Source organism: Vitis vinifera, chromosome 6 (genome assembly GCF_030704535.1).
Source record: "Vitis vinifera cultivar Pinot Noir 40024 chromosome 6, ASM3070453v1".
Classification (NCBI taxonomy): Eukaryota; Viridiplantae; Streptophyta; class Magnoliopsida; order Vitales; family Vitaceae; genus Vitis; species Vitis vinifera.
In genome coordinates, this window is record NC_081810.1 from 23,352,869 (window position 1) to 23,424,957 (window position 72,089).

Below are 72,089 nucleotides of genomic sequence, written 5' to 3' on the forward strand. Positions count from 1 at the left end.
ATTAAAAGTGTAAGATCTGATAAAGGTGGTGAATATTATGGTAGGTTCACCGAATCAGGTCAACATCTTAGTGCTTTTGCCTTATTTTTAAGAGAGCATGGTATCATTGCAAACTACACAATGCCTGGAACACCAGAGCAAAATGGTGTAGTAGAGCGACGAAATCGTACTCTAATTGACATGGTGAGAAGTATGATGAGTAACTCAACCTTGCCTGAATTTTTGTGGGGTGAAACATTGAAAACTGCTGTTCACATTCTCAATCGTGTTCCTAGTAAGGATGTACCCAAAACTCCTTATGAGTTATGGGTGGGTAGGAAACTGACTTTGAATTATTTACATGTATGGGGATGTCCAGTTGAAGCTAAAATTTTTAACCCACAAATAAAGAAATTGGATTCTAAAACCATAAGTTGTAATTTCATTGGCTATCCTGAAATATCAAAAGGTTTTAGATTTTATTGTCATGGTTAGGGCCCTAAAATTGTTGAAACTAAACATGCTGTGTTTTTGGAAAATGAATATTTTAGTGGGAGAACTGAGCTTAAAAAGTTACCCTCTAATGAAGTATCAACACCAATGATAGAATATGGTGTGACTCAAGAGGTTTCTTATAATGAAAATGAGAATGTCCCAATTACAGAAGTATCTTTACGTAGATCACAAAGAGAGAAAGACCTGCTATATCAAATGACTATGAAGTTTATCTTAATGAGTGTGATTATGATGTTGGCTTGGAAAGTGATCCTACTTCTTATGATCAAGCCATCAATAGTGAAAATTCAACTCTATGGCTTTATGCTATGAAAGAAGAGTTGAAATCAATGAAAGATAATGAAGTTTGGGATCTTGTAGAATTGCCTAAAGGAATTAAAACTATTGGTTGCAAATGGATTTTAAAAACCAAACATGTTTCTAAGGGCAATGTCGAAAGATACAAGGCCAGGTTAGTTGCAAAAGGATACACTCAAAAAGAAGGAATCGACTATAAGGAATCATTTTCTCATGTTTCCAAGAAAAATTCCTTAAGAATAGTCATGGCTTTAGTAGCTCATTTTGACTTAGAGTTACATCAAATGGATGTTAAAACTGTCTTTTTGAATGGTGACTTGCATAGAAAGGTTTATATGAATCAACCCGAGGGTTTTCAGGATAAAGGCAAGGCACATCTTGTATGTAAACTTAAAAAGTCCATATATGGTCTAAAGCAGGCTTCTAGACAATGGTATCTTAAGTTCCATGGAATTCTCATCACTTTTGGTTTCAAAGAGAATCTAGTGGATCAATGTATATACCTTAAGATCAGTGGGAGCAAAATTTGTATTATTGTATTGTATGTTGATGATATGTTGCTTGCTAGCAACAATATGGGAATGATTTTGGAGACCAAACAATTTTTATCCAAGAATTTGATATGAAAGATCTTAGTGAAGCATCCTATGTGATAGGAATTGAAATTCATCAAGATAGGTCACGTGGATTATTAGGATTATCCCAAAAGAACTATATTGAAAAAGTTCTTAAAAGATTCAACATGCAAAATTGTTCTAGCAGTGTTGCTCCTGTTGTGAAAGGGGACATATTTTGTGAACTTCAATGTCCCAAAAATGATCTTGAAAAGAAACAAATGAACAAAATTCCTTATGCTTCTGCAGTAGGGAGTATTATGTATGCTCAAGTTTGCACTCGACCAGACATAGCTTATGTGGTAGGCATGCTTGGTCGATACCAAAGTAATCCAGGTATTGATCATTGGAAAGCAGTTAAGAAAGTATTGCGTTATTTGCAAGGGACTAAGGACTACATGCTTACATACAGAAGAATAGATAATCTAGATATTACTGGTTATTCTGATTCCAATTATGCTGGCTGTAAGGATACCAGAAAGTCTACATCTGGGTATATTTTTATGTTATCAAATGGACCTATTTCATGGAAGAGTCATAAGCAATCGTTGATAGCTTCTTTTACAATGGAGGCAGAATATGTAGCATGTTATAAAGCCACATGTCATGCAATATGGTTGAGAAACTTTGTCTCAGGGCTTCATGTTATTGATTTGATAATGAGACCATTGAGAATATATTGTGATAATAGTGTTGTTGTGCGATTCTCTAAAAATAATAAGACTACAGGAGGATCAATGCACATTGATATTAAGTACTTGGTTGTAAGGGAGAAAGTTCAAAATGGAGTTGTCTCTATTGAACATATTAAAAATACACTCATGTTGGTAGATCCATTGACAAAAGGTATTCCACCTAAGCTTTTTATAGATTATGTTGCGCGCATAAGCTTGGTGGCAAGTTTGTCAATTTTAGATTGATTGAGAGTGTAATGTATGTGATCACATTATAATGAGAATAAAGTTCTTGATTATGATATATTGATGATTATTATGTTACTTTTATACATCATTTTTGTGCACAATCTAGATGTTTAAAAGTTGATGGGACCATTATGTGAATGAATTAGCATTATCACCTTAATGTTGCTAATGTCATAAAAGTCATTGATTCATGTTAATGGAGGTGCTAGTACTATAATCCTTGAAGAATATTGGATCGTTGTGTGATCCAATCATTTCAATGATTTGGTGTTAGTGGTTTCATGAAACATAATCTTAAAGTAAAGGATGCCTATTTTGAGAAATTGTTATGGTCATATTATGTTTTAATCTATTACAAATATAATTATGTAGGCCAAGTGGGAGATTGTTAGCTTTTTTCCTATAATGTGTAGCCATATATAATTATATTTATATAAATATTATTTAAGGGTATCAATTGATAGGTAGGTGAATCAATTGATTGGGCATCCAAGAGTCTTATGTATGGAAAACTCAAATTACAAATGGGAAGTTAGAAAATTTAACTCATATGAATGTGGTGTTACAACTTTTGTAACCCCATCATTATGAAATTTATTTGTATATTATGTTTATGAGTAATGGAGGAAAATGGAAAGGTATAACCTATGCAATTATATAAATGCATTCAAGTTCATAACCCATCATTACCCATTAATTTGTACATAATGGGTGTAAATAATGAGTATAACTCTCATATAGCCTTTGATGGGAAGACTAAGAGATGTACAACTTATTATAAATTGAGGTCCCAAGCCACACTCTCATTCTTATGTCTTTTTCTTTCTTGTTGTTTATTTTTAACAACATACACCACACAAGTGACCCATCCACTATATGAGAGTAGTGAGTTGAAAACCTTGACAATACAATTCACAAGGTGACTCAATCTCACTTAATGGATCAAGGTAAGAATATGATCATTATTTTAGCACTAATAAATTATTTTGTTTTATGTATCCAAAATTGTGTTCAAAAATAATTATTTCCGCATAAAGTTTATGAAAGTTTGGTTAATAGTTACTTCTATACACTTTGATATTGGTGAGACTCTTGAAAATCTTGAGGTTGTAGATATCTACGACTTCACAATCATTTGGCCACAGTTCTACAAGATGATATCAAGATCATCAAAACTGAGAAGGCTACGACTCTGGGATGTGTTCTTTGATGACAAGAATGAGATTGTGGATTTGGAAACATTTTTTGTTTGCTTCCCACAGCTAAGCCATATTTCTTTGTGGTATGTGTATTTGAGAGATGGAGTTCATTATGCTTTACCGGGCTTTTCTCATTTGGAGAATGTGATTGAAATGGAGCTTGGATGGACTACAATAAATGAGCTCTTCCTAGATTAGGTTGAGGGATTGGTTAAACGATGCCCAAATCTTAGGAAGTTGGTCATTCATGGGCAAGATATGAATTCCGAAGAAACAGAGGAATGCATGAGACTTACATCATTGATTAAACACCTCATCAATGATAAATATGAGCACGTAGAGGTTCAATTGGCCTATAAGTAGAAATTGTACGAAATGTTTTGTTGAAAATTCAAGTTTTGGTTCAATATAAATTGTACAAGCACCTAGGTGGGTAAAATTTACTGTATGTAGTGCTTGAGAATCCCTTTTTGTCCTATAAATGATATGTGATGCCGTTTTTCAACTAATTTTCTCCCATCTTAAACAAATTGATGAATTTGAAAGAAAAATAGCAATATTTGTATTGAATGCTTTCATTAATGCTATGTTTGGTTCCCAAAAAATTTGAGAGAAAATGCAAGGGAAAGAAAATATAAAAAAAAAAAAAAAGTAGAAGGAAAGAAAAAATGAAAGAAAATAAAAACTAAATTTAAAGTCGATAAATTATTTTTTTGTTACTTCAAACTCATTTTATTTATTTTAATTCATCATTATAAAGATTAAATAATTTAAAAATAAAGTTTTTAATTAATTTTAAATATATTTGATTTTCTTTTATATTTTTCATAGGACAACCAAACATAAAAAAATCATTTTTCTTTAAATTTTTTTATTTTTTTAATATTTTTTGGGAACCAAACATAACCTAAAGGGTTCAAACAAATAGAGTTAATAATTGGAAGCAAGCCTTTTGAATACTCCAATGATAGAGGAGTTTATCTAACTCAACATCACATTTTTCTGAAACCCCATTCCCATAAACAAATCCTATTCAGAATAGAGGCCCCTTGGCCTATAAGTTAACTCTCAAAAAGCAAATTCATCATCCGGGATTAAATACCATAGCTAGACAATGGAATTCCAAGGTTTATGATTCATCTAACTATAATCCCATTATCGAAAACGACATTCAAAAACCTGTTTTTGCAACGGGTCTCTCATAAGTCTTTTTTTTCATATTTATCCCAATTCCCTTTTCTCATAAACTTTTAGTTGGAGTACGCAAAAATATTTGTCCATTGATGGCGAGGGAAGAAATTTGCCCTTACGCTGATTGGACCAGCCAACAGATGTGGCTGGACCAGAGAGTTGATTCTATTAGTGCCACATCGCTGATAGGGTTGGGTGGTATTTTTTCTACTTGGTGTAGCATTTGTTCGTATATATGGGAGCTTCGTCAGTCAGTGTTTTCACATTGAAAACTGCCTCACCACAAAGTAACGAACCCTGTACACACCCAAGGAGTTCCTAGAGCTAGCGAAGTGAATGCCAGGAGCACGGAAGACACGGGTCATTGGAGGGATGGTCAACGCAGGTCAAACATGCTACAATGCTCCTCCGCTCCTCTTTTTGCCGTCAAGGGGACTCGAACCCAAACAAAAGGTTGGGAAATATGATACATTAAAAATATATATTCAAAATCATAAATATTAAAAAAATATTTCAGAGAATAAATTAATTATAATTATTTTATTATTAAATACAAAAATTTCTTTTAAATGATTACTGAAAATATAAAAATTATTATAATAATTTTTTTAATATCATTAATAATTAAATATTAATAAATTGTACATATATCATAATTTATTTTATATCATTTAATATAATTGAATTAAATGATCATAATTTTAATATTAATATATATTTTAAAATTAGACATATTATAATCAAATATCATAATACTATTATTAATTAATATTTGATATTATTTAATAATAAATGTACGCTTATAAAATTCATATTTTTATCGATATATACGATATTATTATCAAATATGATAAATTATATTATACATATATCAAATTTTTTAATAAAATAACTTTAAAATATCTATTATACTTTTAATTACATTTTTATGAAGTTTTTCTTTTCTTTTTTTTTATATATTTTGATCGATTTTACGTCTATCGATATTTTTTTTTCAAAATATCCATTGATATATCTCTGATATATCCGTTATTCGTAATTTCCGATATTTTCATCATTGATTAGAGTCCATATATCCATTATTCGTAATTTCCGATATTTTCATCATTGATTAGAGTCCCTAACATTTACTGTTCACATGGGAAAATGATAAACTACTGAATTGTTAAATGTTGGAAAAACACTATGATTGCCCTAAGCCTACTGCAGCAAGCCCCAGAACAGAAGAATATTCTTGATACCCTGTAAATGTACCTTTGAGGGGGTAGCTTGCCGACGGTCAGCTTCAGTCTCAGGCCGCTGATATAGCCTTACACCAACATGTAGAATGAGATTATAATCCCTCACATTAACTTATATAATAATATTACAATCATGCATGACACAAACCTCTTACGTGCATATATTTCCTCACAAGTTGTACAATCAATGATGTAAAGTTGGCCGACAGGTATTTTTGTGGGATCTGATCTCCGAAATAACCCCATGAATGACCAGATTCCTACTATTTGGGCATCGTTTGACTTACCCCTCAACCAAATCTGAGAAGAGCTCGTTGATTACAGTCCATCCAAGCTTCATCTCAGTCACATCCTCCAAATGAGACGAGCCCGGTAAACCATAATGAAGCACCCCAAACATCTTAAGTACTCATAGCACAAAGGAAGATGCCTTGGTAAGTCGGGGTTCGCAATTCGGAGTCGAAATCAGGGAGGGAGACAAGGCTAATGCATGCAACGGGATGGAGTTCGGCCAAATTGTTTTTGGTTGTTTGGGCTTATTTTTTGGGCTTTTTTTGGGCTCATTTTTTGTGGTAATTGGGCCCTTTTGGGTTTTTTGAGTTTATGTTTCGGCAGATGTGGGAGAAAAGGGGTGAGTTCTGGGGCAGAGACAATGGTGGCGTTGACGCTGGCTCGCTCAGCTCTTTCTCTGACACCGTACATGTCTAAACCACCTGGAATGAGTGTGCTGTTGCTGTTCTTCACAACCCTAGGGTTTTCATTTGGATTTGTTACGCCTTTAGCCCAGGATCATCGCTACAATGTGGGGGATCACGTCTCCTTATTCGTCAACAAAGTTGGCCCCTTGAACAATCCTAGGTAAAATCACCTTCACTTCCCCTGTTTGCTTGCTCAGAAAATGGAGGAAAATGAAATCAACACAATTATAAAATCTTCCCAACCCAAGCTAATTAAAGTCGTTTTAGTTGCTTTTGTTTATCTTTCTTTTCATTTCATTTCCTTTTTACGCTGAACAACTTAAAATGGAGCAGTTCAGTGAGATGATCCCATTTCTGAACTGAAATTATGAAAATAAATCTCGCACTGTTTTCTTTTTTCCTTATGCTTTCTGGATTTGGGTCACCTCAAGTCTTCCAATTCTCAAGTTCCGCCGCGGAATCAATAGCCTGTTGTAGGGATCCACCATCTCACGAGTCTTATTATTGTTTCATTGTTGTAATTCTCGTTATTATACCAAATTAAGTACATTTGGTTGACTTTATGTTCTGTTCATATAGGATTCTGAGCATTATCCATCAGAGTGAATACTTTTTATGTACAGTTAAGAATTTAGGACTCTGAGCATCATCCATCAGATTGAATACTTTTTATGTACAGTTAAGAACAATTAAAGGGTTAGTAGTCATTTAGAAGTATTTAGCTAGTTAGAATTTACATGTTACCCATGCTCTATCTATCGTTTATATCCTGTAATGTGGGTTCTATATTGAGATTTTTATAGAGATAGAGGGCTTGGTCCTTAAAACTCTGATAAGCTATGAGGTTATCTACCCACCAAAATTATGTTCTAAACCAGAATAAGGGTGTAGAGAGCCTTCTTCATGCTTTAAACACCAAAAAGTTTTTGCTGTTTTATGGGGCATTGAGATGGGAAAAATGATTTCTCTTTGATTTAGTACTTTGATAACTTTGAATAGAACGGCTAACCTTGAAACTTTATGCCTTTTACCATCCAAAGTTGTGTCACATTGTTCTAGGGGAGTGGGGCTTCCAATTGACAAAGCCTATGTAGGACATCTCTAAGCCCCATACATGAATGTTTTCTTGATCACTGTGCTGATGGAAACAAACCTAGTTAGTCATGATTCTGCTAGATTTTGTCACTTACAAGTAATTTTGTGTGAGAAACAATTTATTTGATGCACTGCATCAGTATGCTGGATTTGAAAATTCTCTAAAATTTCATGGAGGACATTCATAATTGGGGAATCATTGAAGGTATAACTAACTTGTTTAAGTCAATGACATTTTTACCCTCTTCAAGCATATTTCCTGCCTCTGATGCTAAATGATTACCAAATTTTCCTTATTGAAATTGTATGAGCACTTGCATCACTAGGATTTTATCTTTTTATTTTTATTTATTTTTTGTTAATATGCAAGTTTTATTTTCAAATATAGAGAGGTTGATATTGTGGAGTAATAAAATATTTAAAACACAAATTAGTGTAAGGTTGATTGTAATAGTTGCAAAAAGGTTCACTTTCATTTTAATCTACTGATCTTTACAGATCTTTGTTCCCTTTCTAATCTTAATGTCATTCAGTGAATGGGTGAAGTCTACTAGGCTACTAGCTAACGTAGGCAAAATTGGGTATTGATATCTTTCTCAATTTTTTTGCCAAATTATGAGATTATGCAATAACTGCAATGGAAAACAATATAGAACAATTGATGTAACTAAATAAGAGAAGGAAAAGAATATGCAAGCACCAATATACATGGTTAGGCACCAAGCTTGTCTACATCCCAAGCTCCAGTCCAAGCCTTGACATTCACTAAACAAGGATCCTTCTAAACCAGAAACACTATCAACCCTACCCTTGGTTTTTATGTTTTAAATAAAAGGGTTGAAGGTGACTGTTGAGTAGAACTGCTCAACCGGTTAAGCAACCAATTGACTAGCCAATCGACAAGTAGTGCAACCATTTCTTTGTTGTTGCCACAACCACCCAACCTTACCAAGGGAGGGAGACATACTAGGGGACCCACACTGAGCGCCTTGTCAGGTCTCCTACCATTTACAAATTTCATGGCTTTGAAATGATTTTGATACGTGGACTGATCTGAGAAATACTTTAAAAAGGCATGCAATAATTGTGCTTTTGACTTCAAATAGGATTCTAACGATTTTTTTTTTTATAAAAAAAAAAAAATGATAATCCAGTTTCCCATTTGATTCTAAAATTTTGAAAAGCCTCAAATGAGTGGGTTCAATTTAGTTAAAAGGTTTTTTCTTAAAAAGGTTAAGATGAAAATTCCCAAGCAATTGTGCCTTGACTTAGCCTTACATTTTGCAAAGGTTCTAGCCTAAGAATGCATGTTACAATTGATTTTTGGATTCCTTGAGCAAATTCATTCTTCTTGAATTCCTTAATTGATGTAGCAATAACTTTGTACCTGTCCAACACTCTAAAACAAAGTTTAAATATCAATTCTTTGTTTTGTTATCATCAAAATTGGTTTTATAAAACCTTGGGCTAACACATTCGATTGTTATTCTCTTGCAGTGAAACCTACCACTACTATGACTTGCCATTCTGCCGCCCAGGTTAGCCTTTAGGCTCACAGTCACTCAATAGTTTTAATTTAATCATGTAGTAACTATCTGAAGAAGAATCGACTGACAGACTTGTATCATTCAATAATGGTAGTTGTATATTTATCAACCTCATGTCCAAAACACTTTCAATGGGCCATGTCTCAAATTCATTATTCACATATGAACTTGATTTTGGACTACCCATTAGAAATAAATAATTGGTGTTGAAGATAATCTCTTTAGGCACTCAATTAAAAAGTTTAATTTGCAATCTATACATATATATGGACTAACTGCACCATGTGTCAGCTTTTTAGATTCCTATCTTGTATTGCTCTAAAGCAAGTTGAAAATTTGAATTCCTAGGAATTTAGTTTCTACTTTGATGGTGTGCAGATCAAGTAATCAGAAGGAAGGCATCCCTAGGGGAAGTTCTGAATGGTGACTGTTTGACAAATGCTTTATATGAGTTGAAATTTCGGGAGAACAAAATTGGGGAAACCCTGTGCCAGAAGAAGCTTAAAGGAGATGAAGTTGCTAAGTTCAGGAATGCAGTCTCTAATGACTTTTACTTCCAGATGTATTATGATGATCTTCCACTCTGGGGATTCATTGGCAAGGTTGAAGATGAGAATTGGACCGTTAATGAAAATGGCCCTAAGTATTATTTATTCAAACATGTTCAGTTTGATGCTCTTTACAATGGCAACCAAATCATAGAGATACGTGCTTTTAGTGACCCAAATCATGTTGTGGATATAACAGAAGATGTTGATATCAGTGTTAAATTCACTTATTCTATCTTATGGAAGGAGACCTCCACACAGTTTGAGAACAGAATGGACAAATATTCAAGGGCTTCATTATTCCCAACGCACCAGCAAATCCGTTGGTTCTCATTCATTAATTCATTTGTCATTATTGTGCTCTTGATGGGATTGCTTACCATGATTTTTATGCGGCATCTGAAGAATGATCTTCGAAAGTAATGTGGCATGCAATTTATTATTAGTATTTTTGCTGATGTTATTGTTGTGAATATATTTGAGCAGAGCTCATAAGCAGGTTATCTCAGTTAACTTGCCTACTGTTCTTCAATTTGAATTTTAGGTTTTCTGGTGGGGATGAAGAAGAAGATAAGGAAGTTGGTTGGAAATACATTCATGGAGATGTATTCAGATATCCTCCTTGCATGTCATTGTTTTGTGCGGTTCTGGGCACCGGTACCCAGTTATTGATCCAGTAAGCTCAAGTATTGTACTTCAAGCAGTTGGTTTTGCTGTTTTTTTTTTTTTTCATGGTCACCAGTCCCACCACTATTCATTTTATTTTTTTCATAGTCACCAGTTAACTGATCCAGTTAACCGATCTTTTTTCTGAACACTGTGCAATCTAAATCAGCCTTCGATCCCCCCTTCCTTAGGTTGATACCTAAAAAACCCTTTGTACCTTTTCTTTCCTGAAGACTTCATCTCTGGTAGAGGGGTCCTCCATAGTCCAAGAATTTATAGACCTCAATTGATAGTTTGTTGTGGACTTTAAATCCAATTTAAAGTTTTTCCTTTACCATCTGGAATTTTTTTTCTTTTTCCCAGCAGTTATCAAAAGGTGAGTTTTTGTGATGATGATCACTGATTAGGGAATAAATTAGCAAAGCACAGAGGAGTCTGACAGGAGCTGTTTCCATCTGTTGATTTTATGAGTTTCATGTTTAACACTTTTGCCATTTTTCTTCAGGGCTGCCTTCTTATTTGTTTTGGCACTACTTGGTGTCCTCTATCCCTACAATCGTGGAGCACTGTGTACTTCTCTCGTTGTGACTTACACCCTTACATCAGTGGTTGCGGGATACACTGCTTCATCTTTCTACAATCAATTTGTTGAGACTGGATGGGTAATTATTGTACTGTAGAAGTTTATTCTATATCCTTTTTTCCCTTAAAATTTCCTTGCCTTATTTAGAACGTAACAATGTTAATTCTCTCAGAAAAGAAGTGTTCTTCTGTCTGGGACCCTCTACCTGGGTCCACTGTTTGTGATGGTGTCTATCCTTAATGCAGTTGCTGTATCTTATGGGGCTACAGCTGCACTTCCTTTTGGCACCATAGTAGTGATTCTTCTTATATATACGTTTTTCACCATCCCATTGCTTGGCTTGGGTGGGGTGATCGGATATCGATTAAGGTCTGAATTTCAAGCACCGTGTGCTACAAAGAGATGTCCAAGGGAGATTCCACCATTAGCTTGGTATCGGAAAACACCTGGTCAAATGATTCTTGGGGGCCTCCTACCTTTTAGTGCAATTATCCTCGAGTTACATCATTTGTATGCAAGCTTGTGGGGCTACAAAATCTGGACTCTACCTGGCATTCTGTTTATCATGTTCATCATCCTTGTCTTACTAACTGCAATGTTGAGTATTGGTTTGACATATGTTCAGCTCTCTGTGGAAGACCATGAATGGTGGTGGAGGTATGTTACCATGCAGAGTTCCTGTACTTAACAATTTGGTTTGCCATACTGTGTTTAGGCTTGTTGAGTTGTTGAATTGAAAGAAATTCAATTACTTTGTTTATACCTTGCATTGCCCTAACAATTACTTATTTTGTCTGTCGGATGCAGATCGTTGCTGCGTGGGGGCTCAACTGCCATTTTTATGTTTGGCCATTGCATCTACTTCTATGCCAGATCACGTATGAGTGGTTTCATGCAGTTTTCCTTCTACTTTGGCTACAATGCTTGCATTTGCTATGCAGTATTCCTCATGCTTGGTACAATCAGTTTTCGCGCTTCCTTGATGTTTGTTCGTCTGATATACCATGCCATTAAAAGTGAATGAGCTTGCTGGTGATTCCCATTGGTACAGGCCTAAATCGTTCTCATCTATCTCCCAAAAGAAGAAAGAAGAGCACAAAACATAATTAACAGACATTTTTTTAACATATGTAGGTTTCTGGGTTGGACAAGGAAAGCCAGAGTAAAGACCCTGAAAGCAAGGAAAGCCAGAGCAAGAGTCGAGACCCAGAAAGCATGATCAGGTATCATGTATTAGATCTTTGTATTATTGAAAGACCATCGGATCAGATTCACAGAGAATGGCGGATTAAAAGCCATGCAGCATGCCTGTATGCTGAGTGACATACATACATTTGTAGGGCTAGGTTTGTGAGAGAGTTGATGACAATACAATTCACAATTCAGTTTTGAATGTTGACCAGCAAAAAGGGTCCAACTTAACACATATCTCTTCACAAATGACCATTTTTGCATTACAGACATACTGGTAATAGTGTGAATGGAATCATGCAGTTGTGTAGGCAGTTTTTTTCTCAAATATTTCTGGGATAAAAGTGCTTTCAACAGCAGGAAAGCACATAACAGAACTCTGCTGGAGCAATGAGGTACTGAAAGTATGGTGACTGAATTTTAAGATTTTTGAAAATAATTTTAAAAAGATATAAGATAAATTAATATTTTTTGTACTAAATATTATATTTTTATATAAAAAAATTTCTAATTTTAAAAACAAAAAATAGAAAGTACATCAAATCAAACACATAATAAATCAATTTTAAACTAAGCCAAACTAATGTCAAGTGGGTTACTTTGGTCAACAAATAAATGATTCTAATAGACTTTAATTAAACTAAGATTTGTTTGATATTGATTTTAGAAAATCTTTCTAAACCTTCTAAAACTTAAAAATTTTCATCTTTTGAGTATTAGAAATATTAAAAACACTTTTTAAAATCATCATTAAACTCTAAAATTAACAAACTTAATTTACTTAAAACCAAAAATCGGGCACCCTTACATTCCATTTATCTCATTCTCAATTTATCTTATTCTTGGGATGGTCAGGTGAATTTAGCATAGCTTTTAACACAGTTGGTTGCCCTCCATGTTAAGGCAACCAACATGTAAGTTTTATTATTATCATATCTTTAAAAATAATTAATTAAAAATCTTTATATGTATAAAACTTGGTTTTCGAGATTACATCATCCAAAATATCTGAATTTGTCACATACCGTCTACATCTTTGTCTCGCCCACAGAAATGAATTCCCGTGGGCTATCACTTTTCCAACCAACATGTAACATAGCAAGCAATGATAAAAAAAATCTTGAATCCCATTGGACACACCCCAAACCTCTCATGCCGACCTCACAAGTCACAATCCTCCCAAAAGCAAAGTAAATGCAGACACAGAGGGATCTCCCCCTCTTAAAGATCCAAACGCCACACAAATTTGAATCCACTGATAGGAATGACACGTTAGGATTCCACATACCATTCAAAACACCACTCCTTACGTGTAGTATCACTCTCCACACATTCCCCCTAACACCCACCTCTGCTCTTTGCTTGTTGCTTCTTATTCACACATCAATATTGGACCAGCTCCAACCACCGCTACTCTCTCTCTCTGTCACTATATGTATATAGGAACTGACATGACTCATAACTACTGCAGCTGCCGCAGAAGCTGAGAATCAGAAGATCATCGATCGTCCACCACCCATTTCTTATTTTCAATCTTCCAGGATCATGAGGGAAGAACCCATCACCAGCATGCTTTGCAAGCCTGATTTCCAGATTCCAAAGCTTTCCTTGGGGAGGATCGATAGGCCTGGAGATGACGATGGTGATAATATTGATCAGAGGGGTGGTTCGGTACAGGTACAGGTACAGGTGCAGGTGCAGATGCAGGATTCTGTGAGGCAGAGGCTGAGGAGGCATTGGAGTGAGGTGGGTGGGAAGGTTCTGATACCTGATAAATGGGGGAAGGAGGATCTGCTAAAGGAGTGGATTGATTATTCTTCCTTTGATGCGTTGTTAGCACCCAATGGAATTGGAGTGGCTCGTGAAGCTCTTGTAGCGGCGGGACGAGGAGCCAGCACTCAAGGGTTGAGGATCTCTAGCAGGTGCTGAATCTGCTGATCATCATCATCATCATCATCATCATCACTCTTTGTGGAGTGGTGGAGTTTTTCATGACTTCCTCTTTTTGGTTCCATTGTCACCCCCTTTCTTTTAATTACTTAAGTCTAATTAGACATATGAATTCGATTCTCTTGCATGTCTGTGGTTATGTTACACGGTTACTGAAATTTTATGTTTTCCTCTCATTGCTAGCTTTTCTTTGTGTGGGTAGTGTTTGATGATTGTAGCATGGGGGTCTTTCTGGGTTGATTGATAGTATATAGATTGGGATCTTATAATCCAATGGCTCAAGAGGTAGGGTTGCAGAAGACTTGGATTGGGAGTGAGGAAAATATGTGAAAGAGCCGAGTAGAAAGCCAACCCAGTGGTTCAAATGAAGGTCTTACTCCATTATCACATGTCCGTCCCTCTGCAAAAACTAACACATATGGGCATTGGGTCATGGATCGATCAGCTCAAATCCCATCCATTTCGAAATTCTAGCAATATGATATTAAGAAGAAAAAAAAAAAGGAAAAACCCATCAAGGGATTTATGACTTGAGCCTCGTATTACTACTTACAAGAAAATCTATTTTTATATCACTGTCATCGAGTTTTCTCAATCATATGTATGATTTTTGTATGGCAACTGTCTTGGATGTTCCATCAAAGAAATCTAATACCAATACGATGATGTCAATTTTTGGTTGATTTTGAAGTTTAAGGCTTTTAACAACAATATTGCTCTTTCATAATATGAGAGATAAATAAAAATCACTTTTGATTATTGTTATTTATGGTCAAAAACTTTTCAAAATGTCAAGGAATTTAGCTGGTTGGGTCTTCTTAAAGAATTTGTGTTAAAGTTGACTTTCAAAAAGGGTAAAACTTATTTATGCAATATTTAATGTTTTTTAATAAATAAAAAATGAAATTTATTATTTTAAGGATAAAAGCTTATGCTTTGACATACATTTCATTGTTAAAAAAAGTTTTTTAATCGTAAGTTTTAATATTGAAACAATTTGAGATGTCATTTGTATATAAATTTTTTATATTTTGTTTATATATATTTAACCAGAGGTTGACGAAAGTTAACTAGAAATGATTAACTAGTTAATGAATTTTTTTTTTTAAATGAATAGCAGAAGACATCGATTGAGCTTATAACTCCATCGATTGAGGAACTCATTGATCAATACCTAAACTGGTTTAGGTTTTCTATTTTCAACAATCACTTGCTATAACTTCTAGCATCCAACGACTAGTAGTCGGCTCATTTCCAAATTGTACATAACAATTGGTTTGAGTCCTTAACTCCTATTTAAAGACTCTTAACATTTATGAATATGAAAAAGAGTTTCAAATATTTATCAAAATCTGTTTAAACCTTAAACAAGATATTTCAAGTGCATTTTTGTTTTAAAAACTTGCGTATCATCTTAGTGCACCACAATCCTAATTTATTTTATATTATTTGAGCATCAACTTGTATACTATGAGTTATATTTATCAATTCATTTTTTATGAATCTTGCATGTGAGGTGGATTCAAATGTAGGGTAGTATTTGAACATCACTTGAGAAGTTCAAGTGCTTGGTCTCTTTTAAGGTTTTGTAAAGGGGCCATTGGAATTATAATTGAATAATGTTGATTAGAACCATAATCTAATTATAAAGTTTGGAAACTTGAAAGTTTGGGTTAAAAGCCTTTGAATATTGGAACCATGATTTTGGTTAGAGTTTAAAAAGAGTAGATGTAGGCTTGGTTATACCAAACTATTATAAAAATTTTGAATTTCTATTTTCTTTCTTTCTCGAGACAATTACAAGATGTATGTGAATGTGATAATAACCTTAATGTATACTTTGCCTAATTAGACTAAAAGGGTAGAAGAAGTATCAAATTGCTCTTTAAGGATATGTATGTAGACAATTTATCATCTAAAAATACCCCAATATACCCTTAAAGTGTATTTGACAATAATTTTAGGAAACGTTTTTAACATTTAAATGATAAATTTTTTTAAATATTAAAAATATTATAAATGCTTTCTATAATCATTACCAAACGAACTCTTAATATGATTTCTAAAAATGAATATCTTATTTTTCCAACAAATGAGCTTAAAAGCATATTTGGTTTAAAAGTCTATGTGATGACATTTGAGCACTACAACGTATATTAAAATTTATCTTTACTCATGGTAATTAATATATTAAGATTTCAAGAAAAATTAAAAAATAAAATAAAATAAAATCTTTCTCAAAATCTATTTAATACTCCTATGGTTTTTATTTTGTTTTTATGTTTTTTCAAGTTGTAACTATTATCTTAATTTTTTTCATCAACTTAAAGTTTTATTATTATCATATTTTATTTTGAAATTTTGAAATTTTTTGTTTCTAAAATTTAATTAAATAACAATAGAATAAAACATGTTTATTTTAATTTATTTTTCATTAATTTAAAGTTCAATTATTATTATTTTTTATTTTGAAATTTAATTAAATAATAATTGTATAAGATATGTTCAAATTTATAAATCATGAACTTATATGCATTTTTAAAAATTCTTTTTCATACCAAATTTACTAGAAAATTTATTTACACACGTACACAAATTTTAAAGAAAATGTTTGAATAACCACACCATCTGCACGGAGGAGAACCGCCACTGTAATTATAGGATCAAATGATTCAATGATCTGTCATTAGATGTGGTTGAAAACAATAATAAAATTATTAATAGTGTAATTAATTTAAATCTCCATTATAGTCTAGTTGGTCAGGATATTTGGCTCTCACCCGAAAGACCGGGTTTCAAGTCCCGGCAAGGGAATAATAACATATGTTTATAAAATTAAATGTTTTGTTCGCAAATGCTTTTTTAAACTTGTTTAACTTATTTTTCTTCTTATATATAAAGATTAAATAATTTAAAAATTCATAACTTGCTAATTAATTGTAAGCATATTTTTTGTACTTTGATATTTTATACTGTAAATCATATAAGAGAAAAAAATTTTGTTAATATTTTTTATTTATTTCATTAGTACTTTCCCAAACAAAAAATAACCTAAAAATATAAAAATATAAGAACATTTTTATTTTTAAATAAAATTTAAAATGAGAAATTAATACTCATGACTCAAAGAAATCTTTATATTTTGATCAAATAAAAAACTTTAGTGTCTCAAACATAAATATAAAAAAACTAGTTTTTTTTTTATTCTTAGAAATAATGGACAAAAAATTTAAATTAAAAATATAGTTGAAAAAATATTTATATTTTTTTTTACTTTTTTTTTTTCTAAAATAGTGATAAGTTAACAACACCTTATAAAACGAATTAAACCAAGACCCCCGCCAGCCCAAATTAATTTTTTTGGTGTGATTGGGCCCAGCCAGAATATGATTGGGCCGGCCCAGTATCATCCTTGTGTACGTAGGGTACACTGTGTCCATTAGCTGATTATTATATAAGGGGCTCATTGAAAAAACCCTAGCAGTGGCTGCTAGGGTTTTCTTCATCTCCTCTGGTTCGGTACTCTCTTCTTCTCTTCATTTCTTCTTTACGTGTGCCAAAAATTCTACCAGTATGCGTTTCTACCTAGTTTCAGTGCTTAGAATCCGCTGTTTGGTTAATGAGAAAACTTGGTAAAATGAAAGAAAGTGAACATTTGAGTTATCGATTTCTCATTACCTGAGGCTTGCCGCTATACTTCATGTCAGATTAAAATTTATTATTATTATTTTTTCATTCTTTCAGTTTTCTCAGGGACCAAATAGGGGTTAATTGTTTGGTTTAAGTTGGAAATTTTATACGAATGTTTGGGTAACGGTTATGAATATTTGATTCTTTTTTTCTTGAATCATGGGCACAGGAAAGAAACCTGTAGTGGATCCATTGGAAGGAAGAGGCTTCAAGCATGAGGTATTTCAGATCTGTTCTGTTTATGGTGATCTCTGTTCACCTTATTTTGTTGATTGGCACAAATGGGTTTTATCTTTTCTTCGTATTTTAATTCATAGCTTGTAATTTTAAATTGGACGACTTCTCATATAGCTCTTCTGTTCCAGTTGTTTGAACATTTGGTATGTATTTGAAAGTAAAATGCTCGAGATGGAAGGAAAAAATAAATTGGAATGAATATTTAAAATATAGATTAAGGACTGTCTTGTAACCAGTATATTTTGTCTTATTGATAAATGACTATAATGAAAGGATTATGGTTATATGACTTTACATCTAGAGAGAAAAGAATAGGCTTTAATTTCTAGTGTATTAGGAATGGGATACCAAGTTCAATTTATTGCTATATGCCAATGCTGCGCCTTTGAGCTTGTGTCTTTTTTATTGGGGTGAAATAATGTCTAGGATATAAAATTTGATGTGCAGAGGTGTTACCCATTTGGTTAGCTGGTGTTGTAATTGCACTTTAGTTTTTAATTTTTGTGTGGGTTGATGGTATAATCACAGAGAAGTGTTCATCCTACCTGGATTAATGAGGATGCTGGTGCGTTCATCCTTATTTTATTGTGGCTCAGGAACTTTGTTGATGCAGAAGTTCTAAAATGATTACATTTTTTTAATTCTTATCTTTAACTAAAATTGTCCTTGATTTATGTTGCTTTGAAATTGAACTTTTTTTCTATCCCCTGACTCATTATCTTTCTTTCATCTACAGTAAGCTCCAGAGTGATGCTCTTAGAGAAGCCATCACAAACATTGTTAATGAATCCAAGGAGAAAAAGCGTAATTTTACTGAGACCATTGAGCTCCAAATCGGGCTGAAAAACTATGATCCCCAGAAGGACAAGCGTTTCAGTGGTTCTGTGAAGTTGCCCCACATCCCTCGCCCCAAGATGAAGGTCTGCATGCTTGGTGATGCTCAACACGTGGAAGAGGTAATTGTGCTCCACTTGGCTGCATTAATGGCAATAAAAGAAGTGAAAGACAAGTGTCATTGCTAATTGAAGAATATTTTTCAACTATTTTTTTGTTTAAGTTGAAATATACTTCCATTGTGATCTCTTAGCATTAACATTTCATCTTTTGCGGTCCCCACATTTTCTTATTTGTTGAGCGGAGATGTGTCAAAGTGAAAGCCCCTGGGATTATTGAATGTTATGTGTTTTACTGTATACTGGGGCTTATGGTAAATACTAGTGATAATTAAAGGCAAATTCTATTTTGGGTTAGTTATTCTGTTGTTTATATTCTTTGATTTTGAAATGAAAACACAAGTACCCTTTGTTTTGATTTGAAACTGATACAGATCCTATCTGGTTCCTCTAGAAAGCAGTTCCTTGTAGTCCTGGTTTGAACTAGGATTCTTGTTGATTTTGGTTTAACTATGGACTTCTGGTTGCTGATGTTTGTCATTTGTTCTTGGCAATGTGCTTTTTCTTTTCCTTGTATTTTAATATTCTTTTAAGAAGAAGAAATTTAAAGCCCAATTTCACTTCACTTTACAATTTTAAGTTTTCAACTTGATACTTGATCTAAATTAGGTGCATTTTGCAACTTAAATGCACTTCTTAACCTATTTTTCATATAGCATGCCCGTACCTTTATTCCAGCTTAAGATTTTAATTGAGTCTTATTTATTTATTTTTTGCATTAGTTTGTTCTTTCCTTAAGGTTGTTTGTTAAATTAAATTACAGGCAGAAAAGATAGGCTTGGAATACATGGATGTGGAAGGGCTAAAAAAGCTGAACAAGAACAAGAAACTGGTCAAGAAACTTGCCAAGAAATACCATGCCTTTTTAGCATCAGAGGCTGTTATTAAGCAGATCCCCCGTCTTTTAGGCCCTGGGCTCAACAAGGCAGGCAAGTATATCATATGATTATGGCACCTGTTGTTAGTTACTATAACTTGCAATTAATATGAGCGCTTATTTGGTCATGTTAGATATGATGTATGTGGAGGACTAATTCTAGGATCATGAAATAAACAAAATTATATATGGTTATAGGCTGGCACTGGTGATCATGAGGCTCCTCTCTCTCTCTCATACTTTTACAGACTTTTAAAAGAAAAAGACACTTGTGATTGTAAATGGGAAATAAGATGGTTATTAGCAAGAAAAATTGTGGGGTGTGTTTGTTCAAATGATAAATCTAAAATACATCGGTATCAAACAATATTATTGGTTCTCTTTTTCTTCATCCTTCTATTATTCTAATAGTGCTATAAGTGCTTTGTTCTCTGCCTGAGTTTCTTGTGGCAACTGCAATAAAACATTCTGTGAATATTTTCATTGGTTACCTTCCATTGTATTATTGGTATTGGGATAGTTGCATTGAATTGATGGCTTACTTGGTTAAATGCTGAGCTAATCTAATGGTATGTCTCCTTTATATGCCAATCAGGTAAGTTCCCAACACTTGTTACTCACCAGGAATCCCTTGAGTCTAAAGTTAATGAGACCAAGGCAATGGTAAAGTTCCAATTGAAGAAGGTCCTTTGCATGGGAGTTGCTGTGGGTAACTGCAGTATGGAGGAGAAGCAGATCTTTCAAAATGTGCAACTGAGCGTTAATTTCCTTGTCTCCTTGTTGAAGAAGAACTGGCAAAATGTGAGTTGATTCACTTAGCTCTGTTAGTTTATGGAACTAAACCAATAGGTTATGATAAAGTTTATATTAAGGCTCTCAATCAGTCTTTAGGTACCTCACTTCATAGTACTGTGTTCCAATTTGTCTGCTTTTGCTGTTTAGTTTTAATTCCTTTTCTGGTTTATTAAATTATTATTTCCCCCTCCATTTGTTTGTAGGAACTTGGTAGTGGGTCTTTAGGTTGCCTTTGCAAAATTTGTATCCTTTGATGTATAAACCCCATAAACTTGAGCTTTCACAAATCTGCATTGAAAAGTTCTCGCCCAACATCATGTGTGAAGCGATTACCATTTTAGCCATCATCCACCATGTTATAGTTATTATATTCTGAAAATGCCATGTCAGATTTACCATATTAGGTGTTTCTTAAGAGGTACTGGTATTTGACAGCTTTTCTTTGTTGCTTTGGCTGCATCATTGGTGCCATCTGATTGGAGATTCCCACATGAAAAAACTGTGGAAGCCATAAATATCTCTCCTTTTATCATTTTCCTTTCTTAAAATTAGGTTGAAAATCATCTATCTTTGAAAGCAAATGCATTTTGTTTTTCTGTATTTTTGTTTCATCCATTCATGATAAATTATCTGATGAAGCTGTTTGATGAAAATCAGGTGAGGTGCTTGTACCTGAAGAGCACCATGGGGAGATCAAACCGCGTCTTCTAAGGAGTTAAATCTTTTACCTGTTATGGTTGGTGTGTAGGGAGAGTCCTATTTTGAGCAAACAGTTTTTAAAAATGTTTTTTTTTTCCTTCATATCAAACTGAATGGTCAAATTTTCTTCATGCTTGGCTGTCTACTTTTGGGATTTCATTGCACTCAGAAGCAACCATATAACATCAGGTTTTATTTTAAATTTTAATGTTGGGAGTATTCTGGTTGTCAAGTTTGGGAATGCTGGAAATAATGTTGTGAATGGATTGTGCTTTGAAGTTGACCTTACACCAACCCTCCACACTTCCTAAAATATGAATGAGCATTTAAGAGAAATTTTTAAGAAGAATTATTATCCTAGTGGGGTTATTAATTTATATATGTATGACTCCATACGATATTGTATGGTTTATCAATTCAAAAACAATGGATATGGTTTAAAGCCTAAAAAAATAAATGGATATAGTTTCCATATGATGTAACAAGGCTCGTGGAATTAGTTGAGGTGCGTTAGCTGGACATCCATGGTTATGACATTCCTATTATAAATTTATTATGATTGCAAAATTTAATTTTTTAGGTAGATTAGATAGGTGATTTTTTTTTTCTCTAAGAAATAAAATAAATTTATAAGGTGTCAACTCATGAAATTTGCAGTGAAGTCAACCAAACCCTTATTAATTTATATTTTTTTTGGCCTTAAAAACAAAATATTATTTTATATATTTTATAAGATTATCGAGGAGATTTTATTTTTTAAATGAGGTTATTAATCAAAATTTTACTTATAATTGTTATTACGTGTTTGGTTAGTTCCAAATACTATTATTAACCATGCATTATTATTATGAGTTAATTCACATTTTTGTAAATAATTAGGGTAATAATGAGGATTTTTATTCAAATAATTCAAACATTAAGTATATACATCGACACAAATCATTTTTCAAAATATGATTATTTATAATAAAAATATATTAAATGTGAAATTTCAATATTAAAATATAAAAATTTATAGTCGCTAATATAATATGAGATTATGACATATGCATATATGGAAACTTGTAAGCAATATTATTTTTTTATTAAAAAATAATAGTAGGAGAAAAAATAGAAAATTTCCTAAGATTTTATTTGTTTATTTTTTCAAATTTGGGTTCTTCACGTTTAGTGATTCATTATTATGATTTTTCGACAATACTATAAAATACAATAAATTAATATGCTCACCACAACCAAACAACAAGTCGTTGTAGTATAGTGGTGAGTATTCCCGCCTGTCACGCGGGTGACCCGGGTTCGATCCCCGGCAACGGCGAATTTTTTCCTATTTGTTTTTCCTCCCAATTCAATATCCAGCCTTGTTTTAATTTTGAACCACCTTTTAATCTTTTATTGATCATTTTTTTTAAAATTCAATATTATTTTTAATGTTTTTTATATTCCATATTTCTATTTTATTTTTAAAATAATTTTAATATTTAACTTTTTTTTTAAAAAATAATAGAGAAACATGAACGGCAATATGTTTTTTAATTTTTTTTATTAATTCAATATTTAACCTTGTTTTTTATGTTTTAATTTTGAACCACGTTTTATTGACCCATGGGTTTTTAAACTCAACATTTTTTTGAATCTCTCTCTCTCTCTCTCTCTCTCTCTCTCTCTCTCTCTCTCTCTCTCTATATAATTTTAATAGAGAACCATGTTTTCTTAAAAAATTTAATATTGAACCTTGTTTTACAAGAAAATTTTAATATTGAACCATGTTTTTTTTTAATATAATATTTAACTTTTTGGTTTTTAATTTAATATGGAACAACGTTTTTCCTTTATTCTTTTTATTTTTCATTTTTTAGTCTTTTCAACATTGAACCAAGTCGGATTTTTTAGATTCCTTTTTTTTTATCCCTAAATTTTATAGGTATATTAAATCAAACTTATTTATTTGTTTTTGTCTCTATTAAAAGTATTTATTTTAATGATTTCTTTTCTTTTCTATTTTTAAATTTTTGTTTTTCATGTCGATATAGATGTCGTTGATTTGATGAAAAAAGAAAGAAAAAAAAATGCAAGTGAGTCATTGATCATAGTTTGAATTCCAAATCTAATTTCATTAATGTATTGAGTCTTTAAGAATTTGTTTGGGTGCACCTTCTTCTTAAATCTTATATATCCATTTCACATACCTTAATAATAGTTTGAATTTTAATCGTTGAACCAAAAATTGTAACTAGGATTTTCTATCTTTTTGTAAACTTTCTAGGAGATTAGCCAAGAATGAGTTTTATCACTTCAAAAATTTTAAAGTGTAAGGTACTACTTGAGAGTTCGATTTCAAGAGTGATATATATTTCGATGAAAGTGTAAGAAAGTTCCTTTATACAAAGAATCTAGGTGTACAAGATTAGGATGTTGTTTGTTTTTTTAATTTTTTATTAAAAACAATTTACTTCTAAATTTCAAATTGTTAGATATTGTCTATTCTAAGTCTAATAAAGTATTTACAGCTTTAAAATATATCTATAAAATTAAGAGAAGTTCATACTTATATAACATAAAAATTTTCTTCTCTATTTGATATGAGATATCACAATCACCCTCAAGACACAATATCCATATTGTGTTCTACAAAATTATGAGACCAAATAACAAACAAACACCCCTATGGAGCCAAACAAACTCCTATACTATAATAGGAAATCGACTCTAATACCATTTGTAATGACCCGCACCTAAACATGTAGATATTATCCGTTCTGACCTCAATAAGACTCTCACGATTTAATACTTAATATTATTAAGTAGTATTTAGTTTTAAGTTCTATTTAGAATTAAGTAATAAAAAAAATCAAAAAATCAAAAACAAAAACTATCTAAGACTTGGTTTGAAGTCTTGAAGATAATGAAATCTTGATCTTGTGATTGAATCGAGAGGAGTGGACATGGATTGAAATTGGGTTAAACCACTACAAAAATCATTGTTTGCAATTTGCCTTAATTTTCATTTGCATTTGTATTTGTAAAAATCATTAAATTTAACCAAAACCCAATTCACACGCTCTTTTAGGCATTTACCATTAAGTTAGATTAGCATAAAAGAACCAAGTCTCATTTTTCGTATTTATAATTTTGAACTAGGATTTTTTTTTTTTTTTTTTGTCATTTTTTCAATTTCATAATTTTTTTTCATTTTTTTTTATACTAAGGGGATCACCTCAAGGGAAAAAAAAAAAAAGACCTCCATGATCCTCATATTAATTTAACATCTATTACATTAATAATTTAATACTTGGCATTAAAATAGCAAATATTTTAAATCATTTTCAAGTTTATTTTATTTTATTTTTTTAAATTATAAATTTAATTAACAAAATAAAATTAATTAAATACCTTTATTAGATTCTCTTTACTCTTGATATAAAACTAATATTAAAAATTGTGATTTTAATTTTATTCTTTTCCCTTTTATCTTTGTAAATTTTGGTTAGTTGCATGGTTCCAAAGAGAGTTTTTTTTTTTCCCTAACTTTTAATTCACAATCAAATATCTTAATTAATTAAATAATGATAATCAATATCTTCTAATTATCTCAAGATTGATAATTTTTACAACTCTAGAATGGAACTTACTTTTGCTAATATTTTGGTTTTTATTATTATTATTATTTTTATTTTTTTAAAATTTTTTTATATGATTTCATAATTTGGGTCTATTATCATTATATTTTCATTTATATCCTTGTCAATAAATTATACCCTTGATATGCATAAATTAAAATTAGAATAATAAATCATAATGTCATACAAAAGAGAGAAATCCAAATCCTCATGCGATTAAGCTTTTGTTTTTGTTTTCATAACAATAAAATTTAGATTTATATTTTTATTTTTAGTAAATCATTTAAAGACATACTCATTCCTCCTTTAATTTTTTTGACCAAATAATTATAACCTGCAAATTTTGTACCTTATTTATTATTATTATTATTATTATTTTGTAATTCATCAATTATTAATTTGGATACTTTCAAATAACACCCTCTCATTTTATGTGAATTTATTAAGCCATTTTTGGTTTTGGGTTCGGTTGTACTTAATAATTTTCTAAAAACTAAATCTTATTTTTTAAAAAATAAAATAAATTTATAAGATGTTAATTGACGAAATTTGAAGCTAACAATGGTTAAGTGTATTTACATATATATTTACGCCAAATGTCAAATTTGTGTGAAATTAATCCTTATCAGTTTATATTTTTTCAAGCCTTTAAATATCTCTAAACTTAAAATATTATCTTACATATTTTATGAAATTATTAATTTAGTACATTGATCCAAATTAAGATTAGAAGATTCAAAATTTTACTTAGAATTATTATTGCAAATTTAGGTTATTATTATTATTATTATTGAAAAAAAAAATCAAAATCAATACTAGCATGGTTGGTTTTAAGAAGATTTTAATTCTACTCTAAAGTCAATATTGGTAAATGAGGTTTTATTTTATTTTATTTTTATATGACAACTCAATTAATTCACATTTTCACGTACAATTAGAGTGATAATTACGACTTACATTCAAGTAATTCATCTTGAGGCATTAAATATATTCATCAACATTAATCATTTTTAAAATATGATTATTTATAATAAAATATATAAAATGTGAAAATTTAATATTAAAATATAACAATTTATTTGAGATTATGACATGTGTATGTATATATATATTTTGAAACTTGTATGATTAAAACTATAAAAAAAAAAAAAGGAAAAGAAATTGGATAAAATGGTACAAATAATTTTATTTTTTATTAAAAAATAATACTAGGAGAAAAAAATATAAAAATTCGAAAATTACATTTATTTATTTTTCAAATTTAGGTTTTTCACGTCTGGTGATTTATTATTATGATTTTCCTAGAATGGTACATAAAAGTGGAATAATCACAATATTATTAATTAAATATATTATCCTCACAACCTTTGATCAACAAGTCGTTGTAGTATAGTGGTGAGTATTCCCGCCTGTCACGCGGGTGACCCGGGTTCGATCCCCGGCAACGGCGTTTTTCCCTTTTTTTTTTTTTTTTCCCCTTTTTTTTAAAAGTTAATTCAATATTATTTTCATTTTCAACCATGTTTTTTAAATTCAATATTTTTTTCTCAAATATTTTTATTTATTTATTTTTTCTTTTATTCAATATTCAAACTTGTTTCAAATTTTGAACCATGTTTTTTTAAATTCAATAATTTTTAACACTTTTAAAAAAAAATTTAATTCAATATTCAACCTTGTTTTTTATGTTTTAATTTTGAATCACGTTTTTGTTGACCCATGGATTTTAAATTTAATATTTTTTTAATGTTTTTTAAATTCCATGTTTTTTTAAATTTTAATAGAGAACCATGCTTTCTTAAAATTTATATTTTTTTGTTTTTTTTTTAAATTTTATTTTTGAACCACGATGTTTTTTTAAATTTTAATATTGAACCTTTTTTGCAATAAAATTTTCATATTGAAGCATGTTTTTTTTTAAATATAATAATATTTAACTTTTTGGTTTTTAATTTAATATCAAAAAATGATTTTCTTTTAGTCTTTTTGGTTATTAATTCATTCAATTTTTAGTCATGATTGTATTTGAATTACTTTTTTTTTTTTTTAAATGAGAGTAGGACTAAAAAAATTCTCATATAATTTAGAAGTTACTTTTACTAAGATTTTGGTTCTTGTTTTTCTATAAGATTTTGTAATTTGCCTTTATTATCATTATATTTTCATTCATATCCTTGTCAATAAATTATACCCTTGATATGCATAAATTAAAATTAGATGTGATTTTAATCTTTTGTTTTTGTTTTCATAACAGTTAAATTTTTATTTGTAGCAAATCATTTTATGAATTATTTTCTATGAAAGATTTTGAATCTATTGTAGAGAGGTTTTCTAGGTTCATGGTGATTATGAATGAACTTGAAGCATTGAGAAAGACCTACACTGAAGTAGAGAAAGTCATGAAGATCTTGAGGTCTCTATCAAAGAAATGGGAAACAAAAGTGACAGCTATTCAAGAAGTAACGGATGTCACCAAACTCCCACTTGAATAACTCATTAGGTCACTTATGACTCATGAGATAAAATTGAACGATTATCAAAGAGTTGAAGAAAATAAGAAAAGTATAACATTTAAAGCCTCAACAAATGATGAAAAGGAAGAGAGTGAATATGAAGACCTTGATTTCATCACCAAGAAATTCATGAAGTTCATCAAGCTTGAGAAGATCAAGGAAATAAGAAAATCTCATTCAAGAGAAGAATCTTCAAGTGCCAAAAAGAATAAAAAAGTCATGGTGGCAACATGGAGTGAAAGTGAAAGTGATGAAGACTCCATGGAAGAAGAATTCACAAATGAGGATGCTAACATGTGCTTCATGGCTTTGGAGGATGATGCGACTCAGGGTAGCTTAGCTTTAAAGGCGTATCAACAAAATTTATACCTTAAATACTATTACTAAAGTAGCCAAGCTACTATAGCATAGTGGTTCTAGGATCGTTCACTGGGAAGGGTTTTCGCAAACACAAGTGATATTCAAATTAGGAAAATAGGTGATTTTCTTATGGATGTTAGCTTTAAAAGAAGATGAAAATGTTTTAGAAAGATTTAAACTAATCTAAGCTAACATTAAAGACTAAAATAAAAGGGTGTAAAAACAAGTTTCTCAAAGATAGGATAGCTATGCTCTGGCTCTTATGCAAATTGGAAATCTAAGGATAGGCTCCTCGCGTTGGGGTTGCAACTATGGTGATGCTTGCTTCCCGAACCGGTATGGATTTAGCAAATCAAGTTTTAATCCTTTAAAATGGCAAAACAGATGGTAGTGAATTTCATCAATGGTTATTCACCTTAGACTTCCTTTGAATGGCTCGTAAGAGATAACTAATGGTCTAAAGCCAAAAGCTTACCAAATATTGGCAACTCAAAGTCATTCCAGGTGATAAACTCACCTTTCAATGGCCATTGAAATTGGTTCTAACGGATTAATGCAAAACTTGGAATTGAAAACCTCACTTTCCAATAGCTCGTAGGAGATAACTAATGGATAGAAATCCAAAAGCTTATCAAGTATTGGCCGTTGGAAGTTGTCCAAAGGAAATAAAAACCAAACTTTGCATTAATGAACCGTTAATGAAAAACGACTACCTTACCTTCCAGGTGCGAGAAATTTCCATGGGATTGCATCCAAGCCATCACATAACATCCATACTTTGAGAAACTAAAAGTTTTAGCCAATCATTCTCTGAGGAAAAGCCCTCAGAGGCTGTTTGGCTACTAAGAAAATAGAAATGGGGAAGAACAGGAGAAGAGAGAAAAACAAAGCTTTATATATTCTAAGTTAATGTACACAGGATCGATCCTCAATCATCCCATTTTTCGTCTGTTGGAGGTGTTGTGCACCTCTATATATAGCAAAATTACAAGATAAAGCTTTATGTCGGCTGAATACAAGGTTACAAAAGGAATTTACATGAGAAAATATCAAGCTAAAAATATTTGGGAAGTCGGTGGTGCGTGCGTGGAGAAACAGAGGATTCAAAGGAATTTCGCAATGTGAATTTCACATTGCGAAATTTTCGCAATGTGAATTACTCATGATGCGAAGTGCCATATTTTCGCATCATGAGTTAATTCACCTTGCGAAATTTTCGCAATGTGAAATTCACATTGCGAAATGGCAAAATTTCGCACCATGAAGAAAATCTCATTGCGAAAATTTCGCAATGTGAAATTCACCTTGCGAAATTGGTCATTTGGCATGATGCAGTTGCCTTCCGAAGGCCATATCTTCCTCATTTCAGCTCCAAATCATACACGGTTTGAAGCGTTGGATTCTTGACTTCCTAAGCTTTCAAATGGTATATAGTATGTAGAAAATGGACTTCGGGAAGTGCTCCAAAAGTGTGAAAGAAGACTGAAGCTGTTTTCTTCACTCTGTTTTCCTCTTCTCCATTGCTTGTGCTCGTGTTTCCACTTGAAATTCAAGCCTGTAATCATCCATAATCCTTGCTTAACTCGCCCAAATAGCTCCTCCATCAATTGGCATGCTTGAATTGGTTCATAAGCTGATAAAAACATGTAAACTTGCCACAAAAATGGTTAAAACCAATTACTAAGGACCTTAATGAATTAATTGGGTTAAATGAATATGATTACTACTCAAAGGTGCTTAAAACCATTATTATTAGGTCTACAAAATAGCACTTTTTGGTAGTAATCACACCCCCCAACCGACTCATTGCTAGTCCCTTAGCAATGGAGGAGATAAAAACTAAGTAAACTATAATAATATACATGAAAGGGATCATGCAAATCACTCTAAAAAATGATATGAGTGGCATGATGGACATCCATGGATCAATAAAGATGTGAAACTCAACCTATAATAAGAGTTGTCAAAGCATTCACTTGATCATAGAGTAGAAAGAATGAATATTATGCAAGTTTAAGCATCAAAAGAATTTCCACTCTCAAAAGATCCAAATCAAATTCTTCCACTAAAAGCTAAGTGTTAATGTGATTAGCTTCCGAGTATAGTATGGATAACTATCATCTCCCCCCAACCTAAGTCTTTCTTTAAGCTTTAGCAAAATTAACCATCTCTTGATAGGCTAGGAATGCACCTCTTATTCACAATTCTTTTCACTTACTAAACTTAACCAATTCACCCATGTAACAAGCAGAGGATCGATGACTCCCAACCAATAAAGGCTTAGGGCACCAGGCTTTAAAGGCTTTCGCCACCCCTTCGAACCATGCTTAGGTTTCAAGGCAAGCAAAGAAGTTTATTATATATATATATATATATTTTTTTTCTTTTTTTTTTTTCTATTTTTTTTCAAAGACTCATTGGTCTTTATGAGGTGTCCCAACACTATTAAAGAGAGGTTAAAGGTGTCAAATTATGATTTCTCAAGCTTAGAGGGTGAGATAGTTTCACATCTTATAATCGGAATCTAATGTATGTGTGTGCGAATAGCTTAAGGTGGAAGAGATAAGTTTGCATGCAATGGGAGTTTCAACAATTCATCAACTTTTAGAAGAGCATAATACAAACTCTAAGACTCATGTAATCAAGTTGAAACTCGACTTCTCTCATTTAATTTTGAGAGTTAATCCTTAATATCCATGGAGTTTAAAGCAAAAATGTTAAAAATTTAAAAAAGTAGCTAATTTAACTAAGTATGATAAAAATTTAAACTAATACTTACTTCCTCATCTCTCCCCCCAACCGAGATGAACATTGTCCTCAATGTTTGAATCGAAAATAAGGAGGAAGGAAGTGGTACCTCATGTGATGTGGACTTGGAGTTGAGAAGGTTGAACCACTTGTTTCAAAATTCAAAAATTGAATGAGAGAGGAATTTATACTAAATATTTACAAAAATGATGAGTGGGCCCCACTTTGAGCAGCTGAGGACAAGGCTCAAAGGGTCCATGCCATGATGGTATACTCATATAAGTTGCAATGACATCTGAATGTAGCTTGCAGGGGTGTTAAAATTGGAGATTTGAGAAAAACAGGGGAAAACAAAGGAGAAGTGAACAGTGAGTGCCAAAATTGGCACAGTCACTGTTCACCTCCTTTGAAGCCCGACTGTGTGTTTTCCAAGTTTTGGGAAAAAATTCAAAAATGGTTTTTTAAAAGGTATGGTTAGGCTCTAAACAAGATTCCTAAGGTGTTTGGGTAGTTTTTAAATGATGAAAAACAAAATTAAATGATGGAAAATGAAAATCAAAGTGGACGGCCATGCATGGAATGGTTTTGAAATTCGATTTTTAAAAAGTTTTGGATGGATGGGATTTCTAAAATTGGGTTCCTAAGGTTTAGAATGGATGAAAGGAAGGTTTCTAATGGGAGAAAACTAGAAAATTGGTGAAGGGTGGAGAATTAAGAATGGTGGTGTGCGGCTATGGAGGTTGTGGAAGAAGGTGAATAGTATTTTTGGCTTAGAATGGTGTTTGTTTTTGGAAGAAATTGGGTTTGGATTTGAAAACAAAAGGTTTGGAAATGCATTCATGAATTTTTAAACTTGGAAAAACATGGAATTCAAGAAAAAGGCCTTCCAAAATGTATAGAAATTCCTTTTCGCACCATGCACTGTCACTGTGCGAAAAATTCGCACTGAGTGTGTTCATGGTGCGAAATTCCACTGAGAGCTTTGCTTATGCATTTTGGCTCCCCTGTTTCCTCTGTTTCACCTCCATTTCGATTTTTGCAAGCATCGTACCTGCATGAACACTTCAAAACTCATCTTAAAAACATATTAAAACTAAATTAAAGCTAAAAATTCAAACTAAAACATGCATAAATTTAAAGAAAGCATAGAATTTAAATGAAGCTGATAGCATGTACCCCAAAAAGAAGATGAACTATTTAGCTCATCCTCACTCACACACCCACTTCATACTGAATTCCCCCTGGATCCCAAACAAAATTGGCATCCTTCCCATTTGGTCCAAGGGAATTCATTTATCTTCTTTTCCCTGGAGAAGTGGATGCTTTAAAGGGTTCAGGTAACCCTTTATCATTTTGAACCTTATGATTTTCAATGGAAGGTTGGTCCATAGAGTTGTCATAGCAATCCCCCACCAAAGTGTCGATCTTCAACACTTTCCTTGATTTTTTTGCATTGGTTCCTTGAAGGTTATGGTGGGGTTGAGGAGGAGGCTTCCTTTTCCCCCTTGCTATGTCGAGATTGGTGAGCTTCTCAATGGAGTCTTTAACTTTTTCTATCCTTAGTGATAGATCATTGTAAACCTCCTCCATTCTTACATTTATTGAACTCTCTAAATTATCAATCTTTTCATTAAGATGAGAGTTGATCTTTTGTTGCTCACCTACAAAGTCCTCCATGACTTTGCTTATCTTCAAAATGGCTTGCTCCAATGAAGATGTACTCATTGATGGTTGAGGTTGAGGTTGGGTTGTAAGGTTGGGATGGTTTATATACTCAAATGAAGTTGGCATGGCTTGTGGTTGTGCTTCAGTATGCACATTCCTCAATTCAAACTCTTCTATCCTTCTAGCCATAGATGCTAGTTTTGCCTTCATGCTCATGTCTTCATTCAAAACATACTTACTACCCCATTGTCTTTGTTGAACTTGCCTTTTCCCTAATTCAATCCGATCCCTCATGGATAAGTATGCAAATTTGTCCTTCTCATGATCATAATGAGAGCTTTGATCTTCATGTGGAATTTCCATTTCTAAAAAAATGATATTCAACTAAGGCTCTTTTCTTCAACTTGTACCAGGGTTCCCTCTTGGTCTCGAATCCAACAAGGAATGCACAAATTGAAGTTAAAACAAAAATAAAATAAAAGAGAATAAAAAAAAATTAACTAAATAAAAACTAAACTAAAAAAAATTATAAGAAAACTCACCAAACTTGTGATGAAGATCACAAGTTACCCTTAATGGTTGCTTCACTGTGCTTGTGGCACCTTCCCCGGCAACGGCGCCATTTGATGCGACTCAGGGTAGCTTAGCTTTAAAGGCGTATCAACAAAATTTATACCTTAAATACTATTACTAAAGTAGCCAAGCTACTATAGCATAGTGGTTCTAGGATCGTTCACTGGGAAGGGTTTTCGCAAACACAAGTGATATTCAAATTAGGAAAATAGGTGATTTTCTTATGGATGTTAGCTTTAAAAGAAGATGAAAATGTTTTAGAAAGATTTAAACTAATCTAAGCTAACATTAAAGACTAAAATAAAAGGGTGTAAAAACAAGTTTCTCAAAGATAGGATAGCTATGCTCTGGCTCTTATGCAAATTGGAAATCTAAGGATAGGCTCCTCGCGTTGGGGTTGCAACTATGGTGATGCTTGCTTCCCGAACCGGTATGGATTTAGCAAATCAAGTTTTAATCCTTTAAAATGGCAAAACAGATGGTAGTGAATTTCATCAATGGTTATTCACCTTAGACTTCCTTTGAATGGCTCGTAAGAGATAACTAATGGTCTAAAGCCAAAAGCTTACCAAATATTGGCAACTCAAAGTCATTCCAGGTGATAAACTCACCTTTCAATGGCCATTGAAATTGGTTCTAACGGATTAATGCAAAACTTGGAATTGAAAACCTCACTTTCCAATAGCTCGTAGGAGATAACTAATGGATAGAAATCCAAAAGCTTATCAAGTATTGGCCGTTGGAAGTTGTCCAAAGGAAATAAAAACCAAACTTTGCATTAATGAACCGTTAATGAAAAACGACTACCTTACCTTCCAGGTGCGAGAAATTTCCATGAGATTGCATCCAAGCCATCACGTAACATCCATACTTTGAGAAACTAAAAGTTTTAGCCAATCATCCTCTGAGGAAAAGCCCTCAGAGGCTGTTTGGCTACTAAGAAAATAGAAATGGGGAAGAACAGGAGAAGAGAGAAAAACAAAGCTTTATATATTCTAAGTTAATGTACACAGGATCGATCCTCAATCATCCCATTTTTCGTCTGTTGGAGGTGTTGTGCACCTCTATATATAGCAAAATTACAAGATAAAGCTTTATGTCGGCTGAATACAAGGTTACAAAAGGAATTTACATGAGAAAATATCAAGCTAAAAATATTTGGGAAGTCGGTGGTGCGTGCGTGGAGAAACAGAGGATTCAAAGGAATTTCGCAATGTGAATTTCACATTGCGAAATTTTCGCAATGTGAATTACTCATGATGCGAAGTGCCATATTTTCGCATCATGAGTTAATTCACCTTGCGAAATGGCAAAATTTCGCACCATGAAGAAAATCTCATTGCGAAAATTTCGCAATGTGAAATTCACCTTGCGAAATTGGTCATTTGGCATGATGCAGTTGCCTTCCGAAGGCCATATCTTCCTCATTTCAGCTCCAAATCATACACGGTTTGAAGCGTTGGATTCTTGACTTCCTAAGCTTTCAAATGGTATATAGTATGTAGAAAATGGACTTCAGGAAGTGCTCCAAAAGTGTGAAAGAAGACTGAAGCTGTTTTCTTCACTCTGTTTTCCTCTTCTCCATTGCTTGTGCTCGTGTTTCCACTTGAAATTCAAGCCTGTAATCATCCATAATCCTTGCTTAACTCGCCCAAATAGCTCCTCCATCAATTGGCATGCTTGAATTGGTTCATAAGCTGATAAAAACATGTAAACTTGCCACAAAAATGGTTAAAACCAATTACTAAGGACCTTAATGAATTAATTGGGTTAAATGAATATGATTACTACTCAAAGGTGCTTAAAACCATTATTATTAGGTCTACAAAATAGCACTTTTTGGTAGTAATCAGAGGAACATGAAGATGAGGTAAATTCCAACTCTAATTCTAATAAGTTTCAAGATGTACTTTAAGAATTATATTTCGATATTGAAAATCTTGGGTTAAAAAATGCCTCTCTTAAGAAAAAGATTTTTTGTTTTCAAAATGAACTCAATGAGCTTGAGGAAAAATTTGAAAAGACAAAAAACTCATTTGAAAAGGAAAATAGAGAGTTGAAAAAGAAAAATGAATGGTTAATATTCTTTCTACAAAAGTTCTCAAATGGTCAAAAAAACTTTTGATATGATTTTGGCAAGTCAAAAGTGCATTTTTGATAAAAAAAAATAAAATAAACAAAAAAAGCTAGGCTACAATCCTTTCAAAAATAAAAAAATATTTAAGAATTATTTTGTAAAGGAAGCCTCTAGCTTTTCACTTTCAAAAATTTGCAATCTTTGTGAAAGAGGTCACATTAGTGACAATTACCCTTTAAGAAAAACCCCTCATGTTCTTCAAAACTTTAAATTAATTTGAATTCCAAATGCCGGAATGATTAACCCTCTAGGACCCAAAAAGATATGGGTACCAAAAGTTACTTAATTTGTTTTGTAGGGATCCATGTAAGAAGAAGAAGGATATGCTTACCTTGGAAATAATGCATTGATAATATTGGTAATGGTATCTCTTCTAAAGCTTAATTTGCAATATCATGTTATCATTTTGCCAACACTTGGTATAATTTTTGCTAATAATATAACATTTGGTATCACATTGATAAGATTGATATAATTTTTAAACCAAGGTTTGGATTAAAAAGAAGTTTTTTTAATATACCTAGCTAAAATCTAATTATCATATGCTTGTATGCTCTAATAATGTTATTCAATACATGCTATATTTTTTTTAAATGCATATGTTCTCCCATATATTTTTCCAAATCATGTTTTAAATTGGGAATGCTCCAAGGTTGAGCACTCTTTTATTTGGAAAATGTTCTTAAATGAAAAATGGGGAGATTCATTTCCATGAGAAATTATATTATGCTTATTGTTTATTTTTAATTTTTGATATTATGTGATTCCTCTTATATACTTTATTGAGACTTTTTGTTGATGACAAAAAGAGGGAGAAGTAATGGTAGGTTGCTAACTTGGGAAGAAATGTTAATATTGTTTTAACAATCCTATCCATAGTGATGCAATGCGCTTAATTTGTCATATTTGCATGCATCATGTTCAATAATAATATCTTGTCAATTGTTAAATTGTTGTTTATGTTATTTATGCTTGATTATATCAATTTGAGCACCCTTAATATACTCCTTGAAGTTTATAAACTTGAATATTTTCTAAATTCAAAGGAGCATATATTGAGGGGAAGCTTTTTAGCAACCTTGGTTTTGTCATCATAAAAAAGGGGGAGATTATGAAACCAATGTTTGGTTAATCTCGATTTTTATGATAACAAAACAAGGTTTGGAACTAATGATTATATTTCAAGTTTGATTAGGTAAGAAGATTTCTAAAATGACAATCACAAAGACAAAATCAAGCAAAAAAAAAAAATCAATAATAAGAAGAAGACTTCAAAAAGAAGTGTTTTTCAAGACCCAAGCGTTATAAGATTTATTTGTAAGGTTGTTAGTACACTAGGTCTTTAATGCATTACATTATTAATTTATGCACCAAAATCATCGAAAAATAATTTTGGTTTAAATCCTTTAAAATTGAATGATTTCATGTTTTCAACTAAAACCTTGTGTTAAATGTTTTCCAAACTTGTTTAAAAGGTTTTAATTTGAAAATGATGGTTGTTGAGCCAAAAACGACTCAATCAGTTGAACTGGATGAGGAATTGATCGACCAATTCAACTCAACCGGTTGAGGGGTGATTCATGCCCGATTGGTGTTCTAATTGATTCAACTCAATTGATGTGCTTTGATCTCAATCCTCAGACGGGAGTAATCAACAAAATTTATAAACCTATTTCACCATATACCGGGGTAGCATTTAGTAAGCATAGTATAGTGACTCTAGGATCGTCCACAGAGATGGGTTTTCACTTCGCAATTGATATTAGTTCAAAAATTGAATTAGTGCTTTTTCTTTTCTTTGTTAGCTTTAAAAGAAGACATAAGTTTGAATGAAAATGGATGGTATTAAGCTAACCTAACATAAAGTAACTAAAATTAACTAGAAAGAAATTAGAAAGAAAGGTGTTTCTTGGGATTTCAGGTTACTAGGATCAGGTGCCAACTACAAAGAGGGAGATTCCGGTCACTTGAATCTTTTCCTTGCATTCGGAATTTAACTTATAGTTATTTCCCGAACCGGTGTGATACAGATGCTTGCCATTAATGGTTTCAACGCTAAATCCCTCTCATTGATACACCTTGCAATGGCTCGTACCTCTCACCTAGTATTTGTCATTCAAGGTGATCCTTACCATCGGATCATCCTTCACAAGTGAACAAGAGATAACAATTAGACCTCCATGGAGCAAGATTGCAAGCAATAAGAATCCATGGAATCCGAAAGTTTACCAAGTATTGGCTATTCATGGTAATCCTAGTTAACTAAAAATATAAAAACCAAAAACGGATCACACTTTCTCTTCATTAAAAATGGAAACAACAAAATCTCACACTTATGTAGCCGGAACCTTATTTAGCTTCCTTCACCTAAGAAACAAAAAGCCTAGCCACTCATCCTTTGAGAAAACATCTCAGAGAATGTTTGGCTAGCAAGAAAATGAAAATGAAAGAGAAGGAAAAACAGAGCAAGGCTCTGTATATTCTATATATTGATCGATTCTACATACTTATATATCTATATCTTTTACAATGGATGCAAGGGAATATATATAGAGAAGTTTTTCCAACCTTCCTAGCTAAGAAATCTTATGGTTGGTGGATTACAAGGAGAAGAATGGAAATTTATACAAAAATATCTGAAGAAAAGATCTAAAAGAGTCGGTGCACAAATATCCCAGTTCGCATGTAGATTTCGCACGTTGCATGGTGACTTGCGAAAATCTTGCAAGTTGATTTCGCAACTTGGAATCCATTTTCGCACGTTGAGCTCCAAGTTCGCAAGTTGCAAAATCACTTTTGCAAGTTGGGCTTCTCTGTGACTGTGCGGCTGTATTCCATTTCCATTTCGCAAGGTAGGCTTTAATTTCGCACGTTGGAGTTCCAAATTCGCAAGATGTGAATTTGTCCTTCAACTGGATGCAGTTGTCTTGCGAAGGTCATATCTTCCTCATTTCAGCTCCAATTCATACACTGTTTGAAGTATTGGATTCTTAACTTCCTAAGCTTTGAAATGGTATATAGCATGTAGAAAATGGACTTCGGAAAGTACTCCAAAAGTGCGAAAGAAGACTGCAGCTGTTGTCCTCTGTTTTCTTCACTCTGTTTTTCCTCTCTCCGTTGTTCTTTCCTTGCATACTTTGAACGACTTTGGCAAAGGGCTATGGAGCTCCAAAGCTTGGTTCTTCATGAATTTGAGCTTCCAAAAGCTTTGTCATGAACTATATACAGCTCTCCCTCATTCTTTGATTGCTTTGGTGTAGCTAAAAGCTATCAAAAACACCAAAATTTAACACAATTTGATTAGAAACGATTGCAATGGTCCTTAACATGTCAATTGAGTTAAAAGATAATAATTACTACTCAAGAGTGTTTAAAAGAGTTAATTACAAGCTACAAAATAGCACTTTTTGAGTAGTAATCAAGGGGGTGAAAAAACTCTCTTTCTTCTAGAACAATTGTTCAACTGGTCAAGGTCCAACGTTCACCTGTTAAACATTAAATACTAACGGTTAGTCAACCGGTTGACCCCCAACTCGATCGGTCGAACCCCCAACAGTTAGTTTGGTCGTTTTCCTCTATAAAAAGGCTCAAATCTTCATTGTTTCAAGAAATTGACCTTCTTAAACATTTCTTGAATGTATTTGAATATTTGGAGATTGTTTTTTGAGTGCACCATTATTTTAAAACTTGCATATCTTTAGTGCACCATTCAATTCTAGTTTTCTTGTATCATTTGAGCCTAAAGTTTTGTACTAAAATTTTGTGAGAATATTTCTTATCCTCGTTTATAAATTCTTGAGAAGAAAAGTCTAAGTATGAGATATCACTAAGGAATTCTCAAGTGTGGGGCATCACTTGATGAGTTGTTCAAAAGTGGGGTATCTCTTGAGAATTGTAAAAGGTGCTTGGAGCTAAAAGTCTAAGAGGGTGGATTGAAACCATAATCCAATTGTATTACTTGAAGGCTTGTGTTGGAAACCTTGAATTAGTGAAACCTCAAACTTAGGATTGAAGCTATAGGAGAGTGGATGTAGGTCAGGTTATGTTGAACCACTATAAAAATTTTGTATTTGCATTCTCTCTTCCCCACTCTCTTACTTTATATGCAATTATTTTTATATTGTTTTATTATATATTTGTATATAATTGTCTCTTACATTCACATAATTTAAATTTGCAAAAAGAGGTCATCACTTTATTCACTCCTTTAGGGTGATTATCTTAGTTTGGATTAATTACTTTTTCTAACAGTATCTACATTTGATTTGAGTCAGATTTTTCGCTCATTTGAAAAGAAACACTCATATTTGAGTTCTTCGAACACCTCATTCCATACATAAGAGCCTCGAGTACATCATTAAGAAAATATATACATTTAAATAAGTAATCATTTGTGGAACCTTGTAAATGAAAAAATGTGTATAAGAATAAAAAACAATTCTCATAAAATTTAGAACTTACTTTTACTAGGATTTTGGGTTTTTTTTTCATTTTACACGATATCCTAATTTTCTTTCCCATTATATTTTCATTCATTTTTGTAAATTACACCCTTGATACACATAAATGAAAATTAGAATAGCGAATTATAATATTATATAGAAGAGAAAAATCTAAATCCTCTCTTGATTAAGTTTTTATTTTTATTAATGTTTTCATAACTATAAAAATTTAAATTATATTTTTATTTATAATAAATCATTTCAAGACATTTCCATTCCTTCTTTGAGTGTTCCGACCAAATAATTCTAATTTTTGAAATTTGTATCTCATTTTTAGAAAAAAGAATAAATAAATATTAGGATGTAATCATGTAAAAATAAATTATGATTAGAGGAAAAAAACATAATGACACAAACTAAATAGACATCATATTACTTAAGAATCCCAGATTCATTATGTAATTAAGAGTGATATTTAAAAAAAATAAATTAAAGATATTTATCAATTAAAAATAATTGAACCACCCAATGAAAAGTGGGTCAAGGTGCTCCCACATGGGGCTGCAGCAACACTTCTGCTAGATATTCTCACCCACAAAAGTTGAATGGGGAAGCCAACCATGGGCCATGGACCCTAAAAAAATTATATTATTTTACCACCCATTGACCTCCAAGTATGATTAAATAAATTATGAACGTGAGGCTGAAAAGAGGCCACATTCAGATACCTCATCGGTGAGGTAAGAGCCATTTAAGCCTTTGCCCTCATTGGCTTCTCATGGCTCTTAAGTATGGTGGCACTATTTCTCTTTTGAGCTTCACCTCACCTCCAAAGGACCAATGTGAAAAATATCATAATAAACACATGGGGTTGAACAAGTTGTGGTTCTTTTTGTCTTTTTTTTGGGTTGTAAGTGCTTTGTCCAAATCAAGATACCCAAATTTGAACAAAAACTTTAGTTCATGTCACTTCATTTATTCAAGAGATTTGGGAACAACCATCAATTTTATTTTATTTTATTTTTTCTGTAAATTGATGAATATTTGCATATGGGTGTTGAAGGTTTATTTGAAAGTTAGGTGGCTCTTGGCACCTTCCATTCCAATGATATAGACCAACTTGTTTAATGTTAATCTAGTTTCCAAATAGAACTATTCCTACCAACATGTTCTTCACTTTTTCAAAATTGGAAAATGTTGAACCCAATATCAAGCTCCTTTTTATGGTGTTTTCTTTTTTCTTTTTCCTTTTTTATAATTTAGTTCCCCATTTGTTTGTACCATCGTCTAATGATATAGGTCGGGTTTTACTCCAATTATTTGAAATGTGTTTAGATAACATCATTTTTCAATTAGGAGTGATTCTGACTATTTCTAGAATCAGTCAATTAGTTAATCATAGACATATTTTATTTAATGGTTATATAGTATATATACGAATGAAGAAAAATTCATAATTTTAATTCTTCTTCTTTTTCCTTTTTACTTATTTGCTCCCGAGAAACTATCAAAACAAGGCTTTTCACTAATTTCAATTTAAAGGATTGATTAATCATAGAAATTAGATTGGTTCGAGAACAAATGAATTGTTAGTCATAAAAATTCATAATTTTAATTCTTTTTTTTTTATTTACTTATTTGCTCCTAAGAAACTATCAAAACAAGACTTTTCACTAATTCCAATTTAAATGATCGATTAATCATAAAAATTAGATTGGTTCGAAAACAAATGAATTGTTAGTCATAAAAATTCATAATTTAAATTCATTTTTTTTTTTACTTATTTGCTCCTAAGAAACTATCAAAACAAGACTTTTTACTAATTCCAATTTACAGGATCAATTACTCATAGAAATTAGATTGGTTGAAAAATAAATGAATTGTTAGTCATAAAATATTATTATTGTCGGACTTATTATTAATATAGATAAAATGTGCCATTTCATGATAATTATAGTCCTATAGCAAATAAATAGTCTATACAAAATAATAATTACGCATGGTTTTTTCATGGGCTTCCTAGAAAAAAATATGTTAAATAGGGATGAAATTATTTTTAAATTTTAAAACAATTTTACTTTTTAAAAACTTACAAAATTCCCTTAAAATTAAATTTTTTTAATAAAATGTTCCTAAAAGAGAAGTACGTATCTATCACTTTTATTACCTCATTTAAGTGATAACTAGTACAATAATTTTTTTAAAAAAAAAATATTTTATTGAAAACAAACACATTATAAAAAAGAAAAAGGAAAACCTTAAAATGGATATGCAAAAGTAATTTTTTTTCTTAAATTCCAAATTTAGATATTTTATTAAATATTCATCAAATCCATACTTCTTCACTTTTCCATGTTTTTTTTATTTATATGTATATATATCAAATTTGTAGGTCTAATCATAAAACTTAAAATAAAATTTAGAAAATACTTTAAAAAATCTAAAAATCTTTTATAATTTTGAAAAATCAGTGATAATATTACTCTTGAAAAACCTTGATAGATGATTATCTTAAAAATATTTTTAATACAAATGTTTTCATTACAAACGGTTCATGTAAAAATACGTGAAATGCACTATAATTCTATTTATTTTATTTTAAATAGCTTTGACACACAAAAAAGAAAAAGAAGAAGCCATATTTTAGTAGGAAAAGCATTAATTTGATAAATACTTTAGGAAAAAAATCTTGATTTATAAATATATTTTTTTTAGAAAGATATCTATATTTATAATTTTTTTTAAAAAATAATTACTTTTTTGTTTTTATTTGGTAAACTCGATTTTATTAGATAAAATAAAGAATTAGGGCAGGCTGAGAAAGCCAAAAGGGTCTATAAAAGAAGACGGCAGAGTTGAAAGCAGCAGTGGTCAGCCAGTGAAGTGATCGGGCTTCCCTTCCCTCGTGCTCTCCGCCATTTCTCGCTGAATCTCCGATCCACATCCTCTTCACTCTTCGGTAAGATCTCCTTCTCCATCGCTTTATTTACTTCTCTCTTGTATTATTGTCTTGCTTCTGCTCATTTTTCTATGCTTTCATTCCCATTTCCTTATCTTTCTGAGGGCGACCATGACTGTAATACCCAGATTGGGTGATCTCGGAAAACTCGAGCGGTGAATGCAGAAAAACCTAATTCTTTTGTTGACTAAAATTTTACGCTTAAATACCAGGGTCTGGATGCAATCTTATGAAAGTTGTTGAACGAATTTTCAGAAAAAGGCTGTTTTTCTGAAATAAGTTTCAACACCTTGTGGTTATAACCGTTTTGGGAATTTGAAAACCCAGTTCGAAACTTGCAGGAAAGCCCCTCTGTTATTCTTATTATCATCATTATAGAAAATGATTTTCCCTGCAACGCAAGGGATTCTCACTACATTTGATTTTCTTTCGAATTTTCTGGGTAAATCAAATAAGAGATGAGAGATTTCAGATTCATTTTTGTTTGTTTTTCTTTGCCCAGTATTCTTTCTGAAAATGAATACCAGAAACGTGTTTGAAAACGCTTACTGAATACAAAAAAATCCCAGCTTTTGTTCCAGAGCAACAGCTTCTACAATAAAAGTTGTTACTAAAGTAATGAGATACTGGGAAATTTTTTTATAGAGTCGACTTCCTCTAGAGCGATGTTGTTAAGATCGGATCACACTCTGCCCCATGTCTTCTCCTTTATTTTCCCCAGATTTTCTAAAGTTCACCACCTTTTTGGCCTATTTCAAATACTGTTCAAAGATAATGAAAATACTGGGATGAACAAACTTTCTGACCTTTTCCTTGAAATTGAATGTAGCATGACCTGAGCACCCCTCTTCCATTTAGATTTCCATCATCAAGCTGAATACATGCCTTTTCTTGCCAGAAGTTGGATTTTTATGGAACATGTTGTCAACTAGCTTTATTGCTATTGTAGAAGTCCCAGATTCCTACAACCTCCTTCGGGCTTGCATGTACGTGGGCCTCCTGCTAAATGAACCTCTGAAACCGTGTTAGACAATCAATTTCTTTTATATATATATATATTAATTTCTTTTATTAGAAACATGAGATACAAGGGCTGTAGCACACCAATTGGAAATTCTCAATGCTATACATGATAAAATTAGTTCAACACATATCAGCCATATGTTTTATAAAAGTCCCTACTACCATTCTTTTATTGGTTTGCTTAAAAAAAAAATGACAGTATGAAAGATAATTTTGGCATGAATCCTTTGCGGTGTACAGGGTGGATGAAACTGGTTTAAGATCTTAAGAATTGGTTGCAGAATGTGTGTGCCTTGCTAGTATTTGTTGTGCAGAATGTGTGTGCATTGCTAATATTTGTTGAAGCAATAAGTTGTGTTTGGCTCTTAAGGCTTATTTGAGATCTTTCCTGAGATAGGTGTCTGTTGTGACCATGCACCATGATTGTTTATGTTACTGCATCTTCTGAACCCCCATTACCTTTGCCCCCTATGGGCCTGTTGGTGCTTCACTACCTTGGCTCCCATTGCAGCTTGCTGCCATTAGTTTTTTCCATTGCTGGCTAGGTCCAGGTTGCGTAATGATAGATAATGAGTCATTAGTCTACCACTCAATTTTATGAGAGAGCTCCTCAAATTGTTCTATGAATATTAAAGGATTATTATAGGATGAAGGAGTGGTAAAGCATAAAGTCAAAGGCCATGTTAGGATCTCAAACTCCTACATCAGGTCAAGTATTTTTCTATTGATGGGTAAGGAAAATGGAATTACCTGTCCATGTTGCAAGTGCAAAATTACTGGGTTAGGGTTGAAGGTAACCTAGAGCATTTAATCTTTTCTCTGCAAGCTATGTCTTTATATAAATTCCTTCCACTTCTGCATTGTTTATAATATTTGATAGGTACAGATATGCATTTTATTTCTGTATTGCCTCTCAATTTTATATTAGTTAAATGTTGTAAAGTTGGAGCATCACCTAATATTAGAGACTCCTTCATGCAGTTGCAACAATCTCCAAGGTTCAGTTCATTAGTTTTAATTTTGTATACATCCCATGTAAATGACTGGAAAACTGGATTGCTGCTGTATGATATCGTGGTCTCTGATACTGTTTGTGTCACCAGAACCTCGTATTTATTCCTAGATTTTGCAGAAGAAGTGTAATAACACCCATTAAGCGGATCTTGGCTTTGTTGAAACAATCGACAAGACAAGACAATATTAGGCATTAGTTAAAAATATGGAGCCTCGAGTGAAGAGCTGGGAGCCACTAGCTAGCTTCTTCTCATAGTGCTCCAGACATCAATTGCCTTGTTTTTCTTGCAGAAATGGATGTCCATGGTCCAATTTCTCAGTAAATTATAACAAGGCATAAATAAAAATTGATGCTATTCAAGGTATCATTATGTCGCCTTTGTAATAATCTACCTTCTGTTTCATTGTGCTTGGAACAAGTCCAAGAGTAAACATCAAAGAGCCTTGCAACACTGTGAGAGTCATGTCAAGGAGAAATGGAATGTTTTTCACTTTATATATCTCAAAATTGGTTATAAACATCAGAAGTCTCACATGGCAGATTCACAAAAAGCTTCTATTCTCTTAGCATGTTAGTTGCAAATATTTCAAGATGCATTTCTTATTTTCTTTGCCTATGCTTATTTATCTTGTTGACCACTGCTACAAACCTTATGGTTACATTTGTTCATGTAACCCTGTTATTGTTAGTAACCTCAACATAGATAAAGAAAATGAAGTTAAGGGCCCTTTATAAAACTGAAAATTTTAGCTCAAAAAGTTTTTGGTGTTGAATTTGCTTAAAGAGAAGTCCTATTGGCATCATTTGAATCCTTAGTATTGAATTCAATTAAACTGGTAAATTAATCAAGAGAAATTGAATTTTGAAAATTACTTATTTTACAAGAACGCTCTTGCACTCTTATGTTAGCATTTTTTTAACATTCTTTTGTTAAGTATATGTATAATACAGCAACTTGGTCACAATCTATTTCCCCTCATTTCACCACAGTTTCTTATTTGTGACCAAATTAAGGTTTGGTTACTTGAGGATTTTTACTTAGACTAAGGTCAATTTATCTTGGCACGCCAAAGGTGAAAAAGAAAAAGAAAAAGAAAAACTGGTTTAGACCAATTCAGACAACTCTTTTTCGTACTCAAATGACAGAGGTAACTGTTCAAGAAAGACAGTTAGTTTGGTGAAAGAGTTCTAAAAGGTTTTGATTTGGAGAAGTTGGAAATATGGTATTTAGAATTCATAAAATTTTAAACTACCTTCTTTTGAGGGCTGCCCTTGTTCTGCCTTTAAGCTTTGTTGAATTTAAGTGTTTTTAAAGAAAATCTTCTTAATTCTTAGCAGATTATTGAACAAGCTGTTTGTATCCAGGGTAATCATGTCTACCGTAAATCTGCCCACCCATTGCATGTTCAGAAGTGCAACCCAGAACCGAATTGCCAGTGCCTTCATTAGGAGCCCATCATCTTTGGGATCTGTAAAGAGCATCTCTAAAGCTTTTGGCTTGAAATCTTCCCCCTGTTTCAGAGCAACTGCAATGGCAGTATACAAGATTAAGCTGATTGGACCTGAAGGTGAAGAGCACGAGTTTGATGCCCCAGATGATGCATACATATTAGACTCAGCTGAGAATGCAGGTGTTGAGCTACCTTATTCTTGCAGGGCTGGGGCGTGCTCTACCTGTGCAGGGCAAATGGTTTCAGGTTCAGTGGACCAGTCTGATGGATCCTTCCTTGATGACAAGCAGATGGAGAAGGGTTATTTGCTAACTTGCATTTCATACCCAACTTCAGATTGTGTGATTCACACTCACAAGGAAGGTGATCTTTATTGAGTGGGTATGGTTTTCAATTCTTGTTGTCTTGATTGTGATGGTACAAACTTTAATGGATGGTTGTACTTAGATTTTTGGTCATGTTTCTGGTGCTATCTCATCTCAGTTAGGTCTTATTGGCAGTTGGTTTGCAGGCTTATATTTCTTACTTAAAAGACACTGAAAATTGATTATCATACTTCAAAGGCACTGAATGATGATTGCATAAATGTTCTGTCGGTTCCTGCATTTAGTCGAGTGATGAACCTTTGTAGGGTACTTCATTCCCTTGCTGAAACAAGGGTCTAATTTGCAAAGTAGTAGTTTAGCATCTCAAACCTTTAGAGGACAGACATGCTATGCAAGGCTTGTAGTTCAACCTTCCACTTTGGTAAATATGCATGTGAATGTAGTTGAAATATCACATCATAAATTACGAGACAGCGACGTGATTTGCTTTTAGCTCTAGATCAAGTTGAATGGCATGGAAAGTCTTACTTTTGAGAGTGAGATTATTGACAGGGTCTCTTGGATCTTGAAAGAGTGTTGAATGGGAAGGTGATTGAAGTAGTCAATCTGAATAGTTCGATTTAAGGGTCTGTTGGGAGAGGTCTTTTGGATCTAGCAATTGAAAATCAACAGTCTGGAATGAACTTTGAGAGGTTTGATGGTTCACCATTATTGATAAGTGATGCTAGTGTGGGTGTGGGTCCTCCTTAGCTTAACCTTTACTAAGAGGACTAAGAAGAGTAGCATTAATAATTTTGGCAGGGAAAGGAGAACAAATAGTGGAAGCTAGTGCAATTATGTTGGCCGAAAGGGCATATAGAGGGGATGGATGAACTAGAATCATCACTGAACTTTTCACAAGAAGACAGGATGGGAAGATGTTGGGACAAGAATAAAGAACCTTTATAATACTATTGAAAAGATAGGAAGGGAAACATGAAGAGATGTATTTTCCCCCCTGAATGACCCAACTTTAGAATGGAAAAGGAAAGGGAATACCTGGAAAATAATTCAGAGGGGAGGACTTTCTTTCTTAAGTTTTTGCCTGCAGAATACATTCATATTACCCAAATAACCATCTTAACTGATCGTGTGAGACAGGCTATGCATTGATTGTTTGCTTGTTTTTATGTGTTCCCTCATGTTTATAAGAATGGAAAATAAAGAGGCTCCCCTTTGATTCAATAGAAATCTTAAGCTGAAGAATAGTGGTGTCAAATGCAGGAGAGCTTAAGGCTGAGTTAGGTATTTGGCTCCCAATGCTAGCATGTTGATAAATTATCAGTGGTTGTGCTAGAAATTTGATAGGGTTCAAGATATTTGTCAGCTTGGCAAAGGGTTCCCTCTAGGTAGATTCCATTATCAACTGAAAACTACTTACATGAAGGTGATTTCTGCAGACACAGTTTCTCATGATTGGCTAGTATTTTTGGGAAAAGATTTCCCAGCATCAGAAGCCATAATAATAGCTTGGAGAGAGGCCCACTAGGTAATACATCTTTTTATCTTGTCACTCAATCCAAAACCCCTGCCCCAGCTAATGAAATGGAAGATTTATTCCCTCTAGATTTGGGTCACAAGCAAAGTGCAGCTGGTAAAATTATGATCATTTGGTTGACCATGCGGGCAGTGCTTGTGTTTTAATCCAAATTGCAATGAGGGTTGTGGTGGAAAGATTTGGGTGAATGTTTGATCTCGTTTACTTTTATGCTTTTTAGGGGGACATATCACATATATGCCTCGTCAATTATCGCGTATCATTCCAGATACATGTGTTAGTGTTGGGGTTCTATCATTGTCTCCATGAATTGCTTTGGTATTTAATAGTAATTATACTGTGAAAGGGATTTTTAGGATGGTGGGGGATTGGGTTGAAAAGAGAGGGCTTTTCATACGAGTAAAAGATTGGTGCAAGGTGAAAGAAGAAATGCGGTTGGAAATAGGCTGCCCCACCATCTGGGTGGCTTTGAGTCATTTTCATGGCCTAGGAATCCAAAGCCATTAGGAAAACCAACCTCATTGTTAGTAACGCGTGGATGGGTTATTTTATACTTTCTTTTTCTCCAACTTTCCTTCCAACTCTTTCAAGGTTTGAAAAGGAAAAAAAAAAATGAGTAATTATATTTTAGAGTAGTTTTTTTGTTCTCGTTGGTAATAAAAAATTGTTTTTTGTTTTTTATTTTCTATTTTTAAGAATAGAAAATAAGGTGTTTTAGGAAAACATCTTTTAATTTTTTTTTATGTAGTTTTCATTTATTTTCTAAGTACTGTTTTAAAAAATAATTATACAAATATGTGAAATAATTAAATATAAAAATTATTTTTAAAATATATTTAAAATTATTAAAAATAAGTTAAAAATATTTTAACTTTTTAAATAAATTTTTGTTCTATAAAAATTAAAGAACAATTTTTAAAAAGAGTTACTAAACAAATTAATTTGAAAAAAGAAAAAAGAAATCATAAAATAGAAACCGTTTTACATACTCATCAATCAAAAGTAATATTTGACTTGATTAAAGGTAATGTTTAGTAATACCTATATTATTAAAAAGTAATATATAAATAAATGAAAAATAAGCCGTTTTATCCCAAAGTATACAAAATTTTAGTTATTTTTAGATATATATAAGAAGTTTAAATTTTATAAATTTGGGTTTTTATTGGAATTTTATAAATTCGGAATTCTAAAATTTAAAATATGTTTAAATATAGGTATGAAATTTAAATTTTACAAATAATATGGTTTTTTGAAAGGAGAGTTTAGGGGGAAAAAAGAAGAAAGAATTATGTTTTGGGGGTAGATGGACTCCCAAATTAACAAAAGGTGCATGTAACTCTTCAAATTGAGCCCAAGACCCAATGAAAGTATGGAAATTGAGTTGAAGGATATCATCCTTCAGTATTTCCAAAAATGCCCTTTATTGATTTTGAGAAAAAAATTAATATTTTTGAAAAATACTTTTATTTAATTTAATATTTTAAAAAAATACTTTTATGTAATTTAATATTTTTTAAAATAATTTTATTTAATTTAATATTTAAAAAAATATTTAATTTAATATTTTTTAAATACTTTAATTTAATGTAATATTTTTGAAAAAAAATTTTAATTTAATATTTTTGAAAAAAAATTAATTTAATTTAATATTTAAAAAAATATTTAATTTAATATTTTTGAAAATTACTTTTATTTAATTTAGTATTTTTGAAAAAAAAAATTATTTAACTTAATTTTATAAAATATTTTATATATGTTCTTAAAGGGTATATTTATCCATTACTATTTCATATCCTTCAACTCAATTTGAATAATTATATAGATGTTTTATTAATTTGAGGTTCATCTACCTTAAAAGATTGTACGAGACACGTAAGCCAGGTCAAAGTGAAGGTGGCATGGCCCCCATAAGGGGTGGCGCAATTTTAGGTATCTGGACACTTTATTTAATAAATGAATGAAAGAATAAATAAATAAAGGGGCTGTGGGCGGCCATCCCGCGTGTATTGTCACTTGTCACCGACTTTTTTGAAGTTTGAAACCGATACACGCCCTGCCAACTGCTTCCCACATTTTCCTTTCTCTCTCCTACTCATGATTGTAATCTCTCGCCTTTGAATTTTGACCTCCACGCTGGAAATGTGAATTTCGTTTCTATCTCCGGACTTTCCATTCAAATCTTCATTTCCCCCACGTTAAAATATCCACTTTTTGAGAAGTTAAAAAGCTTGTTTTTTAAGCACAATGATACTTTTATGGGTATCGGACTAGTTTTACGAGAAAAATATTACTTTTTGTAAAAAAAATTATTTTAGTTTATACATTTTTTGTATTTAATAAAATATTTAAAAATTATGATTTTGATTTCAATTCTAATTTTGATAGACAAAATGTTGATATGTGGATCAATCATAGGCACATAGACCAACCGTATATTAACATGTGGATGAAGGAGATGTTGCGATGTTGAAATATAGTCTAATTATATATGTTCACATGTGGATCAAGTAGATGATATCACGGGGTCCATTCAAAGCATGCCATGTACCACAATCAAATAGGTCAAATTTGGTAGCAAATTGAAAGGTTTAGAGCATTCCGAGTAGTGAAATTTAATAGACTAAAGCCAACTTGAGAGGTTTAGAACAAACTAAATAGCAAAATTTGATAGGTTGAAGAGGGTGGCAACTTCAAAGGTCCAAAACATGCTAAATAGTAAAACTTGAGAGGTTTTCGAACTTGCTAAGTTGCTACTTCGCATGTTGATCTCTCTCTTTCTCTCTCTCTCCCATATGAATTCTAAATTGACTAATTATTGAAGCATTAAAAAGCTAACTCAATCATATTTTACCACATATATGGCACAATGGTTGAGGTGCCATGTGTCAATGATAAAAAGAATTGAAAGGATTGAAGAATGTGCATAAGTTCCTAAAAAAATTCCTTACCCTTTCAACTGTCATATCTTTCTTATCTAGAGTCCAAATAGGGTGATTTATTGAGGCTTTAGAAATCTGATATGTGATGTTGCTAGCACTACTGGAGCTAAGGAGGCTAAGTTTGATACTAAAGGTAAAGCAAACTCAAGCATAATACCAACATTGAGGGGAATAAATTCAAGCTTTAAAACTATGTCTTTTCTTCCATTAATAAATGAAGATGAAAAAATGGTTCATTCAACAGAGGAAGAAGATGGGGAAGGTTACAAATGTGATAATGGAAATGATGATGATAATTTTGTAGATTTGAAGGATGAGTGATGATCGATTATTGTGAATCCAAGTGTTTTTTAATGATGTTTTTGAAATATGGACAAAGGACATATTTAAATGTTGAATCATTGACAATTTCATGTTTTGTTTTGGAAACTTTGGATTTGGATATGTATTAACAATCATGATGCTTTGTTTTTATACTTGGAGTTCATAGGTTTTATGTTTTTTGTTGATTAGGTTGAAATTTTGGATGATATTTGATGATATATGTGCTTAAGATAAATAAATGATTATTAAAATTGATTTTATTCTATGAAATTATATATGTAAAATAGGGTGCCCCTTACTTTACTAAAACTCATGTCTTAAATGCACCTTACGTCCCAAGTTCCAAGAGGACTTTGCACCTTGGTGTGTCTTGAGTATTTTAAAACTGTGTCAATATTAATCAACCATCATTTTTCATAGAAATATGTAAGATGAAATCGTTTTACTATTTCTCCCTCTTTTTCCTTTGAAACATTTTCCAAATAAAAATTTGCTCAATCTTAGAGCATTTTCAATTTGAAGCATGATTTGAAAAAAAAAAATGTAAGGGAATGCGAGAACTTATGCATTTTAAAAAATGCAATATATAGAATGCATAGCATAACATCATTAAGAGCATGCAAACATATGATCGTTCTATTTAATCTAAAGTTTTCATAAATGATGACTTTTTTTTAATCTAAACCTTAGGTTAACAATTATACCAATTTCATAAAAATGATTTAATATTTTTCTATGTATGATCATAACTCAAAAATGTTATTAATTTTGTTTTATGAAAATTTCAATTCAACAAGATGATAAGACATTATCTCATTTGTTGAATATGGTCAATTTAATGATGACTTACATTGTCTTAATTCTTTTAGAAGATTATTTGTTTACTTGCTCTTTTTGACATGGAGTTGTTTTCTTAACTACATTGACCTTTCATTCTTTTCCATTTTCCCTTGACGTTGAGTCAAACTTCATCAATATCCTTCTTCCAATTTCTAGCTCATCATCATCTTGCACACATTTTCAATGAAGAGGGTTAGATTGATCAAATATCATAGATATCTTTATAAAATTGTATAAATCATTTAATACTAAGAGATGCTTCTTCAATTTTTTTTCTAAAACTTTTCTTTTGACTTGAAAAATATGAAGCATTTGCATTCAAATGATAAATCCAAAGATAATATTCAAAATATTTTCTTCAAAGATGATTTATGAATAAAAAATGATATTTCATATCATCAACATATTTTGAACTATAGGACATATACCATTATCAAAATTTACCAATGTCAATTGTCTCCAAAATAAACATATCATCTTTCTTCTTACATAGATTCCTAAAAATACAAATTATGTAATTTTGGCACCCATATATTCTTAGGTCCTAAAGAGTTAACCTTTCCTTCATTTGAAATCCAAAATGATATAGAGTTTCAAACAACATGAGGAGATTTTAAAAAAAAAATAATAATTATCACTAATGTGACCTGCTCTTCCACAAAAATTGCAAATGATTGAAGATGAATAACTAAAAGTTTCTTTTACAAAATCATTCTTGAAGTATTTTTTATTTTATTTTTAAAAGGCTTGTAGCTCAACCCTTTTACAGTTTCACATTGACATATGTCTTTGGCGGTTTTACAAAATCATTCTTGAAATATTATTCATTTCTAAAACACAATGGATATAACATATAGTTTAACATTTAATTTCACTATTTTCTTTTCTTACTTATTTCACTCTTGGATTGGCTTTGGAATGAACACCCCATTTTTAATTTTGGTGGGAATATGATATCCATTTTGAATCAATACTAGTATGTTGATGATATTGGATTTGGAACTTTTACTGTTTTAATTATTTCTCATATTATTGCATGCCTTGAGTGTCAAGATGCTAGCCAATGATGGTTATCTATATATTATAATTGGATGAAATAAGGTAATGAAAGTCAAGATGGTCGAGTGGTCTAAGGCATCAGACTCAAGTTCTAGTCCTCGAGATAGGGTGTGAGTTCAAATCCTACTTATAACATTATTTTTTAGGTTTTTCTTATTAATCAACCATCCCCTTATTAGACGTCTCAAAATCAATATACTTTAAAAACCAAGTTATTTTCAGAAAAAAATAAAATAATGGTTATCTTTTATTCCTTTTTTGAGAAAATGACCCATGGAGTTGTTTCAAGAGAATGCTCTTTCACCTAGGCACATTGAAAAAGTCATGTGATTGTAGAATCTTAAAGGTAGAAACATCTGTTTTACCTATTGGATCGATCCACGATCTTAGAGGATGGTAAAAATTGAAAATAATGATGCTAGATTTCTTAGCACTTTTACAAAGTATCATTATTTAGATTATAATATGAGGTGAGATTCTACGATACTTACTAGAAATGTCATTATTTAGTATATTATTTTTCAATCTACGGTGCTTATTAGAAACGTCATCATTTAATAAGTACTAATATTTAGTTATTAGTTTCTCTATACGATTGTTTTTCTAACATTGAGTACCATGGGTTTTTCCAATATATAAACATATATCTAAAACACAAAATACTTTTTCTCGTCTTTTCTTGAGAGCCAAACTCACCCAATCGAAAATTTGTAGTGAAATATTATTTAAAGCTTTATGAAACTTAATTGTTCTTGCAATTCTACCTGTTCTTTGGAAATTCTTTCCACATGCAAACACGTGTTTGTAACAAAATTTAATTTCTTTCCCCCCCTCCCTTTTTTTTTCTTTTCTTTTTTCTTCTCGGCTATGTCTATTCTCATTCATATTCATTGACCACTGTAAATCCTCAGCAGTAGTACTGGTGCTAATCAATGGCGCCGGAATCGGAATCAACTAAGGCCGGACCACCGACAACCTCCCACCACCTTCGATGGTTGCCGTTATCCTGAAATGACTGAACCTCAACAAAGTAAAATAATATGGAATTCAGCATTGGAGTGACAAGCCATCACTCGTCCCATCAAAACCCATGCATGGATTCAAATAGTCCTGCACGTGTAAAAGCACTTACTAAACTCCAAAAGTCACTTTTCACCTCTTACAAGCCAATCCAAATCAAGGAGGCCTTAACTTATTTTTGCACAATTAACACATTGTCTCCTGTCCGACACGTAGAAAAGGACTTAAAATCAACACATTTTGGTTTACGTCAACACTATCAAAAAAAAAAAGCAACAAAATCATTGAAAAACATTCTTGCTAGAAAGAATGATCTTTTGTAGCTAACTCAATTCAATCTTAAATTTAAAACATCAAGTTGTTGATCATTTCGTCACTATCCCTTCTTGTCGGCTTTCCTCTCCCTTTTTATTATTGCCCTTGAGGCATGTTGAATATCCCGGGATTGATATGAAAATTTATGGAAACCTAGTTCAAACTTAAAAGTATGTGAATGGAAAATGAAAGAAGACTAGTCAATTATAAAAGCAAATTGGGATTCATACACTTTGCCACCAAAAATCTTGACTTATGGCATTCAAGAGTAAGAGAAAGAGACATCAATCCGAATTAGGGTTGATTTTGACCCGCAATTGAAGTTAGGCATTCAACCATATATTGAATCTTCAATTTCACTTGTGCCTATACATTGTTGGGGGGGGGGGGGGGGGGGGGGTGGTGGTGGGGTATTTGTCTCAATCACCATATCTAATATGATTGCTTTAAGATGTAAATGATTGGGACCCATTCTAGTACTATTGTATTCTTTCTCTCTCTTTCTCTCTATATAACAGATATAAAAGGAGATTTATTTTTCATAAAATAAATTATAAAAATTTATAATATTTATTTATTTATTTATAAATGAAATTATTTTTAATATAATTACAAAATTAAAAAATTAAAATAATAAATAAGAAATAAATAAATGAGGTGTGATAAATTCTCATAGTCAGCTTAAAGTCATTTGTTTTGAACCTTCTCTCTTACTATCCCAAGTCATAGCTATTCATTAAACTTGACTTGCTTAACACAAATACCCTATTTGCAAGTCTTGATTCCTTAAAAAAAAAAGAGAAAAAAATATATATGAAAAAAAAAAAAGGAAAAGTGGGTTTTCACTCACCAATTGGAAAAAATATAGAAGGTTGAAACCGATTTTTATAAATTAGTTTTATCTTCATCAATTTAAAAATATTTTAAAATAAATATATATTTTTTATAAGTTAAATAATTATTTCTTCAAGGAAAAATTGAGATTTGATTCACTAATATGAAAATATATGGAAAAAATAATTTTCAAAATTTTAAATTAATATTATTTTTATTTATTTAAAAATAATTTGAAATACATATAATTTTTAATGAGTTATTCAATTATTCCCAAAAATACTCATTTACTTGTCATGTCATTTAAATCAATTGACAACTAAACTTCTCCATTTAAATATTTTCCTTCTTTTTAATATTTTATTATTATTATTTTATTTGAAAATTTTCTTTTTCTAGAAACAAACACATAGTAGGATTCTTATTTTAATTTCCAAAAAATTTAGGAAATATTATGCAAAAAAATTCTATTTAATCATAATTACCATTTCAAATAGTAATAAGGTTGTTTATTAAATAATAAATAATAAATAATAAATTTAGTAATATATAATTATTTTAATTATGATTAGTTTATTTAATATAAAATAATTATTTATTTATTTATTTTTATACTATATCTCAAAGTATAACCATATTATAAAACATTTTATATCCAAAAAATACTTACAACAAATTTTATTCTCTATTATATTAAAAAAATTATTAATATTATATAATAAATATAAATTTATTATTGATTTATTTATTATCAAGAATATGAATTTAACTAGAATAAACTTTTTTTTTCAAATTCTTACTTTATAATGTTTCTAGAGAAAAAAAAATCTCAAATAAAATAATAATAATAATAATAATAATAATAAATAATAATAATAATAAATAATAATAATAATAAATAATAATAATAATAATAATAATAATAATAAATCTAAAAGGAATGAAAACATCTACATGGAGGAGTCTAGTTGTTAATTGATTTGAATGACATGGGAAGTAAATGAGTATTTTTGGGAATAATTGGATGATTCATTAAAAAATACATATATTTCAATTATTTTTAAATAAATAAGGATGATACTAATTTAAAATTTTTGAAGTTCTTTTTTCCATATATTTTCATATTAGTGAATCAAATCCAACTTTTCACTATATACATTCTCTTGTTGAAAAGGAAATAAATCTTTCAATAAAAGTCGAAAGAAAATTGAAAAAAAAAAATAGTCTCTTGTTGGCGATTTTTTTTAATGAACCAAACAAGCAACTAAAAATCAAGGAACAAAATTTTTTAAATTAAACAAATCAAATCTTAGATTTCAAATTTAATTTCCTAATTTTACTTATAAATAATGATGACTTCCTTCAATAAGAACTTTGGATCGATAAAAATGACTCCTCACGAAAAGATAATCTTTACAAAGAAGAAAATGTTTTACAAAATCTCTCCACAAATATGAGAAATCGTAAATATCCCTACAAGTCCAAGAAATCATAAAAGTACTACACATGTACTCTTCATCTTTTGACAGAGTCATTTGGAAATAAGTCATTTTAGGCATTCGATTGACTTTCAAAACAAAGAAAACATCTTCATTGCCTACACACATAATCTTCGTCACTCAGAAAGTTCATTCGGGAATTATTCACTTATAACCTTTAATTGATCTTCAGAATCAAGAAAACACTTTCATTGTTTGCTTTCAAATAGTGATCAAAGTGAAAGAATTAGAGAGAAATATTCTTTTGTAAAAAAGTATTACCACAAAAAATTTATCCCTACAATTATTAATTTTATTAAAATTTTATTTTGCATATATAATTTTCTATAGTTTTACTTATCTTATAGGAATTCACGAAAATTTGTTGGTACAACAACAAATTGATGGTACATTTTCAATTCCTATGAAAAAATGGTATTTTTCAATACCTACAAATATATATATATATATTTGGTTCCACAGTAAGACTATATTTTTTTTTTAAATGTCACTCATTTCCTAAAAATATTATTTTTAATCATTAATTTCTTATCAAGAATGTTTTTTTTCCTCTTTCTCCAACTTCAAATTTGTTTTTTTTTTTTTTTATAAATTTTAAAATGAAAAATAATCCAACCATCTTTGATCTATTCTTTCTACACCACCAACAATCAAATAAGCTTTTCTTTTCTTTTCACCTTCTTTTTTTTTTTTTTTTTTTTGATTTGATAGCTCCATCTTCTAAAAGAAGAGGGCCATGTTCTCATAATGCTTGACCCAATTTAATTAAGCATAGTTTTATATTGTGTTTGCTTAAGATTCAATAAAATAATCGTAATGATATTAAATTATAATCTATTTACATTAGTTCAACTGTATAATCATCTTAGTTGTTAATTTCATCTTTATAATTATGGTTGTTATTAGTATAAAAAGAATTAATAGTAATGATGAACAAGGTCAATGACACCAAAGATTAAGCCCACTACCAATTTCCTAACTTAACTTTTTCTCTCCTATCCCCTACCTTTAATATTATTTTTCAAACTTTAGTTATCATTTGAGCCAAGAAAGATTCCAATAGTTAACTTGTATATTCAATTTTCTAAAGAGAGGAGATCCAAGTTCTAATGAACCTCTTTGAATGTCTTGATCACCCTTCATTATTAAAGAATTGATGCTATTTTATTTTCTTTATAAAAAAAAATCTTGATTTTCAAAGATATAATTAAAATAATGAAGGAAGAATTAACCATAAATTCTCAACAATATTTTCACTTTTCTACTTTATATTATTTTATCTTTTTACTTGTGAGTTGCTTTTTGATACCATATAATATATATATATATATATATATATATATATATATCATCAAAGTACAAATTGTTACATAGTTAAGAAGGCCTCATTACTTCATACCTTATGAATAATTATGTCCCACTTCTTTGTATTCATATCTCATTTATTTGTACTTTGATTTTATTTTTGTTATTTGAATCACATTTCTTTATATTTTCATTCAATAGTCTAGATTTATCATACGCTTCAATAATCTAGATTTTGAGTTTAATGTAAAATTGATTTGATATCATAGAATTTGCCTTTATGTGAAGGTTAGATATATCATTAGGAATTTGAGGTGAAGTATATTCAGACATGTTTCTCTCAGGAGATTGATGTCATAAAAGACAAATTAAAATTTATGTATAAAAATCTTGTTTTAGATGTAGTTGAATTACTTGAAAAGTCTAAATCAATTGATTGTAAATGACTTTTCAAAACCAAAAGAGGCTTCAAAGGAAAGATAGAAAATCATAAGGTTAGACTTGTTATAAAAAGATTTGCTAAAAAAATAAAAATAAAATTGACTATCAGAAAACATTCTCTCATGTATCTCAAAAAAGACTCCTATATAATCCCCATGACATTAGTAAGTTATTTTAATTTAGAGTTACATTAAATGGATGTAAAAATAATTTGTTTGAATAAGAATCTCAAATATATATATATATATATATATATCAATTTAAAGGTTTTGAAGAAAATGAAAAAGTTAAGGGAAATCTAGGATGCAAATTAAAGAAGTCCATAAATGAGTTAAAACAAACTTCCTAATAACGATATTCATAGTCAACTACTTCATTACATTTTTTGGATTTAATCAGTATATGTATCTAAAGGTCAGTGGGAGCAAGTTCACATTCTTACTGTTTTATGTGGATGATGTTTTGCTTTCTAGTAATGATACAAATTTGCTTTAGGAAACTAAAGATTTTCTTTTTGAAAACTTTAATATGAAGGACTTAGGTTAAGTATCTATGATTAGAATTAAAACCTTTCATGAAATATATAAGATGCAAAATTGCCTAATTGAAGCAATGCCCATATTTTTAAAATAGAAAAATTCAATTTTGATCAATGTTCAAAAAATAAAGTCAAGAAGAGCAAAATGAAAAAGATTTAATATGCTTATGTTGTTTGAATAAGCTTCATGTACACTTAAACTTACAATCACACTGATATTAGTTTTGTAGTTGAAATGTTGGAAAAAAATTGAAGTAATTTAGGATGGGATGATTAGGTTACTACTAAAAGAAGTAATGTGATATCTATAAATAACTATTGAAAAACTTGTAGCAATCAAATATCTAGATTATTCATATTATGTTGGATGCCTTGATAGTAGGAAATCAACATTTGAATATATTTTTCTATTTATTGATAAAAATTATTGAAAGAATTGTATACCCTATAAAACCAATAGATAATATTTTTTTTATGTATTTCATGGGTACAAATTATATATGTCATAATTGATGATTTTTGTCTAGATTATACTTTATAAAAATCATCTTGATAATAAGTATTGTTAACAATGAGATATTGTTGTCGCCTCGCGTATCAGGTGGTCCAAGCTGCTGCTAGATGGATGAACACGCGATTCTCAACACACAAAGGGTTCTTGATTCAGTGGTCGCTCCTGCAAAAAGGCATCCGGACAGGATGTCCGAACGCACCCTCCGATGGTTTTGTTAGCCATGGTGAGAAAGAGGAATATAAATCAGTTGGCCTTTTACTAGGTATCAAGAGGTTACCAGGAGAGCCCTCTCTTCTTCGTGCGAAGGCATATATATACAGCTTCAGGGGTACTGTTCCTCTCATTAATGGTGAGGAGATATTTTATGTTGTGATGATGACAATAGGTGTCAGTAGGAGTATTATCACCCTACGAACGACTGTCAGAAACCATGGTAGGTGATGCGGCTGTCAGAGGTCGTGGGAAGGTGATCATGTAGAATGATCGTGGGAAGTGACTTGCTATCACTTCATCTTGTCTTCTCACTCTGTAGGTGACAAGATGTGGGCCATGGCTGCTTGTTGTGATTGCGTGTAAGACTCGCTTTACTTTAACTGACCATCCAGACGATTTATATCCGGATGGCTCGTGCTGATTATCCGGATGTGTTGTGGAGACTATCCGGATGTCTACGCCCTGCCAACGTCGTTTGCTCTTCCTTGGATAGGAGAAGTTGAAACGTCGTTTGCTTTTCCTCGAGGCGGTCCGGATAAGATAACTGCATCATGCATATCCTTAGGGGAATCCGGATGATGATGGTCCGACTGATAACACGTGCCATGCGTCACCATGAGCTGTGTGTCACGTGTTCCCCAAGGGGAGGGGTCCCTACAGATATGATTTCTAATTTTATCATAATCTTTTAAAAAAAATGTTCATAATTTATAAACTTTTCATGGGCAACATGTTTATTAAAAGTTGTCATGAGTTGTACTACTTATATACCATAGATTGATAAGTTTTAATCACTTGAATGGAAACTCTTATAAGTAAACTTCTTGAGTGATTATAAGGTGATGATCTAGACTACTATAGACAACTTTTAAACATCTAGATGTTATATTAAAATTTGTTCTGTTTAATGTTACATAAAGCCCTTTGATTTAAAGATGTTAGTAAGTTTTATATTAGACTTTGTATAACTTTGATATTGTCGTCGGTTGCTGTCTAATGACATGTTATACACAAACATGTTAGATTTTATAAATGATATATGAAAATTGGTGGATATCTAATAAATGATCTATTAATTTTATAGTAGAAGAGAATATTCAAGATTATGTTACCTATAAATTTGATTGAAATACTAATAGGTCGGTTTAAAAAGAATATTTAACAAGTGTATATAGTTGTAAAGTATATTGTATATTTTGAATTTCTAAATTATTATTATTTTTTTAAAAGTCCAATTATAAAATGTAACATGCTTGAAAGTTTGGGTAATGATAATTATTTTAGTCTGGCCTAATAAACTTGTAAAGGAATATATGTGTCTTATTCTTTGCATGAAATTGTTTATAATTGACAATTCTATTTTAAATAAACTTACTAAAGATGTAAGGATCTTACAAAGGTCTCATGCCATATGTTCTATTTTGCCTTATTAAGAAGAGACAATTAACTTTGAAATATCAAGAGTTTATGATATAAAAATAAGTTAATTAATCATAGACATTTACTTTATAAGTTTAAATATTGCAAATATACAAAAAAATTGTAAAGTTACAAAATGTTGTAAATTTATCATGAATTAGTGAAGGTTACAAAGAAAGTTATAACACCAATGAATTATGAGGGTACAAAAATTATAAATTTACAAATAAATTATCAAGTTATAAAAGTTGTAAATTTAAACAAAAGTTTAATCAACAATGAATTGTAAACTTATAAAGGTTCTAAATTCATAAATAAATTGTAATACAATGAGTCTAAAAGTCACCCATAAATGAAGTCACAAAAAGTTAATGAAATATCATGGTTATTGTTATGCTTATAAGTAGATAACTTTTGGAAGATATGCATAGGGCATGTTTGGTAATTTCTTTATGATGTTTAGTAGAACAAAATGTTGTTTGAGAACTTGAAATGTTTTTAACCTATTTTTAATATTTTTAAATATATTTTAAAAATAATTTTATATCAGTATTTTATTTTTAATCATCTTACATATTTGTATAATTATTTTTTAAAACAATTATCAGAAAACAAGTGAAAACAACTAAAAGATGTTATTTGAAAACACTCTATTTGTTGTTCTTAAAAATTGAAAACAGAAAACAGTTTATGCTATCAAACGTGTTTTCTTGTTTTTATAGTTTTGAAAATAGAAAATCGTTCTCAAAAATAGTTGTCAAACAGACTCATAGTTTTCCTACCTTGTCTTGTCTCTCTCAAAATTATAAACATCTAGTACGAAACTACAATAGCATGCATGTGAGAAAAGGTAAAAATTTATTTCAAGTTTTTCTAATAATGATTTCAAGGCCTCTACACATGATACATTAAATCATGTTAGCCTATTCTTTAAATACAAAAGTAATTGAAATTAGTTTTCTATTAAAAGTGTCATTAATTAAGACTTTAAATTTCAAATGCACGTTAAAATTCTTTACTTCTTTTATTGGGACAAAATCTCTGGAAATAATATTTAGCTTAAAAACATTTGAAACCTATTAGGATTTTAGATCGAAAAGACAAACAAGACATCAAATATCTAAATCTTTTTAGCATATTCTTCAAATGCAAAGCAAATGAAAATAATTTTCGATTTTAAATATAAAGTGTTAAAATGACAATAAAACTACATTTGACCACACATTGTGGATAATATACATACACAAATTAGAAATACTTCTTTTATATATGAATTGTTGATGCTATATATAGTAAAATGAAATGTCATGGATTCCAATAGTTGACCAATAACACATTGCCACATGGCCATTTGCCCAACACAAGGAATAATGTAGGTCTCTATCCATGCGACTATGTGTTTTGTACTATCACATGTACACTACGCGCGCCTAATGGCCACAGGCGATGGATGCCTAAAGAGTGGTCCTGTCTCATCGGAATGAGAGAATATTTGTTAAGTGGGTGCTAGTAGTACCTTTCCTTTCGATGCACAAGAAAGGAGAGAAGGATCACTCCTCTTTACTCTTTAGGCTTTAGTTCATGGAAGCAACCTTTAGAGCCCCGACAGAGAAGCGAGGGGGCCATCTCATTTCGTTAGTTTGTGAAGGTAACATCTCAAAAGTCTTTATGAATCTAACCTCACATGGAGAAAAGTCTCAACACCACCTCCTTATCAAGATTTAGAGGTTCTGATATCCCTATCATGTCAACATGATGGTCATCCACTTGATTTTTGTAATCTCCCAAGGTTTTCATATATATATATATATATAATCATGTACTCTCACATAGGTGTCTCATAAGATTGTGAGATCAAATGGATAGACATTTTTTATGGAATCAAACAAAATACAAAGAAACGAAAGAAGGTCATCTCATTTCATTAGTTTGTGGAGGTAACCTCTCAAAACTCTTTGTGAATCTAACCTCATATGGAAAGAAGTCTCAACACCATCTCCTTATCAAGATGGTTTAAAGGCTTGATTTATGTAATCTTTAAGGTTTTCATATATATAATATCATGTACTCTCACGTAGGTGTCCCATAAGATTGTGGGATCAAATGGATAAACATATTTTATAGAGTCAAACAAACTTTCAAACTCAGTTAAAAGTCGACTTTAATACCATTTATAATAACTTGCTTTTAATTGTATAGATATTATTTGTTTTGAACTCAAAAAACTTTTATAACTTTAAAACATGTTTATAAATTGAGAGACTTGCATGTATTGTTGGGAGCTTCACTCGATGCGGGATATCACAGAAATAGTGAGGAATGGGGCAGGGGAGGCAGGAGATGAGGTGGTTATGGCGGTTGGTGCGACGACCGACCATCAAGCCCTTCTAGTCAAGGCTCTTGGTTAGGTAGATGGAGTGGCGGAGTGATTGAGAAAGCCACCTCCAAGTGTCAAAAGCACATGTCCTTGGAAAACCAATGTTTGGTCTAAAGCTAAGCTGCGACAGGTCTAACCCATGTTGCTGAGCTGGGAACAAAAGCCCTTCATTAGTTATACCTATCCATCAGTTAGGTGTTGATACCCAACTAATTTCTACATTCTATATTTATTAGGTTGGAAAATATTATTATTATATTTAAAATTACATTATTTTTATTATTAATAATTAATAAATAAAATCTTTTAATATACTAATAACTATTATTTTATATTCAATTGAATAATTATTAAAAAAAATATTAATTTTAATCTTGAATTTTGTATTGAAAATTAATTATAAAATAATAAATTTATTTATTTTTTATATTTTTTATTCTTTTTAATTAATAAGAAATGGTTTTCAAATTATGACTAAAATGGTTAAATTTTAAATTATATAATAAATATTTTAAATTTCAAAGTTTATCTAATAAAATTAATTTAAAATTAAAACAAAATAAAAATTACTTATTTTTAAAAATAATTTAATACACTCAAATATTAAAAAAAATTACTAAAATAAATCCATAACGATTTTAATTTAATTTAATTTAGGAAAAATTGATATGGTCAAAGTAGTTGTGATCCAATTAAAAATATTGTTTTAAAAAATATATTAAAAAATAACGTCAAAGTGAAATAAACAAGAAAGGTATTAAATGAAGTTTAAAAATTAAAATATTTATTATTTATTGTAAAAAGAAGAAAAAGAATACAAAACTAAATTAGTTTATATTTTTTTTAAAATAATTAATTTAATTAAATCAAAGATAAAATTCAAGATAAAAGTTCAAATATTTTTTAAATCAATATCTAATTTGATAAAAAATAATTTTTTTTATATGATATAAATATATCCAACATAAACATCATTTTTACTTTTTATAGATATTGTCCACAATAAATAATAATTCTTTTATATATTGGATTTAATATATAAAATTAATAAAAAAAATTAAATAATTTTATTATTATAAATAAATATTATTAGTTAAAAATAATATTTATAAAAATAAAAAAAATAAATAAATAAAAACATCTCCTAAAGAGAGGATTTTAAAATATGAGACAAATTACGATAATTTTATAAATATTTTCTTCACTACCTTCCATGTAATTATCAAATTCCTTGGAACAAACAATGAGCAAATCCTTAGAAAAATGGGAAATCATGCCCCATATAAAAAAATTACATTTTTTTATAACTTTTACTTTTGATTTTTTATTTTTAAAAGATATGTATTTTGAGGACAATAACCCCCATGCATTCAAATAGTGAAAATAATCAACATTCCAAATTTACCCTCAAACCCTTTTTCATATGCCGATAATTATCACATTTTTTCCTTTTTCCTTTTTCTTTTAGTTACTTGGACAAGACATATGAGCCCATAGTTATTATTGTTTTTTTTTTTTTTTATTAAAAAATTTGACAAGTGACAACCACCATACACGTGATTTTTCCCTTTTCTTTTTCCACTCTTCTATAATATCTCTATCTTCTTTTTGCATTTTTTAAATATATATATATTCACTTCATAAAATCTTTTATATTTCATCTTTCTGTATTTATTGATTTTAATTATCTATGGATATTTTAAACATAAGATAATAATATATAATAATAATTAATGAGAATAAATTTAATATAAAAATAAATGTATGATTAACAAATTTAAAGATTTAGGACATAAAATTTTCTATATTTCAACTAAATAAAATATTTACTTATTTTATAAATCTTATTATATTTTCATATTATTTTATTATTTATATATTTTTTTTAAAATTTTAAATTTTCATCTTAAAATCACAATAGATGGTTATAGTTTTAGTTTTTTCCTTATGAATTTAACTTACCCACGGTTTTAATTTTTTTTTTCTTGGCTAAAATGTTTAATATTTTTAATTAAGGAAGACAAAATCTCGTTGTGATTTTAATATTTTGTTTTATTAAAAATTTTAATTTTTTATTTATATAAAATAAAATTAAAATATATTCATAAAAAATGTATTTAATCATTTTATTAATTTTTCTTAATTTTACTAAAAAATAAAATTTTTGCATATTGAAATTATGCATTGATAAACATAACTTTTGGAAAAGAGGTAACACTAAAATGTGTTAAAAGTAACACGAAAATGTGTTACTTTTAACACATTTTAGTGTCATTTTTTTTCATAAAAGAGTGGTACTAATGATTGTGTTGATCAATGCTTAATTTTAGTATACAAAAATTAATTAATTTTTAATAAAATTAAGAGAAAATTAACATAAATGTTTAAATACAATTTTTTATGAAAAAATATATTTTGTTTTTATTTCATATAAATAAAAAATTACAAATTTTAACAAAGCAAAATATTAGAATCATAATCAAGTTTTTATCTTTTTTCTTTTAAGTAAATACTCTTTAAGTAAAAAGTTAAATTTGTTCATTATGTACTTATTTTTACATTAATTTTTTCTCATTATTTATTTATTTATTTATTTATTATTATTATTATAGGTTTAAAATGTTGATAAATAATTAAAATTAAAAGATGAAAGAGTGAAAAAAAAAATGAAATTAAAAATCAAAAGGCAAAATGAAGAAAAAAGGAAAAAAATAATAATAATGTGGCATGTAGGTTTGCCACATGTAAAGCTTAAAAACATTAACAAGTATGAGTAAAAAAAAAAAAAAAAAAGAATCATGTAATCATATCTCATCTAAAAATAATTATATTTTTTACAAATGTATTTTTGGGAAAATAACTTTCAAAACAATAAAATAATTTTTTTCCAACTGTTTTTTTCTTTTTTGGGAGAATTATGTTTTGATGGCCAATTTGGAAATAATAACATTTTCGGAACCCAACTTTCCATAATGCAAGATATGTCCACTGTTTGGAAAAATATTAAAGGAAACATGCATTCTGGTCTGAGGTGTTATTTCATACCGAAAATACCCCTCCATTGTTCATCGTCCCTGTGAAAGGTCCCGATTTTTCCTACCAGCCCACGCAGGATGCAAAATCTGTCCAATTTTTTTTTTTTTTTTTTTTAAAACATAAGATGCTATTTGGTAATCTGATCATGATTTGCAGGCAAAGGTTGGATTTTTCAGCATGGCTCAAAAATCGTGGATTTAGGGTTTCTGAAATTTAAATCCAATGGCCCAAAATCAAAGAGACCCCTAGATCAGATCAAGAAAACACATGGAGGAAAAAAAAAAGCACTTTTTTTTTTGTTTTTCTTGGGGGTTTTGCATGGATTTGGTCGGAAATCAAACGAGGATGGATTTTCTCGGAAATCAAACGAGGATGGATTTTCTCGGAAATCAAACGAGGATGAATTTTCCCGGAAATCGAATGGGGGATGGATTTTCTTGGGAATCAAACGGGGGTTGCAAAAAAAATATAATAACTTGATTAGATTCGTACCTGCGAGGATTGAGAATGGCAGAGGAAAAAATAGGGCTTTTTTTAGGGATTCTCTCGTCTGGAGGCCAACTTCAGAAAAGGGCCTCGGAAATCAAACGAGGATGGATTTTCTCGGAAATCAAACGAGGATGGATTTTCCCGAAAATCGAATGGGGGTGGATTTTCTTGGGAATCAAACGGGGGTTGCAAAAAAAATAATAATAACTTATTAGATTAGTACCTGCGAGGATTGAGAATGGCAGAGGAAAAAATAGGGCTTTTTTAGGGATTCTCTCGTCTGGAGGCCAACTTCAGAAAAGGGCCTCGGAAATCAAACGAGGATGGATTTTCCCGGAAATCGAATGGGGGTGGATTTTCTTGGGAATCAAACGGGGGTTGCAAAAAAAATAATAATAACTTGATTAGATTAGTATTGCGAGGATTGAGAATGGCAGAGGAAAAAATAGGGCTTTTTTAGGGATTCTCTCGTCTGGAGGCCAACTTCAGAAAAGGGCTCCTTGATGCCCGAGTGAGAGACGGTGTCGTGAGAGACGGTGGCTGCTGACAGGGACAATTAAAGGGCAATTTTGGAATAGCATTTTAAAACAGTAGATAATGCATGTTTCCTTTAATATTTTTCCAAACAGTGGAGATACCTTGGATTATGGAAAGTTGGGTTCCGTAAATGTTATTATTCCCAAATTAGCCCATCAAAATATAATTCTCCCTTTTTTTTTCATTTTTTTTTCGCTACTTTGACCAGACAAATGAGCTCATCATTATTAATGTTTTTTTAAAGTAAAAACAACTTTGACAAGTGTCAATCACCATACCCATTTTTCTTTATTCTTTTTCCCCTCCTTTGTAATATCCTTATCTTCTTTTTGCCCTTTTTTTTTAAAGAAAAATATATGTTGGCTTAATATAATATTTTTAACATTTTAAGCATAAAACAATAATATATAATAAATAATTAATGAGAATAAATTTAATATAAAAATAAATACATCATTAACAAACTTAAAGATTTAGGATATAAAATTTTCTATATTTATGTTAAATAAAATATTTATTTATTTTATAAATCTTATTATATTATTATATTATTTTATTGTTTATATATTTTTAAAATTTAAATTTTTCATGTGAAAATCACAATTGATGATTATAGTTTTAGCTTTTTGTTTATGAATTTAACTTGACTGCGTTTTATTTTTTTTCTTAGCTAAAATGTTCAATAATTTTAATTAAGAAAGACAAAAACTCGACTCTGGTTCTAATATTTTGTTTTATTAAAATTTTTAATTTTTATTTATATAAAATAAAAATAAAATATATTTTTTATATAAAAAATTATATTTCATCATTTAAATTATTTTTTCTTAACGTGTTATTTTTAACACACTTTAGTATTACTTTTTTTCATAAAAAAATGTGTTACTTTTAACACATTTTAGTATTACTATTTTTTCATAAAAGAGTAGTATTGATGGTTGTGTTGATCAATGTGCAATTTCGGTTTACAAAAATTTTAATTTTTAATAAAATTGAGAAAAAATTAACATAAATGATTAAATCCAATTTTTATGAAAAATATATTTTATTTTTATTTTATATAAATAAAAAAAATTTAAAAATAACAAAGCAAAATGTTAGAACCATAATCAATTTTTTTTTATATCTTTTTTAATTAAAAATATTAAGCATTTTAACTAAGAAAAAAGCAAAAACCATGATCAAGTTAAATACTCATAAGTAAAAAGTTAAATTCGTTCATTATATATTTATTTTTATATTAATTTTTTCATTATTTATTTATTTATTTAGTTATTTAGTTATTTATTATTATTATTATTATTATTATTATTATAGGTTTAAAATGTTGATAAATAATTAAAATCAAAAGATGAAAGGGTGAAAAAAATGAAATTAAAAATCACAAACTAAAATGAAGAAAGAATGAAAAAAAAAAGTGGCATGTTGGTTTGCCACATGTCAAGCTTAAAAACATTGATAAGTATGAGTAAAAAAAAAAATATTATGATCTTTTTTATTTGTCTTGTCAATTTTTTTTCTCAAAAAAAGAGAAAAATATAGTAGTTGACAACGGGTTATGGAGAGAAGAAAAGTTTAACGGTAATCTTAAAATTGTATTCATGTTACCATCGAAGTGCATGCTTATTGAATTACTTTTTAGAAGTTCTTAAAAAACAATTTTTTTAGTGTACCTTTACAAGTTCTTCCAAAAAAGAAATCATTATGATTTTTTTACTTATCATATCAATCCCTTTTTTTCAAAAAAAAGAGAAAAGCATGGTAATTGACAACACGTCGAAAAGAAGAAAAGTTGAAGGATAACTATAGAAAAATATAATTAATTAAAGGTATTTTTAAAAAGTGTATGTAATCGAATTGCATTATTTTTTTATTTAATTCTTAGTTTCTTACTTCGTACCTAACCATCGTTTATTTGTAGTTTAGTTTGGTTCTTTGTATCTATTCTTATTTTTTTGTATATTAAATTATTTGTATCTTCCTTCAATAAAATAATAACGAAGATTAAGAGTTCCATAATCATCTCTTTCATGCCTTAGTTTTTTCCTTTTCTTTTTTTTCTATTCAATCATTCATGCACACTCCAAGTCTCTTAGATAATTCCTTGAGCTCTAGAGCTCTTCTCTTCATTGCCTCGATGTTGAGACCACCACCACTTTTTTAAAAATATATTTATAAAAATTAATTTAGTACTTATGATAATTAAAAAAAAAAAAATCTATGATAATTTGTCAGATACCACTCGATCTAATTATATCATATTTTTCAATATAAATTTTGAAATTTAAAATTATATTTTATAAAGAGGATTGTAGGACAAAACTTAGAATATATTTAAACCCACAGTCCAAGACTCCAAGGTTGCCGACTCACCGCGTATACAGGATTGCTATGGCTAAAACTCTGACAGCTGAGCTTTCCATTCCACTCATCTCTCTTCAAAGCCTACTTGATTTCCCATGTCGGTGAGTACCTGCACGCCTGTTCCATTCTCATTTTTAGAAATAAAAATAATAATAATAATTTTTAAAATATAAATACATCTTACCCCAGGGCAAGGAACCATGACATTTGAAAGGAAAACAGTTGGGTTACTATCTCAATTTCATTGAAGCAGTACGGTTTAAAAATATTTTTGAAATCATAATTAGTAACTATAATTTTGTTCTATAATTTTAAGGATATTTTAAAAAAAATTTAAATCATATTCACGGGTCGTTTTTCATACTTTAAAAAAAAAAAAAAAAACACCATGTGAATGATTACGGAGATAGAAATTATCGACGAATATTTCGAGATGGGTACTATTCTTACCCTTTTTTCTAAACTCTGCTACAACCCTCATCCTAAATTCTATAAAGGGCTGACTAGAAATGACACTCATACGTTGTTGGCTATCTGCTCAGACCTTGATGCCTGGAAAAAGGGACTCCATGCCTACCTCTTCCCATGTTTTCACATCTTTTTTCTTCTTTCTTATTCTTTCAGGTTTGTTCTTTCTCCCATGCCTTGGTTTTATCCTAACTAAAGGCGAAAACTACCTCTTCCTTTTTCAAGTCTTGAGCTTGGTTTTTGTTTTTTGTTAATTTGTAACAAACAATATATGATCATGATATTAGGAGATTGGAGATTGGAGAATGGAGATTTTCCCCTGATCCCAGTTGAGAAACTAGCTCAATTTGTTATTGCTCCCCGGAGAGGCCTTCAATCTTTTATAAGAGTCTCTGTTCAATCTTTTATGAGGGTCTCCTTACTATACATTATTTGTTTCTGCAATTGTTGAATATGTAGGTTTATACAGATTTCAAGAACTAATCTCTTGGGTTTTTGTACCTGTTTCTTTGAAAATCTTGGTTTCTCTTGTTTGTCAGTTCTGCAATTATTTGTCAGATTTCAATAGCTCCTCTTTTTGCAGATTCAGTTGGGCTAATCCACGGCATTGGAGTAGGAATCAACTATGGGCAGATTGCCAACAACCTGCCATCTCCCTCCCGTGTGGCCGTGCTCCTAAAATCACTGAACATCAGCAGAGTAAAGCTGTATGATGCTGATCCCAATGTTCTAAGAGCCTTCTCCAATTCTGATGTTGAGTTCATCATTGGACTTCCTAATGACAACCTTGCAGCCATGACTGATCCCACCAAAGCCCAAGCTTGGATTCAGCAGAATGTTCAACCCTTTCTTCCCCAGACCAAGATCACCTGCATTACAGTTGGGAATGAGATCTTATCCGGCACCGATAAGCAGTTAATGTCGAATCTCCTACCTGCAATGCAGTCAGTACATAGTGCTCTTGTAAGCCTGGAACTAGATGACCAAGTGGGTGTCGTAACTGCCCATTCACTGGCCATCTTGGCTGAATCCTTCCCTCCTTCATCAGGTTCTTTTAGGCAGGATCTTGGAGGATATCTCCAACCCCTTCTCAATTTCCATTCTCAGATCAATTCCCCATTTCTGATAAATGCATATCCCTATTTTGCATACAAGGATAACCCAGATGAAGTGTCATTAGACTATGTCCTTTTTAGGCCTAACCAGGGAACAACAGATCCAGTCACAAATTTGAAGTATGATAATATGCTGTATGCTCAAATTGATGCTGTTTATTCAGCAATCAAAGCCATGGGGCATACTGATATTGTGGTTAGGATATCAGAAACCGGTTGGCCATCTAAAGGGGACTCCAATGAGGCTGGAGCCACAAGGGATAATGCAGGAATATATAACAGCAATTTATTGCAGAGAATAGCAGAGAACCAAAGCACTCCTGCAAGACCATCTCTCCCCATTGACATTTATGTGTTTGCTCTTTTCAATGAGGATCTCAAGCCTGGCCCAACATCAGAGAGGAACTATGGGCTCTACTACCCTGATGGTACCCCTGTTTATGATCTTGGATTGCAAAGTCAGCTTCCACAGATAGCTTCTGCAGCTTTTTACATCGACTCGGCCTCCACCACAAATGTAAGAGCCACACTATCCCTTATCCCTTATCCCTTATCCCTTTTCCTACATCTTTCCATGATTTA

General features: G+C 30.8%; 5 protein-coding genes, 2 non-coding genes and 1 pseudogene across 11 annotated transcripts in view; all 8 read left to right on the plus strand.

Annotated features, from left to right (window-relative positions):
- LOC100248450 (F-box/LRR-repeat protein At1g67190-like) overlaps positions 1–3,891 on the plus strand; it is a 16,400-nt pseudogene extending 12,509 nt beyond the window's left edge.
- A 2,671-nt stretch (positions 3,892–6,562) lies between these two features.
- LOC100258703 (transmembrane 9 superfamily member 5) lies at positions 6,563–12,523 on the plus strand. Of its 2 annotated transcripts, XM_002274218.5 has the most exons (8): positions 6,563–6,818; positions 9,251–9,291; positions 9,679–10,267; positions 10,393–10,524; positions 11,020–11,176; positions 11,270–11,754; positions 11,905–12,142; positions 12,232–12,523. In XM_002274218.5, exons 1-7 carry the CDS (start codon positions 6,613–6,615, stop codon positions 12,119–12,121), a joined length of 1,827 nt encoding a protein of 608 aa, XP_002274254.1. In that variant the 5' UTR covers positions 6,563–6,612; the 3' UTR covers positions 12,122–12,142; positions 12,232–12,523. The 2 variants fall into 2 exon arrangements, with proteins under 2 accessions (XP_002274254.1, XP_059593643.1); XM_059737660.1 differs by having other exon boundaries at positions 6,577–6,818; positions 11,905–12,523.
- Positions 12,524–13,431: 908 nt separating this feature from the next.
- LOC100246831 (protein BIC2) lies at positions 13,432–14,414 on the plus strand. Its single transcript, XM_002275873.4, has one exon. The coding sequence runs from the start codon at positions 13,834–13,836 to the stop codon at positions 14,215–14,217; it is 384 nt and encodes a 127-aa protein (XP_002275909.1). The 5' UTR covers positions 13,432–13,833; the 3' UTR covers positions 14,218–14,414.
- A 3,221-nt stretch (positions 14,415–17,635) lies between these two features.
- On the plus strand, positions 17,636–21,721 carry LOC100263858 (large ribosomal subunit protein uL1). Of its 3 annotated transcripts, none has more exons than XM_010653583.3 (6): positions 17,636–17,752; positions 18,098–18,147; positions 18,902–19,121; positions 19,882–20,047; positions 20,591–20,796; positions 21,448–21,721. In XM_010653583.3, the coding sequence occupies exons 2-6, from the start codon at positions 18,143–18,145 to the stop codon at positions 21,499–21,501; spliced, it is 651 nt and encodes a 216-aa protein (XP_010651885.1). In that variant the 5' UTR covers positions 17,636–17,752; positions 18,098–18,142; the 3' UTR covers positions 21,502–21,721. The 3 variants fall into 3 exon arrangements, with proteins under 3 accessions (XP_010651885.1, XP_002274218.2, XP_010651886.1); XM_002274182.5 differs by having other exon boundaries at positions 17,650–17,757; XM_010653584.3 differs by having other exon boundaries at positions 17,693–17,809.
- Positions 21,722–22,735: 1,014 nt separating this feature from the next.
- TRNAD-GUC (transfer RNA aspartic acid (anticodon GUC)) lies at positions 22,736–22,807 on the plus strand. Its single transcript has one exon. It is a non-coding gene; the product is annotated as a tRNA-Asp (tRNA).
- Positions 22,808–26,487: 3,680 nt separating this feature from the next.
- On the plus strand, positions 26,488–26,559 carry TRNAD-GUC (transfer RNA aspartic acid (anticodon GUC)). Its single transcript has one exon. It is a non-coding gene; the product is annotated as a tRNA-Asp (tRNA).
- A 15,661-nt stretch (positions 26,560–42,220) lies between these two features.
- On the plus strand, positions 42,221–46,494 carry LOC100251971 (ferredoxin, root R-B2). 2 transcript variants are annotated; one of them, XM_059737661.1, is made up of 2 exons: positions 42,221–42,506; positions 45,910–46,494. In XM_059737661.1, exon 2 carries the CDS (start codon positions 45,917–45,919, stop codon positions 46,370–46,372), a length of 456 nt encoding a protein of 151 aa, XP_059593644.1. In that variant the 5' UTR covers positions 42,221–42,506; positions 45,910–45,916; the 3' UTR covers positions 46,373–46,494. The 2 variants fall into 2 exon arrangements, with proteins under 2 accessions (XP_059593644.1, XP_019076190.2); XM_019220645.2 differs by having other exon boundaries at positions 42,342–42,506; positions 45,883–46,494.
- Positions 46,495–70,398: 23,904 nt separating this feature from the next.
- Positions 70,399–72,089, plus strand: part of LOC100257100 (glucan endo-1,3-beta-glucosidase 14) — a 2,188-nt gene continuing 497 nt past the window's right edge. The window contains exons 1-2 of the mRNA XM_002275606.4: positions 70,399–70,548; positions 70,976–72,024. Coding sequence (XP_002275642.2) covers positions 70,434–70,548; positions 70,976–72,024 — 1,164 coding nt within the window. The 5' untranslated portion in view covers positions 70,399–70,433. The remainder of the gene's footprint in view (positions 70,549–70,975; positions 72,025–72,089) is intronic.

What these genes read in the sequence shown, in the direction of transcription:
- LOC100251971 (XM_059737661.1), top strand. Translation starts at nt 45,917, where the DNA reads ATGTCTACCGTAAATCTGCCCACCCATTGCATGTTCAGAAGTGCAACC.
- LOC100246831 (XM_002275873.4), top strand. Translation starts at nt 13,834, where the DNA reads ATGAGGGAAGAACCCATCACCAGCATGCTTTGCAAGCCTGATTTCCAG.
- LOC100258703 (XM_002274218.5), top strand. Translation starts at nt 6,613, where the DNA reads ATGGTGGCGTTGACGCTGGCTCGCTCAGCTCTTTCTCTGACACCGTAC. An exon ending in GGTACCCAGTTATTGATCCA is followed by an intron (nt 10,525 to 11,019) that starts GTAAGCTCAAGT and finishes ATTTTTCTTCAG; the next exon opens with GGCTGCCTTCTTATTTGTTT. An exon ending in AATTTGTTGAGACTGGATGG is followed by an intron (nt 11,177 to 11,269) that starts GTAATTATTGTA and finishes TAATTCTCTCAG; the next exon opens with AAAAGAAGTGTTCTTCTGTC.
- LOC100263858 (XM_010653583.3), top strand. An exon ending in ATGCTCAACACGTGGAAGAG is followed by an intron (nt 19,122 to 19,881) that starts GTAATTGTGCTC and finishes ATTAAATTACAG; the next exon opens with GCAGAAAAGATAGGCTTGGA. An exon ending in TGAAGAAGAACTGGCAAAAT is followed by an intron (nt 20,797 to 21,447) that starts GTGAGTTGATTC and finishes GATGAAAATCAG; the next exon opens with GTGAGGTGCTTGTACCTGAA.